Genomic DNA, 72,089 nt, shown 5'->3' on the forward strand with positions numbered 1-72,089 from the left:
ATTTTAGGCCTTCGATGCCTGTCTGCGGTCACTCCTTCCACTAGGCCTCCACTGACCACACCACTGCTGCCCGTGTACCCCTGTAACCAATTTAAAATTGCCTACAGCCATGTGTTATTATTTTAGGCCTTCGATGCCTGTCTGCGGTCACTCCTTCCACTAGGCCTCCACTGACCACACCACTGCTGCCCGTGTACCCCTGGAACCAACATCCGAAAATATAAAAATAAGTATTTTGCTTATAAAAAAGAAAATACTGGAGAGATATCAAATGCAGACATTTTAACATTAAAAACAAACACATACAACAAACATCTGGTACAGTACTAAAAATGGCCACCAGCTACAATAACTTTCTCCTGCAAGTAGTTAACTGAAAGGTTTTTTCAATTTTAAACACAGATATGGCATCCACCGAGTGTTGTCCTGTCGCGTCTTCTTTATATTATTGCCAAGAAGATGCAAAACAATGAAAATAATAAAATCATTATTTACCAAAAAAATAGAGTAAGTCAAAACCACATTGCAAATAAACATTCATTACAAATAAAGAAGCAGGGCGCGTCCGAGGGTGAGTATATACCTAATAAGAATATAATCACCCTCGGACGCGCCCTGCTTCTTTCCGACAGCCTTCCTTCCTAAGAATCAGCCCTTCCGTGGTGTAGAGAGAGGGTTTGTTACACTCCAAGGTGTTCCCCAGGTTGCCTTTCCTGAGCTTCGATCTTCCGGCTCTCGTTTAGTAGTTGTTGGAAACTACGCTGCATTAGGCCTACAAATTGGGTATGGGGTGTAGAGAGATGGTGTGTTCCACTGTAGAGAGATGGTGTGTTCCACTTCAAGGTGTTCCCCAGGTTTCCTCGCCAATGCTTCGATCATCATGCTCTCGTTTAGTAGTTGTTGGAAACTACGCTGCATTAGGCCTACAAATTGGGTATGGGGTGTAGAGAGATGGTGTGTTCCACTCCAAGGTGTTCCCCAGGTTTCCTCTCCATTGCTTCGATCTTCATGCTCTCGTTTAGTAGTTGTTGGAAACTACGCTGCATTAGGCCTACAAATTGGGTATGGGGTGTAGAGAGATGGTGTGTTACACTCCAAGGTGTTCCCCAGGTTTCCTCTCCATTGCTTCGATCTTCATGCTCTCGTTTAGTAGTTGTTGGAAACTACGCTGCATTAGGCCTACAAATTGGGTATGGGGTGTAGAGAGATGGTGTGTTACACTCCAAGGTGTTCCCCAGGTTTCCTCTCCATTGCTTCGATCTTCCGGCTCTCGTTTAGTAGTTGTTGGAAACTACGCTGCATTAGGCCTACAAATTGGGTATGGGGTGTAGAGAGATGGTGTGTTACACTCCAAGGTGTTCCCCAGGTTTCCTCTCCATTGCTTCGATCTTCCGGCTCTCGTTTAGTAGTTGTTGGAAACTACGCTGCATTAGGCCTACAAATTGGGTATGGGGTGTAGAGAGATGGTGTGTTACACTCCAAGGTGTTCCCCAGGTTTCCTCTCCATTGCTTCGATCTTCCGGCTCTCGTTTAGTAGTTGTTGGAAACTACGCTGCATTAGGCCTACAAATTGGGTATGGGGTGTAGAGAGATGGTGTGTTACACTCCAAGGTGTTCCCCAGGTTTCCTCTCCATTGCTTCGATCTTCCGGCTCTCGTTTAGTAGTTGTTGGAAACTACGCTGCATTAGGCCTACAAATTGGGTATGGGGTGTAGAGAGATGGTGTGTTACACTCCAAGGTGTTCCCCAGGTTTCCTCTCCATTGCTTCGATCTTCCGGCTCTCGTTTAGTAGTTGTTGGAAACTACGCTGCATTAGGCCTACAAATTGGGTATGGGGTGTAGAGAGATGGTGTGTTACACTCCAAGGTGTTCCCCAGGTTTCCTCTCCATTGCTTCGATCTTCCGGCTCTCGTTTAGTAGTTGTTGGAAACTACGCTGCATTAGGCCTACAAATTGGGTATGGGGTGTAGAGAGATGGTGTGTTCCACTGTAGAGAGATGGTGTGTTCCACTCCAAGGTGTTCCCCAGGTTTCCTCGCCAATGCTTCGATCATCATGCTCTCGTTTAGTAGTTGTTGGAAACTACGCTGCATTAGGCCTACAAATTGGGTATGGGGTGTAGAGAGATGGTGTGTTCCACTCCAAGGTGTTCCCCAGGTTTCCTCTCCATTGCTTCGATCTTCATGCTCTCGTTTAGTAGTTGTTGGAAACTACGCTGCATTAGGCCTACAAATTGGATATGGGGTGTAGAGAGATGGTGTGTTACACTCCAAGGTGTTCCCCAGGTTTCCTCTCCATTGCTTCGATCTTCCGGCTCTCGTTTAGTAGTTGTTGGAAACTACGCTGCATTAGGCCTACAAATTGGGTATGGGGTGTAGAGAGATGGTGTGTTACACTCCAAGGTGTTCCCCAGGTTTCCTCTCCATTGCTTCGATCTTCCGGCTCTCGTTTAGTAGTTGTTGGAAACTACGCTGCATTAGGCCTACAAATTGGGTATGGGGTGTAGAGAGATGGTGTGTTACACTCCAAGGTGTTCCCCAGGTTTCCTCTCCATTGCTTCGATCTTCCGGCTCTCGTTTAGTAGTTGTTGGAAACTACGCTGCATTAGACCTACAAATTGGGTATGGGGTGTAGAGAGATGGTGTGTTCCACTGTAGAGAGATGGTGTGTTCCACTCCAAGGTGTTCCCCAGGTTTCCTCGCCAATGCTTCGATCATCATGCTCTCGTTTAGTAGTTGTTGGAAACTACGCTGCATTAGGCCTACAAATTGGGTATGGGGTGTAGAGAGATGGTGTGTTCCACTCCAAGGTGTTCCCCAGGTTTCCTCTCCATTGCTTCGATCTTCATGCTCTCGTTTAGTAGTTGTTGGAAACTACGCTGCATTAGGCCTACAAATTGGGTATGGGGTGTAGAGAGATGGTGTGTTACACTCCAAGGTGTTCCCCAGGTTTCCTCTCCATTGCTTCGATCTTCATGCTCTCGTTTAGTAGTTGTTGGAAACTACGCTGCATTAGGCCTACAAATTGGGTATGGGGTGTAGAGAGATGGTGTGTTACACTCCAAGGTGTTCCCCAGGTTTCCTCTCCATTGCTTCGATCTTCCAGCTCTCGTTTAGTAGTTGTTGGAAACTACGCTGCATTAGGCCTACAAATTGGGTATGGGGTGTAGAGAGATGGTGTGTTACACTCCAAGGTGTTCCCCAGGTTTCCTCTCCATTGCTTCGATCTTCCGGCTCTCATTTAGTAGTTGTTGGAAACTACGCTGCATTAGGCCTACAAATTGGGTATGGGGTGTAGAGAGATGGTGTGTTACACTCCAAGGTGTTCCCCAGGTTTCCTCTCCATTGCTTCGATCTTCCGGCTCTCGTTTAGTAGTTGTTGGAAACTACGCTGCATTAGGCCTACAAATTGGGTATGGGGTGTAGAGAGATGGTGTGTTACACTCCAAGGTGTTCCCCAGGTTTCCTCTCCATTGCTTCGATCTTCCGGCTCTCGTTTAGTAGTTGTTGGAAACTACGCTGCATTAGGCCTACAAATTGGGTATGGGGTGTAGAGAGATGGTGTGTTCCACTGTAGAGAGATGGTGTGTTCCACTCCAAGGTGTTCCCCAGGTTTCCTCGCCAATGCTTCAATCATCATGCTCTCGTTTAGTAGTTGTTGGAAACTACGCTGCATTAGGCCTACAAATTGGGTATGGGGTGTAGAGAGATGGTGTGTTCCACTCCAAGGTGTTCCCCAGGTTTCCTCGCCAATGCTTCGATCATCATGCCCTCGTTTAGTAGTTGTTGGAAACTACGCTGCATTAGACCTACAAATTGGGTATGGGGTGTAGAGAGATGGTGTGTTCCACTCCAAGGTGTTCTCCAGGTTGCCTTTCCTGAACTTCTATCTTCAGGCTCTCATTAAATTGTGGTTAAACGGAACAACTGCATTTGGCGTACTAGTTGGTTTGGGGCCTACTATCGGTGTCTGCCGCTCCTTGCTGTTCTCCTGGTTTCCTGTCCTGAAATTCCGTTTTCAGGCGCTCGTTAAGTAGTTGTTAATGTTAGACTGCATTTGGCCTACTAGTTGGGTTGGGGCCTACTATCGGTGTCTGCCACTCCTTGCTGTTCTCCTCCACTGAACAAAGCTGTGCCGCCTGTTTACTACTGTTGCCAATTTTGAACTGCATTTCGACTACTTACTGATTTGGGCCTACTCTCTGTGTCAGCCTCTCATTCCAGTTGTCCTCCACTGTAATGCCCCCTGATTAGTCCTGTGTTACCAATTTTGAACTGCATTTAGCCCACTTTATTCTTTGGGCCTATATCTGTGTTTCCTCCTCATCCTGCCCATTGCCCAGCCAGTGATAGATGAGTCTGCTGGTACATTGACCCATAACGCAACATTTCCCGTGCACGCTACACTGCAAGATTGTGACCCTGCTGAAAGTCAGGTCCCCCTTCCCGCATACCATACCACCTTACACGGGGACAAACAGGAAGGTGCAGATGAAAGTGCAGGTTCCTTCATCAGGTGGGGGGAGGAATACTAGTTGGCGACGTCACTGGCACAGGGCCTCTCATGGTACGCAAAAGTGTTGCTGCCGGTGGGAGGCGCCCCTGCCGTGCAAACACACCGCTGTACTTTGAGGGGCCCTGTGCCAGTGCCAATGCCAACGAGTGGGCCCCCCCTGCTTGCTCAGGTTCACAGCACTTGCAAAGTTGAAATACTTACCTCTCCCTGCTCCACTGCCGTGACGTGGTCCAGATTTCCTGGGCCCACTAATTACTTGAACCAGCCCTACCCACCACAACTTTAGCCAAATGACCCCCAATTTCAAATGCCTTCCAATTATTATAAGGTAAATTACGCTTGACAAGCTTCATTAAGAAGAATGGATGGTTTTGACATTAAAATGGGCACTCTAGGTGTTTTCCTGGCCCCCACTCACTGCCGACTATGCTGCCCCATTGACTTGCATTGGGTTTCGTGTTTCGGTCGATCCCGACTTTACGTCATAATCGGCCGATTTCACTCGACCCGACTTTTGAGATAGTCGGGTTTCGCGAAACCCGGCTCGACTCTAAAAAGGTCAAGGTCGCTCAACTCTACTCACCACACATCTAGATAAGTTCCTTGGGGGGTCTAGTTTCCAAAATGTGGCCACTTGGGGGTTTCCACTGTTTAGGCACATCAGGTGCTCTCCAAATATGACATGGGGTCCGATCTCAATTCCAGCCAATTTTGGTTTGAAAAAGTCAAACGGTGCTCCTTCCGAGCACTACCGTGTGCCCAAACAGTGGTTTTCCCCCATACTGTATATGCACTATCGGCGTACTCAGAAGCAATTGCACAACAAATTTTGGAGTCCATTTTCTCCTTTTACCCTTATGAAAATAAAAAAAATTGTTGCTAGAAGATCATTTTATGTGAATAAAAAGTTAAATGTTCATTTTTTCCTTCCACATTGCTTCTGCTCCTGTGAAACACTTTTTTTTAATTTAAATAGATTTTTATTAACAATATAAAGAAGAACAACAGAATGCCATTTACATTGCATTATATCACATACACATTTTCTTGTTATAATAAACCCCAACATTACCCCAACTACCCCCCTCCCCCCTACGACAGCTCAGTCTCAATCTTCACCCCACTGAGGCCTTCTCTGCCTCGTGTAATTTATCCTCATCCAGGTCTTAGGAAACTCGACGACTATACTCCTCAATCCAAATCAAGCCAAGGAGACCATATTTTATTAAACATTTCTATTTTCCCCCTTTTTTTGTACACCCCCTTTTCCAATTTTAGACCATGTTGAATATATTGGATAAATTCCCTTCTCACAGGTGGTTCCGCATTTATCCAATTTCGTGCTATTACTTTCCTGGCCATGTAGAGTAGCCTAGCGATTGCAATCTGCCAAGTATTGTCAACTCCAATTTCTTCCACATATCCCAGCACGCATACTATCGGGTCTCTAAGAACTCTGCACTTATACGCTGCTTCAACTCGGCTCAAAACCACCACCCAATAGGCAGCCAGTCTCGGACACGTCCACATCATGTGATATATTCCTGCATTCTCACTCGTACACCTCGGACACTCAGAATTGGCACGCAATCCCGCTTTGTATAGCACTTCCGGAGATTTATACACCCTATGCAGAATGTATAGCTGCGAGATCCTATATGGTTCACTCAAGGATAGTCGCGGAACCCACTCCATCACCGATTCCCAGATTTCATTTTCCATCGGTCCCACTTCTCTCTCCCACTTAGCTCTCGCCTTTATAGGGAAATCTAGCAGGAACGTGTGCATAAGGTCCTTATACAGAGTGGAAATAACTCCCCTTGTAGTTCCGTCACCACACACATACTCCAACACTATATCATCTTGAACCCTGATATCAGCCTTCTTATTCTGAGCTCTAAAGGCATGTCTCATCTGCGCATACTGATATTCCCCTGTGGATCGCAAACCAAATTCTTCCTGCAATTGGGAGAAGGACTTCAGTTCCTGTCGCTGGATTATCTGGTGAACAAAGCAAATTCCCTTATTCTGCCATTCCAATATTCCTCCCAAGGCCTCAAATTCCTTTAAATTGTGGTTAGACCATATCGGTGTGAATTTAGTCAGCCGTTTAACCCCACGAATCTGCCTTAGTCTATTCCACAATTTACGAATCAGGAACAGGGTTGGGTATACTTTCCCCAGAGCGCTCAAAGAGCCATCCTCCAAACACCTAGCCATCGGTCGTCGGTCCGTCACCTCTTCCATTAACTGTTGTACTGCACTGGATGACGCCCCTCGCGCCCAGCCCTTCAAATGCTGGCTCTGGGCCGCAAGGAAGTATATTTCCGGGTTGGGCAAAGCCAAACCACCATCTTCCTTGGGTCGCTGAAGCGTCTCCAGGCTAATACGTGGATATTGTCTTCCCCATATCAAACTTCTAAAAAGGGCGTAATCTGCCTGAACTTCCCCCGCGGGATCCAAATTGGTGCGTTATGTAGAACATAAAGAATTTTAGGCATCAGGACCATTTTAATAAGATTTACCCTACCGACGACCGATAGATGTAGCTTATTCCAGGCATCTACCTTTGCCTTGAGTACCCCCATAACAGGAGTCAAATTTCTTTGCAGGAACTCCGCAATTGGCACCGAAATCCATATTCCGAGGTATTTAAATTGGGAAACCACCTTCAGCCTCTCATCCCCAACATCCTCACTCACATTCTCTCCTACGTCATCCACTGTAAAAAGAACCGTCTTATCCCAATTAATTGTTAGTCCCGACACAGTACCAAATCTCTCAACGATTTCATCGGCCCCTCTTAGTGAATCGTCTGGATCCGCCAGGAACAGCAAAACATCATCCGCGTATAACGCTATTTTTTCCTCTACTTTCCCATACCTAAACCCAGGGACCCCATCCGCCTGCCGAATCTTAGCAGCAAGAGGTTCTACTGCCAACGCGAACAGGAGGGGTGAAAGCGGGCATCCCTGCCTAGTCCCCCTAGCCAGCCCTATAGGTCGAGATAGCTCCCCGTTTACTCTAATTCTAGCGGACAGTAATGAGTACAACAGCTGTATCCAGGCCACAAACTGCGGACCAAACCCCATACATTCCAGCACCTGCCAGAGGTACCCCCATTCGACACTGTCAAACGCCTTATGTGCATCCAGCGATACAATCACTCTTCGACCACAGTTGTCAGACTCTACCTGCAAATTTACATATAACCTCCGCAAATTGATCGCCGTTGATCTATCCGGCATAAAGCCAGATTGGTCCGAATGCACCAGACTCGCAATAACACTAGAGAGGCGGAGAGCCAACACCTTGGCCAGAAGCTTGACATCAATAGTTAGTAAAGAAATTGGGCGGTACGACTCCGGTTTCCCCAAGTCCTTATCCTCCTTTGGAATGACCACTATTATGGCCTCTCTCATAGAGGCTGGCAAGCGCCCACAGGACCTAGCTTCCTCCAATACCATTTTTAATCTAGAAATCAACACTTCTGCCAACCCTTTATAGATCTCAGCGGGTAGCCCATCGACCCCAGGCGCCTTCCCATTAGCCATAGACATCAATGCCCGACTCAATTCCTCCTCAGTGATAGGGGCCTCAAGGCTCTCCCTATCTGTCTCACTCAGTCTCGGCAGATCCAGACCTTCCAAGAAAGTCAGTGTGTCCTCGACCGATTCACCAGCCCGAGAGGAATACAAATCTGCATAGAAGTCCGCGAAGGCTCTCAAGATTTCAGGCGTTTCCGTTATTTTACCTCCACTAGCAGAGTCCAAAGAATGTATATATGAAGAACCTCTCTGAGCAGCAGCCACTACCGACAGCATATGTCCCACTGTTTCTCCCTCCTGATAGAACAATACCCTTTGGAAATCCCGCTTCCTCTCGGCTTTGCCTAACAGAATTTTTTCCAAATGATCTTGTGCGTTTTTCATCCTTCTCTCTGCCTCAGGGGTTCCCAGCGTAGCCATCCCATCTTCTGCTTCCTTCAACTCCTCAACTGCCACTTTTTCTGCCTCTCTCGTCCTCCGCTTACACCTACTAATGTCCCTAAACAGTAGTCCCCTCAGATACGCCTTCATTGCATCCCAAATCATAAGAGCATCAGTACTTCCATCATTTAAGAGAAAGAATTCCGCTACCTCCCATCCTATACTTTCCAACTCAATACTCTGTAACCAATTAGGATGAATCTTCCATTCTCTCACACTTAGCGAATGAGCCCCCTCCAATCTAACCTCTACTTCAATTGGACTATGGTCCGACAAGGCCCTTGGCAGATATCTCACCTCCCCAACCAATGTGTCCAAAATCCTGTTACCCAGAGCCATATCAATCCTAGAGAGCGTGGCATGCGCCGGTGAATAACATGAGTACCCTCTCTCCCCAATATGTCTAACCCTCCAAAGATCAATCAAACCTATCTCCTGTATATAGGTGCCAAATGTTGTTATGTGTCCCTCCGACCTATTCTGAGTATTTTTATTTTTATCCCAATATTCATCACAGATATTGTTTAGATCCCCGATAATTATTAACGGTGCCAGCACCCATCTTTCCACTCGCTCCATTACTTCTCTAATTATCCTGCTAGAGTAGGGAGGCGGAATATACATCGCTGCAACACACAACATCACTCCATACAGTATACACCGTATTAGTACGTACTGCCCATCCACATCCACACATACCTTCACCTCCTCATACTGAACTCCCGCTGGAACCAAGATTGAGACTCCTCTTGCATACGTGGAGAAGGTAGAAAGATATCCCTTCTGGATCCACCGTCTATTCAGAACATCCACCTTTTCCCTTACCAGATGCGTCTCCAGCAAGCATATCATTGAGGCCCGTTGGTCTCTTGCATATTGCAAACACGCGGCACGTCTAGATTTCTCCCCTAGGCCTCTCACATTCCAGCACAAAATCTTAAAACGGGTCCCCATCACTTGGCTCATCTTCACTATAAGTATCGTCAATTTTGAGACCAAGCTGTCTAACTACCCTCCCCCCCCCTCCCAACTCCCCCTCCCACCCTTCCCCCCTCACATCTAACCATTCCACCTCTTTTCAAGAGTGGGGCATCATCGCCCATAGTGAACACTCCGTTTGGCATTACCTTCCTAACCCTCCTCCCACTACTGTACATAACAGGATTTCAGACATTTTGAAAGATAACGTATCTCAAAACATTTTAACGTAGAATTATTTACATACGCAAGAAACCTGCATACACTTAAAATATGCCGCATACCCTTCCTCCCCCTTTCCCAGCAACCATTACACCATCCCTTTAACTTTAACTGAATACAATCCAGCTCCCTTCTTCACCACCCATACCCCCTGAGTTGTCAATCACATGACTCTTTGCCAACTGACAGATAAGTAACCAAGATCAGACTCTTCCCACAGTTTCAGTCTCCTTTTCCTTTAAGCTTTTTAGCATTAATATCGATCCACTAGGTAGCTTCCTCCGGCTTCTGAAAAAAATGAATTTTATCAAACGCCACCACCCTCAGTCTTGCTGGAAACATCATGGAGTACTGTACTCCCAACTCCCTCAGCCGTCTCTTGATACCCGTGAACATCATCCGTTGTCTCTGCACCAAAGTAGAATAGTCTGGGTATATAGCAATCTTTTGGCCTTCAACTGTCAGATCCGTCATGTCTCTGGCCTTCCTCAGGATAATGTCTCTGTCTCTATAGTTTAGAATTTTGGCAAGCATGGTACGGGGATTCGCTCCAGGGACAGGTGGTTTCGGCGGGACCCTATGCGCTCTTTCTACCGCGAACACTTTTGTTAGCGCCATATCTCCAAATGTTTCTAACAGCCATTTTTCAATATATTCCGTTGGATTCCTCCCTTCAGCTTTTTCAGGGATGCCCACTATGCGAATATTGTTTCTTCTGGACCTGTTCTCAAGGTCCTCATTTTTCGCAGCCAATTCAGCTATTGCTTGAGTGAACTTTTTCTCTGCTTTTTGCAGCTGCACTATATGGTCTTCTACAGTGCTCACTCTCTCTTCTACCTCCCCCACACGTTTGTCAATCTTCTGCATGGCTGCGTTTATCTGGGCTGTGTCTCCCTTAACCTCCTGTATCTGTAAGGTCAGAGACTGTTTACATGAAGAGACTAGTGCAAAAACGTCTCTTAGGGTAGGCTCAGCTTCTGGCGCCATTTCCTCGGGTCCCCCTTCTGCCACCGCCATTTTACTCTCCTTTCTTCCCTGTTGTACCTCATGTTCTCCTGCTGGGCTCTCCTCCTCCTCCTACTCTTCGGTATCAGCTCCGGCTCCCTCCTCTGCGGCCTCCGCTCTCGCATACTGCTGGAGCTTTGCCGCTACCTCCATGCACTTTCTACATGCGGCGTTCTCCTTGTCTGACTTCTCCCTCGTGTCAGCGCCATCTTGGATTGCGCCTGCATCCCCGGCTCCCGCGTCCTTCTGCCGTCTCCTGGTCATGTTCGCCGGCTCCAGCACCACCGCTCAGCACCGCCGGACCCTCCAAGTCTCCCCGCAGCCGGTAAGCCCCCCGCAGGGACCAAACAGCAGCGGCTCTGCAGGATTTAGAATGTACAGCGGCGGGAGGTCACAGCCGCACGTCCGCTCACATGGACTCTCAGGCCACGCCCCTCCTGTGAAACACTTGAAGGGTTAATAAACCTCTTGAATGTGGTTTTGATCAGCTTGGGGGTGCAGTTTTCAGAATGGTGTCACTTTTGGGTATTTTCTGCCATACAGTCCCCTAAAAGTGACTTCAAATGTGAGGTGGTCCCTAAAAAAATGGTTCTGTAAATTTTGTTTTAAAAATGTGAAATCGCAGGTTAAATTTAACCCTTATAACTTCCTAACAAAAAAAAATTGTTTCCAAAATTGTGCTGATGTAAAGTACTGTAGACATGTGGGAAATGATATTTATTAACTATTTTGTGTGACATATTTCTCTGTTTTAAGGGCATAAAAATTCAAAGTTTAAAAATTTCAAAATCTTTGCCATATTTCCGCTTTTTTCAGAAATAAACGGAATTCATATCGAAGAAATTTTACCACTATCATGAAGTATGATGCGTTTGTCCTGCCCACAGTATTTCTGTATAAGGTACCAGGGTGTCTACTGACTGTGGCTTAGTTGACTCGGCTGGAACTACCACCCCAGACCACTTTTTATAGTCTCTCAATGTTAAAATTAAAACAAAAATGTGATACGCACCAGTCTAATATAATGTCCAAAGCACGGTGTAACTAATAGTAAAAAATAACTTTTAATAAGTATACGCTAAAAAGTTGGTATAACCAACTACATACAAACATAGAAGACTCAACAAGAAAAAAGAATTCCCAAAAAATAAGGGAATAACACAATATTCAAATCCCCGAGAAATATAAATTCACATACTTGTGTTAGTCTCCAAAGGGAAAGAAGCTGGAGCGCAATATACACTCCTTGTAGGATGAATACATAAAAGCATACAAATATCACACATCTGCTGCATATGTTGCAGATCACATGTTACCTGTTCCCACCTGTCACATGAGAATGCAGTGGGTACGATCAGAGAAAATAATAATTGGAACGGGCTCACCTCATATTATCTTATTCTTGTGGGTGAGACCTATCATGAATCCAGCATCCAGAAGGGTGGGCCTGCAGTTCTGGCCGCACTTCTTACCCATCCACGCTGTTTCAACAGATTTGTAAAACCCCAAAAAGAAGAAACATATTTCCCTACGCGTTTCGTGATAGTTCACTCATCAGGGGAAAAAATAAATAAATAAACGCTATCTCCCTCCAACTCCATGGGGGATCCACAGCATAGGGGTATACCGCTATGCTGTGGATATGTTTCTTCTTTTTGTGATCTGCAACATATGCAGCAGATGTGTGATATTTGTATGCTTTTATGTATTCATCCTACAAGGAGTGTATATTGCGCTCCAGCTTCTTTCCCTTTGGAGACTAACACAAGTATGTGAATTTATATTTCTCGGGGATTTGAATATTGTGTTATTCCCTTATTTTTTGGGAATTCTTTTTTCTTGTTGAGTCTTCTATGTTTGTATGTAGTTGGTTATACCAACTTTTTAGCGTATACTTATTAAAAGTTATTTTTTACTATTAGTTACACCGTGCTTTGGACACAATGTTAAAATTAACCTACCCTTAAAATTATAGACTGTTTATGTCTTTGTCAGTGAGAAAACTTACTAAATCAGCAAGGGATCAAATACTTAATTCCTGCACTGTATATAGCAACTTACAGCTGATGTTCTTTCTGAAGAAGCGGATGAAGGATAGTCACAAGCCATCAAACAAAGAACAGCTTAAATTTTTGCGCCAGAAGCAGTTTGAAAGACTGGTGGAAAGCATACCAAGACGCATGAAAGCTGTGATTAAAAATCATGGTTATTCCACAAAATATTGATTTCTGGACTCTTCCCGAGTTAAAACATTAGTATTGTTGTTTCTAAATGATTATGAACTTGTTTTCTTTGCATTATTTGAGGTCTGAAGACACTGAGTTTTTTTTTATTTCAACCATTTTTCTTTGTCAGAAAAAATACAAATTTTTTTGCTTTGAAATTCAGAGACATGTCAGAAGTTTATAGAATACTAGATGGTGGCCCGATTCTGACACATCGGGTATTTTAGAATATGTATAGTAGTATATAGCACAGCCCACATAGAATATAGCACAGCCCACATAGTATAAAGCACAGGCCAAGCAGTATATAACAAAGCCCACGTAGCGTATAACACAGCCCAGGTAGTATATAACACAGGCCACATAGTATATAACACAGCCATGTAGTATATAGCACAGCCACGTAGTACAGTTATATGAAAAAGTTTGGGCACCCCTATTCATCTTAAGCTTATTGTTTTATAAAAATAGTTTTTTTTGCAACAGCTATTTCAGTTTCATATATCTAATAACTGTTGGACACAGTAATGTTTCTGCCTTGAAATGAGGTTTATTGTACTAACAGAAAATATGCAATCTGCATTCAAACAAAATTTGAATAAGTATGGGCACCCCACCAGAAAAGTGACATTAATATTTAGTAGATCCTCCTTTTGCAAAAATAACAGCCTCTAGTCACTTCCTGTAGCTTTTAATGAGTTCCTGGATCCTGGATAAAGGTATTTTTGACCATTCCTCTTTACAAAACAATTCCAGTTCAGTTAAGTTTGACGGTCGCCGAGCATGGACAGCCCTCTTCAAATGATCCCACAGATGTTCAATGATATTCAGGTCTGGGGACTGGGATGGCCATTCCAGAACAGTGTAATTGTTCCTCTGCATGAATGCCTGAGTAGATTTGGAGCAGTGTTTTGGATCATTGTCTTGCTGAAAGATCCATCCCCTGCGTAACTTCAACTTTGTCACTGATTCATGAACATTATTGTCAAGAATCTGCTGATACTGAGAGGAATCCATGCGTCCCTCAACTTTAACAAGATTCCCGATGTCGGCATTGGCTACACAGCCCCAAAGCATGATGGAACCTCCACCAAATTTTACTGTGGGTAGCAAGTGTTTTTCTTGGAATGCTGTGTTTTTTGGCTGCCATACATAACGCCTTTTTGTATGACCAAACAACTCAATCTTGGTTTCATCAGGCCACAGGACCTTCTTCCAAAAAGAAATTGGCTTCTCCAAATGTGCTTTTGCATACCTCAGCCGACTCGGTTTGTGGTGTGCTTGCAGAAACGGCTTATTTCGCATCACTCTCTTATACAGCTTCTCCTTGTGCAAAGTGCGTTGTATAGTTGACCGGTGCACAGTGACACCATCTGCAGCAAGTTGATGCTGCAGTTCTCTGGAGGTGGTCTGAGGATTGTCCTTGATTGATCTCACCATTCTTCTTCTCTGCCTTTCTGGTGTTTTTCTTGGCCTGCCACTTCTGGCCTTAACAAGAACTGTACCTGTGTTCTTCCATTTCCTTACTATGTTCCTCACAGTGGAAATTGACAGGTTAAATCTCTGAGACAGCTTTTTGTATCCTTGCTCTGAACAACTATGTTGAATAATCTTTGTTTTCAGATCATTAGACAGTTGTTTTGAGGAGCCCGTGATGCCACTCTTTAGAGGAGATTCAAACAGGAGAACAACTTGCAAGTGACCACTTTAAGTAGCTTTTCTCATGATTGCATACACCTGGCTATGAAGTTCAAAGCTCAATGAGGTTAGAAAACCAAAAAAGAGTGCTTTAGTAAGTCAGTAAAAACTAGGTAGGAGTATTTAAAACATGAAAATGATAAGGGTGCCCATACTTATGCACCTGTCAAATTTTGTTTGAATGCAGATTGCACATTTTCTGTTAGTACAATAAACCTCATTTCAAGGCAGAAACATTACTGTGTCCAACAGTTATTAGATATATGAAACTGAAATAGCTGTTGCAAAAAAAACTATTTTTATAAAACATTAAGCTTAAGATTAATAGGGGTGCCCAAACTTTTTCATATAACTGTATATTGCCCAGCCTCGCAGTATATTGCAGTATTTTGCACAGCCACGTAGTATATAGCACATATAGCACAGCTCACGTAGTATATAGCGCAGACACGTAGTATATAACACAGCCCACATAGTAATGACACAGGCCACGCAGTATATAACACAGCCCACGCAGTATATAACACAGCCCACGTAGTATATAGCAATGTGGGCACCATATCCCTGTTAAAAAAAGACTTAAAATAAAAAATAGTTATATACTCACCTTCCGTCAGCCCCCGGTCCCAAGAATGCATTGCAGCAATAAAACGTGATGATGTAGCGGTCTTGCGAGACCGCTACGTAATCATCTCGCAAGACCACTACGTGACCTCCGGTCATTGCCGAAATGAATTCTTGGGATCTAAGTAGGAAGGGGCCAATTCGCGGCCGAACTGTGCCTGTGATGTCCGCGACAGACAGACGGAAGTTAGAAACAGACGGAAGTACACCTTAGGCAATTATGTATATAGAAAAGAACAATTTACATTTTACTCAAAAATATACTTCTAAGGAGAAAAATCAGACAAACGGAACATTTTGCAGTGGTCTCTTAAATTTTTGCCAGAGCTGTATATACATATACTGTTTATGTATCACAATTGTTTTCTATTTGTCATTTATTGCGCTTAGGTAGCGTTCTCTGGCTTTCTCTCCCCTCATCTCAGTGTCCTGAAAAATATTCTAGTATGGAATGCATAATGGGGTGCTCACTGTAGAGAGTTGGTGCTCTAGAGTAAAAAATAGTCAATCAATCATATGGCAAACTCTGGCACTCAAAATTGAAGTTTTATTAATGCAAAATGAAAATCCAAAATGTCAAATAACAGACCCAAGTGAATATAGACATGTATAATTCATCGACGTTTCAGCATTATGTTGCCTTTTTCAAGATATATCTGCAAAAATATAACAATATTAGTATAAAGTAATAGGCTATGTGCACACGTTGCAGATTAGGCTTAGGAATTTCTGGTGCGGATTCTGCATCTCTTGGCAGAAAACGCAGGTGCAGATTTGTCGCGTTTTTGTGCGGATTTTGTGTGTTTTTGTTGTGGATTTGCTGCAGATTTTTTGCGGATTTGCTGCCTTTTCTACCCCTGCGGATTTCTATAGTGGAATGGGTACAAAACGCTGCAGATCCGCAAAAAGAAGTGACATGCGCCTTCTTTTAATCCGCAGCGTTTCCGTACAGAATTTTCCGCACCATTAGCACAGCATTTTTTTTAACCATTGATTTTCATTGTACTGTAAATAACTTGCGGATCTGCAGCATTTCAGCAGCGCAAAAACGCTGCGGATCCGCAGGAAATCCGCAACGTGCGCACATACCCATAAAGTAAAGAAGTAAAAAGATGGGTAAAAAAAACAAAGATCAATGATGTCACATGACAATTCACTATTTTAACTCATAGGCATAGAAAATGAGATGAAAAATAAGATGGAGCTATATAGCATCACATGCGTCTGGAGGCAGAACACATTTTAAATAGGAGGTGCTGAGGAACTGCGCCAGTTCCAATAAAAGTTAGAGGTTCTTGTTTAAGAGTATATGTACCACTGTGGCATGTAGGTAGATGAATATAAGAAAACACAATGGGCATAACATTACATAATGGAGACATAGTGGTTGGAGGCAGGGAAGAATAGACTCAAAGATTAAAAATGGTTATGATTTAGCAATATACAGTAGTTGGCGTTTTGTAAGAAAACAGACTAAGTGCTTTACCTGTCAGATTTGGGGTCCCAGGTGACGAAATGTAATATCCACGTCTGCTCTGGTATTGCTCGGGGCGTGCGCGCATTCTTATGTTCCCCGAGCGGAAGTAATCAGTGGAGCTTCCGGTATCAAGGCAGCCAGTGTCTGAGGCTGGGGTCACACTTAACGTATGAAAAATCGCTCTAAGTCTCACTGCCAAGAGTTGCACGAGGGTTCTCCATATGGTAATCCATGTGTAATGCGATTGCAATGCTATGATGCGATTTTCTCACTGCTTTTGCTCATTGAATTTCAAGGCTCAATGGACTGAAATGAGGAAAATGTGTGCGTGTTTGTCGCAGGCTAGACAAATGGTCCATCTGGTGCCAGAGCATTTCTCGCACACATAGGCTTGCATTGGTGAGTCTCGGACAATATACGCGTACAATCACAGCATGCTGCAATTTTACACACACGTCGAATACGGGAAAAAATACGGTGATGTGAGCTGCCCCATAGATTAACACTGGTCTGGAAGCTATGCGATGTTTTCTCGCAAAGCACTTGTCCGTATTCTACTGTAGTGTGACGCTGGCCTAATGCAGAGATCTGCGTTGTTAGCAATTTACATTGTCTGGTGCGGGACAGACCATTGCTGACTTTTCCAGGATCCTAAATGAGACTTCTGTTTCTTATTAAACTGTCACTTTCCTTACATTTTCTAAATTTGGATCCTTACAAAAAATGGTGGTGGGGTATTGACCAGTGTCTGTACATTTTAAGCACGTCTAAGAGACTGCATTACTGCGCTGCACAGACCTATTCAGGCCGCAGCCTTACATATATTGGAACATGGTCATTGCCACATTAAGGCCTTTACCTGAGCTGTGTAGCACTGCCTGTCACCTGGGTAATACACTCCACAGACCTTGACACTCTCTGGGACATATTCTGTAATTACTCCATTGTTGCTCAAAACCATGCAAAAGACACACTGCCTAGTGAAATTACTTGGCGCCCTTGAACTTTTCAACCTGTTCCCACATATCATGCTTCAAACATAAAGATACCAAATGTAAATGTAAGTGGAACACAATTGTGAAGTTGAATGAAATTTATTGGTTACTTTAAATTTTTGTGGAAATTCAAAAACTGTAAAGTGGTGTTGTGAATTCTGCTCTTGGGTTCCCTCCAGTGGTTGTAGGTGGGAATGCAGTTGTCTCTGAGTCGCAGTCCTGGCCAGGTGTATCTGCTGATTGCAGTTCTGACTGGGATATTTAGGTGTGCAGGATTCATTAGTCCTTTCCAGTTGTCAATGTTTCTTGTGAAGTGTTGGATCACTTTCTGGCTTCTCCTGCTTAGCTGCCAATTCAGCAAAGATAAGTGTCTGTTTCTTTTTCTGTGGCACACAGCTTAGAATGTGTCAGTATTTTCTCAGTCTTGTTGGATTCTCTGGAGTTGCAGATATACGCTCCACATCGTTAGTTAGATGGTGGAGTTTTTGTATTTTCTGCTGTGGATATTTTTGGAAGGATTTTTAATACTGACCGCTTAGTATCCTGTCCTATCCTTTCCTATTTAGCTAGTGTGTGCCTCATTTGCTAAATCCTGTTTCCTGCCTGTGTGTGTCTTTTCCTCTACTACTCACAGTCAATATTTGTGGGGGACTGCCTATCCTTTGGGGTTCTGCTCTGAGGCAAGGTAGAAATTCCTTTTTCCATCTATAGGGGTATTTAGTCCTCCGGCTGTGTCGAGGTGTCTAGGTTTTGTTAGGCACAACCCACGGCTACTTCTAGTTGCGGTGTTAAGATCAGGGTTTGCGGTCAGTATAGTTACTGTCAAGGTGAAAATATATATCTTTATACTCTTTTGTACTTTTATATATTCTTATGCTGTGAAACAATAAGTTTTTCCTTCATGTTTGCTAATGCATATGTAATTGTATTTAAGATGGCTGCCAGTATTCACCTTTGCCTTAGTTTTTGTTCTTGCCAAGAATCTACTTTCGTTTCTGAAGCTAAAGTATCGTTTCTGGAGAAATGGAAACTTAAAGTGACGTGGAGGAAGGAGGATCCATCATATGACGTCAGACCAACCAGAAGGACTGAATACTAGATACATTGCTTAAACCCTGCCTATCCCCGCCTTCTGCACACCTTCCCCAATAGGTCATATAATGTTGTGTATCACGAAATAAAGTTCAGTTGCTGTGACGTTCCCACTACGTGTGGAAGTACGAGCATGCAATGAGTTTGAACCAGCATTTTGTCTGACTCATCCTTCACTCCGGTACCAATGCTCTTAATCTGATTTGGAATGATTGGTGGATGAAGGGTATTGTCGTGACGACCCCGACAATTTGGCGCAACCAACGTGGGGCGTGGCCCGCGATCCGAGACCCCCTGGACCCATGCCTGGACGTCCGTGGACGACACCCGTAGTGGCTGACCTCGAGGACTGATCACCCTCCAAACACGGTAAGTGGAGATCATACATTCTGTATGTGTCACACTTGCTAGTGTTTCAGCCATTATTGGTTAGTCCGTGGTCTCCTTGGGTCTGGGGAGTGACCGGTCGAGTGGTGAGACCGAGCGCAATCCCGTGCCACGCTTCGAACCAGCAACTGAGAGACGTCGCACTCTGCGCGTCCTCGTGTACACCACACCTCCTCCACCGGTCATTGTACTCCATTCAACCACCCTACCCGTGACTGTTGCCTAGTAGTGATAGAGTGAAAGATTGAGAAGTTTGTGGATTGGGGGCGGCTTAGAGGAAGGGATAGGAGACGTAGCCTCTGTGATATTGCACGCACATACATCGGTAATTAAGACGTCCCAAGAGGGGAACCACCAGAAACACTTGCACACACTTGCACATATCGGTAATTAAGACGTCCCAAGAGGGGGACCACCAGAAACACTTGCACACACTTGCACATATCGGTAATTAAGACGTCCCAAGAGGGGGACCACCAGAAACACAGTGGAGGGGTCTCACTAGGAGACAGCCTCCCAACGTTTAGAATATCGTGACAGGGCAGACTGTAATCACTGGTGTTCAGGTTAGGGAAAAATATTGAGCGCGAGGCTCTTTATTCATAACACGTCAAGCGCGAGGCTCCGTGCTAGGACACAAGTGTTGTCGTCGCTGCCAGCGGCCTGCTGCAGAAGGGCGTAGTATTCTGTGAGTCATGTTGCGTCTCTTATAGCAGAAGAAGTCCGTGCCCCACGAGTTAAGTGAGGATACTGTGGAAGTCAAGACAATAGTAGAGTCACGGGAGGGCAAGAAGGCAGTCAAGAATGTTGAAAGATAAAGGACTGTTAGAACAAGCGCAAGCTCATCTGCGAGTTGCACGAGGTTTAAAGAACGAGGAATGGAAAGAGGTTGATGGAGAGGGAGAATCAGAGGATGCAGAGCCCGTGTTTGGTTATAAAATACCTCAATCATTGGTTTTTCTGAGGTGTTCTGGCATAGGAATTGTGTGAAGGTTTTGTAGAAATTAATTGAGTCTGAGAACTGCTGTATTTCGTTACTCTGTGTGGTTTTCTGAGACACCCGATGGGAGGGGTCAAACAGCTGCGCTGTGCCTTTCTTCTTTGTGTTGAGGAATACTGTAAATTCTTATCTCTGTGTTTATAGCTGATGGGAGGCGTGAACCCCTGCGCGAATTGTTTCTGATTTCTTCTCTTTGTGCTGCGGGCCAGAGAAAGGGGGGGCCATGCAGCTGCGCTGAAGAATATGGTGGAGCTGTGTATATTCTGTCCTTGGTTCAGTACGCACTGAGAGATTTTTGTTTAAAGCAATAGTACAATGTTGTATTGAATTAGAAAGAATTATTGTAAGTTTAAAGTGAAATATGGTGTCCGGACGATGTATTAAAAGTAGTAGAAAGTTTCCAGAAGAACTTAACCCATTCTAAATCAGCAGCTGCGCTCTGTAGCCCCCACCGCAGCTTCAAGGAGCAGGAACAGCAGCTTCAAGGACACAGCTAGCTCCTTATCAGTGGCCCACTAGACTCCAGCTCCAGCCCCCCTCCCTACACAAATACAGTCTCATACTCCAATATCCATTTTAACCCTGTGTCTGGAAATCTCTCTCGCCATGTTAATTCTCAGACCAAGACAAGACAGATGGATTTGTAAACATTGCGGTCAGACAAACCCAGACTGGAGAAATGCTTGTATAATCTGTGCTGCAACCCAACCTAAGTGAATTGCGCTGAATCCTGTCCAGATAAGATCCCATGTAGTGATATAAGAAGCTGACACAGGATTGTGGTTAGTGGGTAGTGGGGACATTAACTTTGGGAGTAAGCTGACAGTAATCCTTTTGGGAAGGAGCTGTAGACCAGCATGTCATGTCACCCCCAACCAGTCATCTAGTCACCCCCACCACCAGAGAACCAACCACATCAGGTAGTGTAAGACAGATACAGGAGTATTATCCCTGGAAGCCCTCTGACTAGCTAGCTACGCTAAAATAATTGGCTGACCCTGAGAACAAACCTTTCCCATTATACAGACAAAGACAATATGATGGATGTATAAGTGCACCTGAGCAGACCTAGAGAGTTGGTGAGCCAAGATGATGGTCAGATGGTCCTTACGTTATATAACCCCTATGCAGATGAGTATAATGAGATGTGTATCTTACACGCCCTTTCCCGATCAGTTTGAGAAAAAAAAAAAAAAAAGAAGGGGGGGATAGTGTCTCTAACCCTGGCAGTTAGAATATCCTTATGTCACGCTGCTTCAGTATGTGGGTAATTTTTTTTTTTTGTTGTTGTGTGCACAGACAGAGCAGGAAGCCATTGTTGCCACTGTTAGTTTTCGCAAGTATCTGGCAGATCTGAACTGTCGGGTTTCGGCCTCGAAACTTCGGTTCTGCCTTGGTCAAGTGATATTTTTGGGTCACTGTCTCCTTCAGGGTGCCAGACACCTCACAGAAGAAAGAAAAATAGCCGTCAGCTAAAAAGGATGTGACTGAACTCCAACGTTTCCTTGGACTATGTATTTATTGTTGTCAGTGGATACCGGACGCATCCCGCATAATGCAACCTCTCTACAAGGCCCTGAAAGACTGTTCAAGATATGCTGATGATTTTGGCAGATTTCACACCGGATACGCTGATACTACGGAAGATACTGTAGTGCACGGAGCTGCATTCTCTCCCTCCCTGTCAGCACAGGAAATAGAACTTCAGGATCTGTCTACTGCATGTGTTCTGGCCAAAGACAGGCGGGCTAATATATACGGACTCACAGTATGCATTTGGTATTGCTCATGATTTCGGAGCCCTATGGACCAATCGAGGGTTTGTTACTACCGCCGGGACTCAGTGAAGAATGTTGAAGCTGTTAAAGCCCTCATGGACTCAATCAAATTACCTACTCAGGTGGCCATTATCAAAGTTAAGGAGCACGGTACTAGGAACAGGCCTCAGACTATTGGTAACACCTTTGCAGATATGCAAGCAAAAGCCGCTGCTCTCCTACCCGTTGAACAGCCCATACCAGCTATGGTGACCACACGCTCTCAGCGTAAGCAGTTACAAGAAACACTGACTCTACAGGAACCTGATGATCTATGACAGACTGAGGTTTTCTGCTGGACCCCGTGAGACCGCTTAATGACAATGCAGAGAATGTCTCCAAAGGAAGAAGTGAAGCAGTGGAAAGCTGATGGAGCATGTATGGACAATGGTCACTGGAAAAAGGACCAAGTTGTGTGTCTCCCTAAGCAGATGTACCCTGCTATTGCCACGTGGGCACATGGGCCCACACATCGAGGTATCTGTCAGACCTGCAATCCCGGTCAACTTCAACGTGTAACCCCGAAGCATCTTGCTAAGCCCGATTATTTTTTCCAAAGGCTCCAGGTGGACCATATCACGTTGCGTAAGTCTGGAAGGTATGAATATTGTCTGGTGGTTGTCGACATGTTCTCCAATTGGCCAGAAGCATTCCCTGTTACCAACGTGACTGCAAAGACCACAGCAAAGAAACTGGTGATGGAAGTTATATGCAGATATGGTGTTCCAGAAGTTGATGAAAGTGACCAAGGCCCGGACTTTTCTTCTCATGTGTATCAGGAGGTTCTGACAATGCTTGGATCCACTGTAGCCCTCCATACTCTCCACAATCCAGTGGGAAAGTTAAGAGGCTGAACGGCACGCTGAAGGGACAATTGACCAAAATGATGCAGGAGACTACGGCTCCATGGCCAGGGCTCTTACACATTCGCACTACCCCTATTGCAAAATATGGCCTGTCCCCATATGAGATATTGTTTGGTGCTAGGTTCTCAGTTGCAAATTTTCAGTCTCAGTAGTTGTCAGAAGAAATTGACCGTGCTGTTCAATATGTTATTCAGCTTAGTAAAAATGTTGCTAACACCCATGTTTTAGTTTCTTCTTCCCTTCCAGATTCAGCAGAAACCGATATTGGTCACAATTTGAAGCCTGGTGGTTTTATGGTCGTGAAAAGCTATGTCAGAAAACACGGACTAGAACCCTTGTATGACGGTCCCTACCAGGCTCTCCTCATTGCTCCTATGTCAGTAAAGCTGGAAGGAAGGCCGATGTGGATCCACGTATCGCACTGCAAGCTGGTCAAACAGACTAGTGGCAAATAAGGGGATATGATGTTTTAGTTTTTCGTATTTCCATATAATAATATTGGTAACCGTATGGGACAGTCTAAATTCCCCAATATTCTTGAATAATAAGTTTGTACAATATCATAAAAGATTAGTAGTACAGATGGGTATAGCCAATAAAATTGTCAGTTATATACATGTGGGATAAATTGGTTAGGGCCACAGATTATCCAGATGATCAAATTTGGGATATATTGGATATACTTAATACTACTGCCTGTGTTATGAATCTGTTGAAGGGTTTAAAGCCCACTGATTGCTCAGATTATGTCCCACTAATTCATGAAGCACCTAAACTAAAGGTCCCAGGAGGGATAACCATATTAGCTGATAATTATACCTGCTATAATTCCCACGATATTACAGGTACACCAGTAGGGGTCTTCGAGACAGGTTTCTGCAAAGAGAACAGTTCCCTAGATACTGATTTGCTAGCTAATCATACACAGTATATGTACGACATTTATTGGTTATGTGGAGATGGTAAGCTCCGTTCTAGGTTGCCTAATGCCTGGATAGGTCAATGCACCCTTGTTAAACTAGCTGTGCAGTTTAAGATTTTACCTTGGGATCCGGAGACACCTGATGAATATACCAGAAAGAGGAGAAGTCTTGATCAAGCTCCACATGAGTTATGAAGAAAATCTATTGGTACAGTGGGGCAAAAAAGTATTTAGTCAGTCAGCAATAGTGCAAGTTCCACCACTTAAAAAGATGAGAGGCGTCTGTAATTTACATCATAGGTAGACCTCAACTATGGGAGACAAACTGAGAAAAAAAAATCCAGAAAATCACATTGTCTGTTTTTTTAACATTTTATTTGCATATTATGGTGGAAAATAAGTATTTGGTCAGAAACAAAATTTCATCTCAATACTTTGTAATATATCCTTTGTTGGCAATGACAGAGGTCAAACGTTTTCTGTAAGTCTTCACAAGGTTGCCACACACTGTTGTTGGTATGTTGGCCCATTCCTCCATGCAGATCTCCTCTAGAGCAGTGATGTTTTTTGCTTTTCGCTTGGCAACACGGACTTTCAACTCCCTCCAAAGGTTTTCTATAGGGTTGAGATCTGGAGACTGGCTAGGCCACTCCAGGACCTTGAAATGCTTCTTACGAAGCCACTCCTTCGTTGCCCTGGCGGTGTGCTTTGGATCATTGTCATGTTGAAAGACCCAGCCACGTTTCATCTTTAATGCCCTTGCTGATGGAAGGAGGTTTGCACTCAAAATCTCACGATACATGGCCCCATTCATTCTTTCATGTACCCGGATCAGTCATCCTGGCCCCTTTGCAGAGAGACAGCCCCAAAGCATGATGTTTCCACCACCATGCTTTACAGTAGGTATGGTGTTTGATGGATGCAACTCAGTATTCTTTTTCCTCCAAACACGACAAGTTGTGTTTCTTCCAAACAGTTCCAGTTTGGTTTCATCAGACCATAGGACATTCTCCCAAAACTCCTCTGGATCATCCAAATGCTCTCTAGCAAACTTCAGACGGGCCCGGACATGTACTGGCTTAAGCAGTGGGACACGTCTGGCACTGCAGGATCTGAGTCCATGGTGGCGTAGTGTGTTACTTATGGTAGGCCTTGTTACATTGGTCCCAGCTCTCTGCAGTTCATTCACTAGGTCCCCCCGCGTGGTTCTGGGATTTTTGCTCACCGTTCTTGTGATCATTCTGACCCCACGGGGTGGGATTTTGCGTGGAGCCCCAGATCGAGGGAGATTATCAGTGGTCTTGTATGTCTTCCATTTTCTAATTATTGCTCCCACTGTTGATTTCTTCACTCCAAGCTGGTTGGCTATTGCAGATTCAGTCTTCCCAGCCTGGTGCAGGGCTACAATTTTGTTTCTGGTGTCCTTTGACAGCTCTTTGGTCTTCACCATAGTGGAGTTTGGAGTCAGACTGTTTGAGGGTGTGCACAGGTGTCTTTTTATACTGATAACAAGTTTAAACAGGTGCCATTACTACAGGTAATGAGTGGAGGAAAGAGGAGACTCTTAAAGAGGAAGTTACAGGTCTGTGAGAGCCAGAAATCTTGATTTTTGGTTCTGACCAAATACTTATTTTCCACCATAATATGCAAAAAAAATGTTAAAAAAACAGACAATGTGATTTTCTGGATTTTTGTTTCTCAGTTTGTCTCCCATAGTTGAGGTCTACCTATGATGTAAATTACAGACGCCTCTCATCTTTTTAAGTGGTGGAATTTGCACTATTGCTGACTGACAAAATACTTTTTTGCCCCACTGTATATGTCGATGGCATTGGAGTGCCAAGGGGGGTGCCTGACCAATTTAAAGCCCAGAACCAGATCTATGCTGGCTTTGCTTCTATAATCCCACAGGTGCAGATTAATAAAAATGTTGATTGGATCAATTACATATATTACAGTGAACAAAGGTTTGTCAATTTTATCTGTGATGCTTTCCAAGGTATAGTTGAGGAGTTAGGCCCTAACACTAGAATGACCCTCCAAAACTGACTAGCCCTTGATATGATCTTAGCTGAAAAAGGAGGAGTCTGTGGGATGGTGGGAGAGGAATGTTGTACCTATATCCCTCAGAACTCTGGGGTAAATGGAAAGACCATGATAGCCCTTAAAAAGTTAAATGGGTTAGCAGCAGAATTAAAATCTAATGCTGGATTAGACACATCTTTCTTTTCCGGTTGGTTGGGTGGGCTCAAAGGATTCCTTCAACAAGCTTGTCTGGTACTGATTGCCCTTCTTGTAGTTGGATCGATAATCCTCTGTTGTGTTATTCCCCTGTATAAAAAGGTTATCACTAAGGCAACTCCGACTGGCACCTTCCTCAACCAAGAAGTAGACCCATCAGAGTACGATAGCACTGATCCAGGGGAGATCCCCAAGTATGTCCCCCTCAAGAAGATAGACAAAACCCCTTTATTCTCAGATGATGCTAAGAGATTTAGTTTAGGGACAGCAGGAGAACTCCATGTGAAGCTAGTAAAGGGTTCAGCTGCCTGGAGGCCTCTCACAAGGGGAGAGCTTCTGAGGTGTCTGGATGAAGAAATCCACCTCCCCTTTCCCCATCACATGGACAGTCTCGAAGGATCTTTCTTTTTAGGGAAAAACTTAGTGTTTAGGGGGGATTGTCAAGGTGAAAATATATATCTTTATACTCTTTTGTACTTTTATATATTCTTATGCTGTGAAACAATAAGTTTTTCCTTCATGTTTGCTAATGCATATGTAATTGTATTTAAGATGGCTGCCAGTATTCACCTTTGCCTTAGTTTTTGTTCTTGCCAAGAATCTACTTTAGTTTCTGAAGCTAATGTATCATTTCTGGAGAAATGGAAACTTAAAGTGACGTGGAGGAAGGAGGATCCATTATATGACGTCAGACCAACCAGAAGGACTGAATACTAGATACATTGCTTAAACCCTGCCTATCCCCGCCTTCTGCACACCTTCCCCCAATAGGTCATATAATGTTGTGTATCACGAAATAAAGTTCAGTTGCTGTGACGTTCCCACTACGTGTGGAAGTACGAGCATGCAATGAGTTTGAACCAGCATTTTGTCTGACTCATCCTTCACTCCGGTACCAATGCTCTTAATCTGATTTGGAATGACTGGTGGATGAAGGGTATTGTCGTGACGACCCCGACATTACCACCTACTCCAGTGAAAGTTTTCATGCTGCTCCAAGGTCACCTGATCATAACAAGTGGGGAGTTCACTATTATTCGGCCCCTTTACTTTCAGTGCAGCAAACTCACTCCAGAAGTTCTTTGTGGATCTCTGAATGATCCAATGTTGTCCTAAATGCCTAATGATGATAAATATAATCCACCTGTGTGTAATCAAGTCTCCGTATAAATGCAGCTGCTCTGTGATAGTCTCAGGGTTCTGTTTGAAGCACAGAAAGCATCATGAAGACCAAGGAACACAAAAGGCAGGTCCGTGATACTGTTGTGGAGATGCTTAAAGCCAGATTTGGATACAAAATGATTTCCAAAACTTTAAACATTCCAAGGAGCACTGTGCAAGTGATCATACTGAAATGGAAGGAGTATCATACCACTGCAAATCTACCAAGACCCGGCCGTCCCTCTAAACTTTCATCTCAAAAAAGGAGAAGACTGATTAGAGATGCAGCCAAGAGGCCCATGATCACTATGGATGAAATTGCAAAGATCTACAGCTGAGATGGGACAGTCTGTCCATAGGACAATTATCAGTCGTACACTGCACAAATCTGGCTTTTGTGGAAGAGTGGAAAGTAGAAAGCCATTTCTCAAAGATATCGATAAAAAGTGTTGTTTAAAGTTTGCAACAAGCTACCTGGGAGACACACCAAACATGGGGAAGAAGGTGCTCTGGTCAGATGAAACCAAAATCGAACTTTTTGGCAACAGTGCCAAATGATATGTTTGGCGTAACGGCAACACAGCTCATCACCCTGAACACACCATCCCCACTGTCAAACATGATGGTGGCAGCATCACGGTTTGGGCCTGCTTTTCTTCAGCAGGGACAAGGAAGATGGTAAAAAAGGAATGGAAGATGGATAGAGCCAAATACAGGACCAAGTCAAAGTCCAGACCTCAATCCAATCGTGAATCTGTGGAAAGAGCTGAAAACTGCTGTTCACAAACGATCTCCATCAAACCTCACTGAGCTCAAGCTTTTAGCCAAGAAGAATGGACAAGAATATATAATATGTGTATATAACAGTGTGTGTAATTAGGGTATATGTGAATATATATGTACCGTTTTTGTAACTGTGTGTATGTATGTACGGTATACAGTATGTATGCACATCTATGTGGTTGCATGGTTCATGTATGGTATATGTGTGTGTGTACGTACGGTATATGTGTGTGTATGTATGGTTTATGTAAATGTATGTACGGTATATGTTTGTGTATCTGTGTGTGTGTACGGTATATGTATGTAAGGTATATATATGTACGGTATAGGTATGTATGGTGTAAGTGTGTATGTACGTACGGTATATGTTTGTATGTACGGTTTATGTGAATGTATGTACGGTATATGTTTGTGTATCTGTGTGTGTATGTACGGTATATGTATGTAAGGTGTATGTATGTACGGTATATGTATGTACGGTGTAAGTGTGTATGTATGTACGGTATACATACGATGTATGTGTGAGACATCGGATTGTGGTTAACTTGTTGATCACTGGGGATTCGACCACTGGGCCACCCCCCCAGAGATTCTGAAAACAGGACTTTGCAGTCTCGTCCTGGATGGAGCAGAGTTGTGCATGCTCGGTCTCTGCTCTATCCATTACCTATAGAGCTGCTGAGCGCTGCGCTTGGCTAATTCCATCGGTTCCATAGACAATCAATAAAGCATATACCAGATGATACAGATACCAGACATATAATGTAATATAATATATACATGGTTGGGCTCTACCCGTTCCAGCAGTTATCACATGACCACGAGGTGGCGCTCTGCACACTTGCTGTCATGTGCCGACTACAGTGTCAGCCATGTCTGCATTGTTCTATTCACTGACAGCTATCACTAGTTATCACCTGACTGCAGGTATGACTGCGCTGGGACCAACAGAACTGAATGCAAACGGATATATATAAATGTATTACACACACATACAGTATATATATCTCCATCTCAGTGAAAAAATATAAATATATATATTTTTTAGAGGTGTGGGGGCCAAATAGAACTTTTGCTACGGGGCCCTGTGATTCCTATGTACACCCCTGCTTGCAGGTTGAAAATAATGAGGGCAATCTGCCTTGGTTCCCATTGCCAGATTGCCCTCCTCATAAGCAGCGTACCGGGCAGGGAGGGGGTACCAGACATATTTCTTGCACAGGGGCCCCAAGCTATTAGTGTCTGCCCCTGGGGCGAGTAGACCAATGGTTGTGTGAAGTAATTATATCAAGACATCTGGATACTGCAGGATTTATCTAGATTACTCCAGTGAACTTATATGTGAAACAGAATGCGACTGCTGAAATATGGCAATGGACTTAAAGGGGACGTCAGCACCATGGGACCTACAGATATAAAGGCCACACTATCTGTGTAATCAGCACTGATCAGAAAATCCTCTGATCCTTCAGTTCTCCAGTTACTCCCTGCCTATTGCATTTACTACTTAACCCTGAGGATGGTCATATTCCAGCCTGAATCCTGTGTAATGTTGTATTCTGATCAGTGATCTACAGACAAAACTAGGAATTGTAAGAAACACATAAAAATGGTTGAAGCTGCTTCATCTCTAGTGGTTCGCTATCTGACCCATTGTGACATCACTCATGTTCCGCTCCTCATGATGTCACACTGAGCTCAGCATTGTGACATCACGGACTGTGTGGTTATATGGAATGGCCCTGCAGAAAGAGGCTTTGTCTGGAGAGGCTCACTGTGTATCACACAATAAGCGATTTTCCTCCTGGCTAAAATGCTGTTTCGATTTCTTCTAATCGTGACTGTGCTACTTACATCTGTACAAGGCGCTCCTATCAACATCCGCCGCCATGATTCCAGGGCTTTGACCCCTGCAGGTAAGTACTTTACCAGATATTTATCCAATATGGGGTTAGTGTTAATAATCACATGATACATTTCATGGAGGATTCTTCATGTGTTACTTGTAATTCCAGGAGCCTTCTCCCATCATGTGTTCACTGTTCCAGGCTCAAACAAATTGTAAGCTTGAATGGAGATCCCCTGTAAGCGGAATATAAGTTACATATGTGTCTGATCTTCATATGTGTGACTTCATCAATACTTTTGTGGGAAATAATTACAAATTTATGGTAATTGGTGAATTTCTCCAACTTGTTGGGATTTACTATGTTCCTGAAATGTTCAGTCCTCCACCCCATATACATGAGACTAACGACAGTCAAATTTGCCGATATCAGCAGCTCTGCTGACAGTCCAATGTACAATTTCTAAGTGTTAAAAAGCCTCTGCCAAAGGAATCTACCAGTGGCTTACTTACAGGTGCGATCAGCAGAATTAGCGCTTCTGTGTATGGAGGAGTCAGGAGAAATATCTGCCGGCTGAACAGATCAACTGAACCATGGGCCGACAGCTATTGTGCATGTGTCCCCTTACTCATAGGAATGGTCCTAGGTCTGGTTAAGTAAATGAGGTGCAAAATATAATGTATACATTAGTAGCTCTAAATATCTGACATATTCTTGATCTTTTCTTCCAATAGAACAATTCATGTTGGATATAGCTCCTGCCGTCTACTTCTTCTTTGGATTCTTCTTCGGTGTCATCTGTACCATCACATATGGGTAAGTCTTCTAATGATTTATGGGCTACACGGGAGTCTGTATAAGAAATATCCCATCTTCAGGTTATCACACGATTCAGTATAGGGTATAATCTAGTGGAGATGTTTAGTCGTTCATAAACTGGGTCTGATCTGTCCGAGCACAATGGACTTTTCTGTACAATATGAAAACATTTCTGATTGTCATAGATAGCAAAAATGACTGCTTATAGGGATAGATAAAATAGATGAAGAAAAATAAATGCCTTTATAACATTCTGCAGAACACAGAAATAGTGTTCTTTACAATTTGCAACATGACTTCTGTTTTATCATTTTAAAGATATCTGAAAAAGAATAAATTCTGGAGAAATGTTACAGGACAAGATTCCATGGACGCAGGCATAGAGAATAGGGCTAATCCTACCGGTACGTACAGCCTAACCCATTTGACATTAATATCTACTGTATATACATACAACTACTTCTTGGAAGTTTTTATATTACATGGACGCAGTTCACATTGTAAAGCTGAATACTCTAATCACATTTTGTTTACTTTCTTTCAATATATGAAATCTGTTTAAAAGAAAAAGCAACCTTATAACATAAGAAAAATCTCTTAATGACAATGATTTTACTGTAGACATAGAGGAAACAATCTAGAAGATATAGAATATTTTCCTTTTGAAATGCTGATTTCAATGTTCTGTGTTACAGGAGAACATGAGGATGAAACAATGATTGTAAATCAGGATGCTCCTCATGGACCCATGGTTGAAGAGAGAGATGTCCTCAAAAACACCCATATCTCTAGGCCTGGCCCCCATTATGTCATAACTACTATAGACCCATATGAAGATAAGATCATCTCCTCTGACAGTAAGTTCTCAGGCTTTTATAACATGTACTATTACATGTATTTAACAGAAAAAAAAGTACCTAATGGAGGAAACAATCTAAAAAAAACAGAATATTTCCTTTTTGAAACGCTGATTTCAATGTTCTGTGTTACAGGAGAACATGAGGATGAAATAATGATTGTAAATCAGGATGCTCCTCATGGACCCATGGCTGAAGAGAAAGTTGTCCTCAAAAACACCACTATCTCTAGGCCTGGCCCCCATTATATCATAACTACTATCGATCCATATGAAGATATGATCATCTCCTCTGACAGTAAGTTCTCAAGCTTTTATAAAATGTACTAGAACATGGATTTAACAGGAAAAAAAAGTACCTAATAGAGGAAATAATCTAAAACAAACATAATATTTCCCTTTTGAAACGCTGATTTCAATGTTCTGTGTTACAGGAGAACATGAGGATGAAACAATGATTGTAAATGAGGCTGCTCCTCATGGACCCATGGCTGAAGAGAGAGATGTCCTCAAAAACTCCAACATCTCTACGCCTGGCCCCCATTATGTCATAACTACTATCAATCCATATGAAGATATGATCATCTCCTCTGATAGTAAGTTCTCAGGCTTTTATAACATGTACTATAACATGTATTTATCAGGAAAAATACTACCTAATAAAAAAAATCTCTAAAATGAGCATGTCAGTGAATAACCATATACATAAATGTTACTCTGAGGGTTTGGTCCACCTATTTTCATAATTGTACCATTTAGAGATCATAATACATGTATAATTTAACTATTTGTAACAAACATATAGAAGCTTTTTATTATTAATGTTAATGTCAATGTTCTATGTTACAGAAGAACAAGAGAATGAAATCACTGCTGTAAATGATGGTGTTCCTTATGGACCGATGGACAAAAAGAGAGATGTCCTCAAACACCCCAATATCTCTACTCCTGGCTCTGGTTATGTAGTCATCAATATAGATCCAGATGATGATTTGATCATCTCCTCTGACAGTAAGTTCTAGTCTTTTATAACATACAAGTATGTTTAATAGAAAAGAAACAGCCTAATAAAATAATCTCTAAAAGTAGATAGCTGGTTGTTTGATCCTTCTACTTTCATACATTATAATTTAGCGGTTATAAAACCTGTAGATTGTTAATATTCTCTAACAAATTTGGAAGCTTTTATCTTGATGTTAATTTCAATGTTACACCTTACAGGAGAACATGTGGATAAAATAAATATATTAAATGACGATGCTCCTCATGGACCCATTGCCGAAAACAGAGATGTAATCAAAAACAGAAACATCTCTACGTCTGGACCCCATTATGAATCCATATGCCAGAATAGAATGTGATCGTCGCCTCTGAGAGTAAGTTCCCTTTTTCTTCATACTGATGAGAAGATGATCACTTCCATAAATATAACTTGTTCTAACTTCCATAACTTGCATAAATTAAACATCGGCCATTTTAAACAATATATTATTGATTTGCAGTTAGAACAATTTCTTAGTATTTCATGGGCCTCAAACTCAGCCTGACAGTGGAGTAGAATTAATGTGCAATAATGAATAACTAATCAATAACCACTATCATTTATACAAAACAAAAGGACAGAGAACTTATTCCACCGCCTCCTCTGAATCCTCCTCCGTCTACTGCTTCACCTCCTCAAAATTTTGATAAACATCTTGGCCTGTTCAAAGTCCTAGGCAAATATAAAATCCTTGTGAAGTTTGTCTTTTAGGAACTTCTGGCCTATGGCAGCAAAAACCAAATGTAAGGTCTTAGGGCTTTAAAATATGTTTTATGATTATGTTATGTATTAGTATTAACAGGTAATATCCTAAATAATTGGAAATTGGCCACTAACAACTAAAACGTTGATAGCATTACTTTTCTTTATGCAAACTATATCATCAGTCTGTGAGATAAGACTTGCTGGACTACTGGAGAATGGGTGTTGTCATTCTCGAATCACTAATATGAGAAAGAACAATATAAATTTCATTTTTAATAAATCACAATACATAGCAATGTTGGCTGAGCACATGACTAACACATTGAAAGCACAAACAAGAGTAGGTGGACATGGCAAAAACAAATAGATGAATATTTTGTCATGATCACATTTGATGTATAGCAATACTGGCTTATAGTGCAAATGTATAAATCAAAATAGTTGATGGCAGGATAAAAGGTGCTCAATATCAAATGTACTTCCAGATGCCATAAGTAAGTGCTTGTTCTAATGCACTTAACCCTGACAGTTGTTTCACCATCACAGCTTTTTCATGGGGTTATAGGAAACAGGGTGGAGTGCTGTATTTGTACCATGAAGAGGGATAGCTGTAATCTCATTATAGAAGATCAAAAAATAATAGGCAGGGTACAATTCCTATCACAGCACTGATAGGATGTAGAACATACCTGAACATAGACATTAAATGATGCCCACTATATATTACATAGTTCTGTATTATAATCTAGAGACAATGGATGACATGTAAACATCTTCTGTTGCCCCACTCATTATAATCTGTCTCCATATACATATATTAATCTTTACTGTTTTGCTAATTTTGTGACATTTTTACTGCAGATGAGGCAGACGGGTCTCGCTGTGAACCCACAGTGAACATGGGATCCAGCTGGAGATAAAGACTTTACAAAAAACAAGAGGCAGATTCCGGGCTCGGTTTCTGTTCTCAAACACCGGATGTGACATTACTGGACTTTCCGCAGCTAGATGCACTGACTGAACAAGTGAGTTTCCTTCTGCACAACGAGGCAGATTCCGGGCTCGGTCTCTGTTCTCAACCAATGAATACGACATTACTGGACTTTTCGCAGCTAGACGCACTCACAGAATATGTGCGTTTCCTACTGCACAACGAGGCAGATTCCGGGCTCGGTCTCTGTTCTCCAACTATAAATATGACATTACTGGACTTTCTGCAGCTAGACGCACTCACTGAACAAGTGAGTTTCCTTCTGCACAACGAGGCAGATTCCGGGCTCGGTCTCTGTTCTCAACCACCGGATATGACATTACTGGACTTTCCGCAGCTAGACGCACTCACTGAACAAGTGAGTTTCCTTCTGCACAACGAGGCAGATTCCGGGCTCGGTCTCTGTTCTCAACCAATGAATACGACATTACTGGACTTTTCGCAGCTAGACGCACTCACAGAATATGTGAGTTTCCTACTGCACAACGAGGCAGATTCCGGGCTCGGTCTCTGTTCTCAACCACCGGATGTGACATTACTGGACTTTCTGCAGCTAGACGCACTCACTGAACAAGTGAGTTTCCTTCTGCACAACGAGGCAGATTCCGGGCTCGGTCTCTGTTCTCAACCAATGAATACGACATTATTGGACTTTTCGCAGCTAGACGCACTCACAGAATATGTGAGTTTCCTACTGCACAACGAGGCAGATTCCGGGCTCGGTCTCTGTTCTCAACCACCGGATGTGACATTACTGGACTTTCCGCAGCTAGACGCACTCACTGAACAAGTGAGTTTCCTTCTGCACAACGAGGCAGATTCCGGGCTCGGTCTCTGTTCTCAACCAATGAATACGACATTACTGGACTTTCCGCAGCTAGACGCACTCACAGAATATGTGAGTTTCCTACTGCACAACGAGGCAGATTCCGGGCTCGGTCTCTGTTCTCAACCACCGGATGTGACATTACTGGACTTTCCGCAGCTAGACGCACTCACTGAACAAGTGAGTTTCCTTCTGCACAACGAGGCAGATTCCGGGCTCGGTCTCTGTTCTCAACCAATGAATATGCCATTACTGGACTTTTCACAGCTAGACGCACTCACAGAATATGTGAGTTTCCTACTGCACATCGAGGCAGATTACAGGCTTGGTCTCTGTTCTCCACCATTGAATAAGACATTACTAGACTTTCTGCTGCTAGACACACTCACAAAATAAGTGAGTGTCCAATTGCATAATGAGGCAGATTCCTTACTCGGTATCTGTTCTCCACCACTGGATACATTAACTGGACATTGCGCAGCAAGACTCACTCACGGATAAAGTGAGATACCTGCTGTGCACAAGACAGATTCTGGGCTCAGTCTCTGTTCTCATCAATGCATAAAACATTTGATGGTCATTATGCAGCTAGATAGATTCATAAATTGATTGAGTTATCTGCTGCACCATGAGACAGATTCCAGGCTTGGTCACTGTTCTCATCAGTTAACATCTACTGCCTAAGGGAAGGGCAGTCCTTCAGCCATGGTTCCCTAGAGGTTTCCTCCACTGGGGTTTTTTCCTCTCCTAGTGCTGAAGGTTGACTCTTCATGAGTCAAGAGCCCTTCATCATCATTTTTATTGGGGTGCTCTTTAAATCTATTCTCCTGTCTTCCATTGGAACTTCTACATTACCCACCTTGAATGAAGTAAATAAAGAAGTCAGTGAATGATATATAGCAGTGTATCTGAGCTTATATGGATCTTTACAATACAGCAGAGTATATACAAATCTGTGACGAGGGAATATTTTATGCAGTCATTTAACACATGGCAGCTTATAATCGGATTTTCTCACAATCAAACAAAGTTGCTACACATTTCATGTTCGTCTTTAAGCATGCACATCTTCATTGACCTGTTTTACAAGGGGACTGGGACTTCCAGCTTAAACAGGACTTTTAAGGTAACCGTACATCTTACCATCATTACGCACACGATGACATTAGAACTTTACGACATGCGTCACCCAAAGTCTAGTTATTGACTCTGAGAATGCATGTCAGTGGCAATGTGCACCTTCACGGTACAGCTTGCAGCATTGGCAATGGCCTGGTTGATCTGGAATTTCCAATTCAGTGAAAAAAAAAATTCTGTACTTGTAAAAGTTTTGGAAACAGGAACACATGGGCTACTTGCACAGTGAACAAGTCTGTATGATCATGTTCACACACCACCAAGAAACCTGAAGACACAAAAGAGAATAGTAAAACCAAAAACACTCAGTTTGAAAAAATGTTGCAGTAATCCGCAAGTGCTAGTAAAAGATGTAAAAAACATGGTAGAGCAGCTTAGTATACATTTTTTGCAAAAAACGTATCAACCAAATGCCCTGTTTTTTACATCTTTTACTAGCACTTGCGGATTACTGCAACATTTTTTCAAACTGAGTGTTTTTGGTTTTACTATTCTCTTTTGTGTCTTCAGGTTTCTTGGTGGTGTGTGAACATGATCATACAGACTTGTTCACTGTGCAAGTAGCCCATGTGTTCCTGTTTCCATAATTGTTCTCTTGTGTCTACAAGACTGGGGAGTTCCACCACTCCTCTTGGGCTATCTGCACAAAAGCTGTTCTACCCTGTATGCACACATGGATTTTTCCTCTCTGAACCCTGTTCACACAGGTTATATACAGATGATCAGGTTTTTAAATACATCAGATAGGGATTGCATACATTAGTTAGGACTGCTCTGATAAGGGTATACCGTGAAGATTGGTAGAGCAGCTTAGTATACATTTTTTGCAAAAAACGTATCAACCAAATACCCTGTTTTTTACATCTTTTACTAGCACTTGCGGATTACTGCAACATTTTTTCAAACTGAGTGTTTTTGGTTTTACTATTCTCTTTTGTGTCTTCAGGTTTCTTGGTGGTGTGTGAACATGATCATACAGACTTGTTCACTGTGCAAGTAGCCCATGTGTTCCTGTTTCCATAATTGTTCTCTTGTGTCTACAAGACTGGGGAGTTCCACCACTCCTCTTGGGCTATCTGCACAAAAGCTGTTCTACCCTGTATGCACACATGGATTTTTCCTCTCTGAACCCTGTTCACACAGGTTATATACAGATGATCAGGTTTTTAAATACATCAGATAGGGATTGCATACATTAGTTAGGACTGCTCTGATAAGGGTATACCGTGAAGATTGGTAGAGCAGCTTAGTATACATTTTTTGCAAAAAACGTATCAACCAAATACCCTGTTTTTTACATCTTTTACTAGCACTTGCGGATTACTGCAACATTTTTTCAAACTGAGTGTTTTTGGTTTTACTATTCTCTTTTGTGTCTTCAGGTTTCTTGGTGGTGTGTGAACATGATCATACAGACTTGTTCACTGTGCAAGTAGCCCATGTGTTCCTGTTTCCATAATTGTTCTCTTGTGTCTACAAGACTGGGGAGTTCCACCACTCCTCTTGGGCTATCTGCACAAAAGCTGTTCTACCCTGTATGCACACATGGATTTTTCCTCTCTGAACCCTGTTCACACAGGTTATATACAGATGATCAGGTTTTTAAATACATCAGATAGGGATTGCATACATTAGTTAGGACTGCTCTGATAAGGGTATACCGTGAAGATTGGTAGAGCAGCTTAGTATACATTTTTTGCAAAAAACGTATCAACCAAATACCCTTTTTTTTACATCTTTTACTAGCACTTGCGGATTACTGCAACATTTTTTCAAACTGAGTGTTTTTGGTTTTACTATTCTCTTTTGTGTCTTCAGGTTTCTTGGTGGTGTGTGAACATGATCATACAGACTTGTTCACTGTGCAAGTAGCCCATGTGTTCCTGTTTCCATAATTGTTCTCTTGTGTCTACAAGACTGGGGAGTTCCACCACTCCTCTTGGGCTATCTGCACAAAAGCTGTTCTACCCTGTATGCACACATGGATTTTTCCTCTCTGAACCCTGTTCACACAGGTTATATACAGATGATCAGGTTTTTAAATACATCAGATAGGGATTGCATACATTAGTTAGGACTGCTCTGATAAGGGTATACCGTGAAGATTGGTAGAGCAGCTTAGTATACATTTTTTGCAAAAAACGTATCAACCAAATACCCTGTTTTTTACATCTTTTACTAGCACTTGCGGATTACTGCAACATTTTTTCAAACTGAGTCTTTTTGGTTTTACTATTCTCTTTTGTGTCTACTTGTAAAAGTTTGTATGCTATTTTTAGCTAATTTTGTAGATCCTGTAAGTTTTTTACTTAAGAGCTGGTAATATAAATGGCAGGTATATTTCAACTTATGTCTGGAGATAACTCGACACAAATTATAGCTTACAATTATTTATCTTGGTCTCTGTACCATTTTTACAAGACAGAAACATTTTATGCAGAGTTTCAACATCCAGGTAGGGACAGAATGGGACTGAAAGTCAGCCTTGGCATTTGAAAGCACACAAACCCACGCTGTCCTCACCACCAAAGTCCTGATGGGGAATATCTATTACTAATATTACCCTGTCTGGAGGAAATCAAGATGTACTAAACGATCAATATTTTCAATAATACTGCTATATAAGATATAATAATAGTAATACCACAATAATAATATACCCAAATATTACCAGCATATACAGTATTGATAATACCACCATAGTGATTATTAAAGGGTTGTTCACTGCTAGGACAGTCCCTTCTTAATCCTAATGTTTGCCCCTGTTATATGCCACTTACACTCGCCTTCAGTGCCAGTGTTAATCCATCAGTGTTGGCACTTTCGTTCCCGGAGCTAATGTGAGTTTGATAAGTTACACAAGCCCTTCCCCAGTCAGCACCAACTTCACTGTCCAAGCCTTCAGAGGAAGAAGTAATGAAGAGAAAGTCAGGGCTGCGGCTGGCAGCTCACTGCCTCATGATTACTCAGAGTCAGGTTGCAGATGTGACTTCTTCCAGTAGTGAGAAGAGGATGGTAGCCTGGCATTAGTAGTACAATGTCAGGTTGTCTTACTTGTTCTCACTGCCACAGCTCTGACATCCGGACCTCCTGTCACCGCTCATTGCTGAGCACTTCAAGCACCGGTGACAGGAGGAAGCTCAGCTCATAGTGCTGGGCTGCAATAAGATGGTGCTCAGTTCCACCTACAGTAGTGTGCTGGGCAGCTCAGGAGACGTGCACTATTTGCAGCTGTGATAGTCATCAACATAGAGGTAGAGATGGACGCCTGAATCTCTTATAGCCTGGGGATTTAGTATTTGTGGTAAGTGTTGTAAATGTCGCTCTCTGACATAAAAAAATGATTAATTAATAATTATCACAAAACTAAAAATGTAGTTACTGTGAGGCAGTGACGGGTGTTATATGCGAGTGTCACTATGTGTCCCCCAGGATGCACGTAGAAGCATATTAGGACCGCTGGAGTACATTGCAGTCACAGATATAGCTGTAATTGCAGAGCAAAATAAAGGTTTTATTTTGGGCAAGCTATTTGCCCAAGGCAGATTTAAGACAACCCAGCATGGGCATTTATTCTGTTGAGATGCCCCAACTGCGATCCGGAGCATACTGTGTGCCTTTTATTGTGTGAGTTTGGATATTAAACACGTTTGCTGTGAACTTTCCTTTGGTCCCTGCCTATTTGTCACACTGTACCAACCCTGCTGCACTACATGTGGTTGGAGTATGCGGGCAGTATGAACTGAGGCATACCGCAAAGCATGCTGCATGTCAGTTATTAGGCCTGCAATGCTGCAGCTCAAGTCTGCTGACAAGATGGAGGAGCTTTTGAAGCAGTTGGCCCTCACTCAGCAGTGGCAACAGGAGCAGCATCAGCAGCAGCAACAGGAGCAGCAGCTGCAGTATCAGCGGCAGTAGCATGAACATCAGCAACGGCAGCAGGAGCTATATAATCAGCAACAGCAGCAGGCAAATAACCTGTTGATGCTGTAGATCATGGTATGTGAGAGGTGGCCCCAGCAGCAAGCACATTCAGATCCAGTACGACGGCGAGTAAACTCATGGCGAAGTGGCAAGGGCCATATGAGATAAATAGTAAAGAGTAAATTATAGAGTGTACCAACCCAGAAAGATGAAACCTGAGCAACTGTACCATATAAGAAAAACAAAGAAAAAACAAAAACAGGCAGAGATGCTTACCTGTCTAACTAGGCCTCAATACAAATGCACTAACAGGGTGCAACGGACCCAAGTAAAATGGCAACTGCACAGGTGCAATAATACCAAATGAGACAGCCAGCCTTCAATCAGGGATTGGCTGTGTGGCACACCAGTGCAAAAAAAATATAATCTGTATGTGGCAAAGTTCACACAAGGAATGCAGAGCATCTGGTTCTCAGCCTATTAATGACGCCCTATGGCGGGCTGTCCAGTGCTAACTATAATGCATCCTGTGTGAACAGAGGCCACAATTTACAGAACCATTTGGGCCCAGCTGCACCCTGAAAAAATATATAAAGTGCACAAAAACATATACCATATAAACCTGCTAAATGCCTGGAAGGACCGAGAATGTTTGGTCATGGAGGCGACTCCAGTTGTACCAAAGGGAACCCTCTGGCACCAGCAAAGGATGCGGCCGGTGGTCAGGTTAAAATAAATGACACTCTCACCAAACAGCAGTGATGGGATGCTCAGATTCTGGTCCAATAGAATACTGATGTATTCTCAGAGCTGCCGGGGCAGACCTCGGTGATCCTGCATGACATTTTCACCAAGCCCGAATGAAACCATATCAAGTGCCAAAAGCCTGGAGGCAAGCCATCGAGGCTGAAGTGAAGCAAATACTTCAGTTGGGAGTAATCGCGGAGTCCCAGAGTGAGTGGGCTAGCCTCATTGTGCTAATTCGAAAGCCAGACAGGTCATTACGATTCTGTAATGACTTCAGAAAATTAAATGAGGTGTCAAAATTTGACCTCTATCCAATGCCTCGGGGGACAACGAGCTAATTGAGAGACTGGAGGAGGCCCAGTACTTCACCATGCTTGATCTCACCAAAGGTTACAGACAGGTCCCATTGACAGAATCTGCAAAAGAAAAGACCGCTTTATAATGCCAGAGGGTCTCTATCACTATGCCTTTTGGATTACATGGGGCTCTGACCATATTCCAGAGGCTGATGGACATCGTTTTCGAGCCTCATCGGAAATACACATCATCATATTTAGATGACATAGTCATCTTTAGTGCTGACTGGAATAACCACCTGTCCCAGGTGCAAGCAGTAATAAGTAGAAAAGGGAAGAAAAATGTAACGGCGGCCGAATGAGGAGGTAGTCCATATGCCGGAATCTGGACACTTTAAGTCCCTTCGACGAGGCACTTTCATAATCCTGGTGCCCATTTCAATTCCAAAGGTCCGAGTCAGCACCCTTTCCCCTCCTGAGGTCTGGCAAGGCTCCCCCCGCAGCTGAAATTTTGCCCTGGGCAAACGTGCCCTTGCTCTGAGCTGAAAGAAGGAGCTTCCTGCTCCCAAGAGGCTGCAAGTCCAGCCCACCCAGTTAACCTGTGCTGGCCCTGCCTCTAACACATATAGTAACATTGCAGACACAGCACAATAATACATACAGTGCAATACAAATTTAATATGCTTCACAGTACATGTATTATGTTCGTAGGCACACCAGACGCCGAACAGGTCCAGGTATTTTGTCTGGGAGCAACCGGCACCAAACATAACTCAAAGTAGGCCACTTCAGTCCACATATGGCCTTTGATTTCCATAATGGGCTGCATACGGACCCTTCAACACTGTATAAGTGTGGGATGAGGACCCGCTAGAGGAGGAGTCCCCACTGCTCCTTCGGCGCTTCATCCCCTGTGCCTGGAGTCCCACAGCTCCCAGAGCTTCCAGCTTTACTGTCATACTTGTAGCTGACTTACTGTGTCTAGGCAATGCTCTCTCCTGCATGTCTTCAGAAACTGCGGCCGTAGCAACCATCCGCTTAAACACGCTGAGCTTCCTACGGTGAGATTGCCTCCCAATCAGAGGTCATTCTTACAGCCAACACGTATGGCCCTTAGGGCCCCTGTTCCTTGACGAAGCTACTTGGTCCTCCTCCAGTTAGGGACCACGGAATGTAAGCGATCTGGCATTAACATAGACTTTCGTCCTTGTCTTCAGCTTTGGAAGAAGCCATAGCCACTGTTTCTGTTAAGGTACTGGACCACTCCGCGAGTTATCCGGCCTTCCGCAGCTGTAACTCCTCGACGATGCGGCTCTCCAACCGCTTCTTCTCCTGTATAACTCCTTGGATCCATCGGGCCTCTGTAGCCATGGGGCTCCTCCGTCTGCATGCCACGAAGGCCTGACAGAGCGGGATCGGCATGTGAGAAAGCAGGTGCTCTTGCTGCCGGGGATAGTCTCAAGCATAAACAGTCGCACTCAAAAAGTATCTTCAGAGTTTTTGCCAAACAAGTGTTTTTTTATTTTGAAAAACACCAGCAAAGTATATAGAATAATTCACCGCAGTGTTGTAAGGTAACGTTTCGACCATCTGGGTCTTTTTCAAACCTTACTTATGGTAGAGGAAGTGAGAAGAGGGCATAATCCCAGAAAGGTGCAGGAGTCCCGTTAGGGGCTATCTGTATGTCGCATCAGGCATCTGCGGTGGTGCTGCCGGGGATGACGGCAGAGTGGGAAGACAGGACACCTCTGGTGATGACAGTGGGAAGCAGGAGTGCAGCGTATGAGGTAACGGGATGACCGGGCAGGGATTCTTTACTCACTGCCACACTTGGAGACAGTCCATGTTTATGAAAAAAATATGATTTTATATTTTCACGCCTGGGAGTTATAAAGTTTAGTGAAACACTTGGGGGGTCAAAATGCTCACCACACATCTAGATAAGTTCCTTGGGGGGTCTATTTTCATTAAATGTGGCCACTTGTGGGAGGTTTCCGCTGTTTAGGCACATCAGGGGCTCTCCAAATACGACATGGCGTCCGATCTCAATTGCAGCCAATTTTGGTTTGTAAAAGTCAAACGGTGCTCCTTCCCTTCTGAGCACTGCCGTGTGCCCAAACAGTGGTTTTCCCCCATGTATGCACTATCTGCGTACTCAGAAGAAACTGTACAGCAACTTTTGGGGTCCATTTTCTCCTTTTACCCTTATGAAAATAAAAAAAATTGTTTCTAGAAGATCATTTTATGTGAATAAAAAGTTAAATGTTCATATTTTCTTTCAACATTGCTTCTGCTCCTGTGAAACACTTGAAGGGTTAATAAACCTCTTGAATATGGTTTTGATCAGCTTGAGGGGTGCACTTTTCAGAATGGTGTCACTTTTAGGTATTTTCTGCTATACAGTCCCATCAAAGTGTCTTCAGATGTGAGGTCGTCACTAAGAAAAATGGTTCTGTAAATTTTGTTTTAAAAATGAGAAATCTCTGGTTATATTTAACCCTTATAACTTCCTAAAAAAAAATTGCTTCCAAAATTGTGCTGATGTAAAGTAGACACGTGGGAAATGTTATTTATTACCTATTTTGTGTGACATATTTCTCTGTTTTAAGGGCATAAAAATTCAAAGTTTGAAAATTTCAAAATTTTTGCCATATTTCTGCTTTTTTCATAAGTAAACGGAAATCATATCGAAGAAATTTTACCACAATCATGAAGTATGATGTGTTTGTCCTGCCTATTTATGTATAAGGTACCAGGATGTCTACTGACTGTGGCTTAGTTGACTCGGCTGGAACTACCAACCCCGGACCACTTTTTATAGTCTCTCAATGTTAAAATTAACCTACCCTTAAAATTATAGACTGTTTATGTCTTTGTCAGTGGGAAAACTTACTAAATCAGCAAGGGATCAAATACTTAATTCCTGCACTGTATATACTAACTTACAGCTGATGTTCTTTCTGAAGAAGCGGATGAAGGATAGTCACAAGCCATCAAACAAAGCTTAAATTTTTGCGCCAGAAGCAGTTTGAAAGACTGGTGGAAAGCATACCAAGACGCATGAAAGCTGTGATTAAAATCATGGTTATTCCACAAAATATTGATTTCTGGACTCTTCCTGAGTTAATACATTAGTATCTTTGTTTCTAAATGATTATGAACTTGTTTTGTTTGCATTATTTGAGGTCTGAAGACATTGAGTTTTTTTTATTTCGACCATTTTTCTTTGTCAGAAAAATACAAAATTTATTGCTTTGAAATTCAAAGACATGTTGTCAGAAGTTTATAGAATACTAGATGGTCGCCTGATTCTGACACATTGGGTATTCTAGAATATGTATAGTAGTATGTAGCACAGCCCACATAGTATATAGCACAGCCCACGTAGTATATAGCGCAGGCCACGCAGTATATAACACAGCCCACATAGCGCATAACACAGCCCCCGTAGTATATAACACAGGCCACATAGTATATAACACAGCCACGTAGTATATAGCATAGCCACGTAGTATATAGCACAGCCAAGTAGTATATTGCCCAGCCTCGCAGTATATTACACAGCCACGTAATATATACCACAGCTCACGTAGTATATAGCGCAGACACGTATTATATAACACAGCCCACATAGTAATGACAGGCCACGCAGTATATAACACAGCCCACACAGTATATAACACAGCCCACATAGTGTATAGCAATGTGGGCACCATATCCCTTTTAAAAAAGTCTTAAAATAAAAAATAGTTATATACTCACCTTCCGTCAGCCCCCGGTCCCAAGAATGCATTGCGGCAATAACACGTGATGATGTAGCGGTCTCGCGAGACCGCTACGTCATCATCTCGCGAGACCGCGACAAGACCTCCGGTCATTGCTGAAATGAATTCTTGGGATTTGAGTAGGAAGGGGCCAATTCACGACCGAACTGTGCCTGTGATGTCCGCAACAGACAGACGGAAGTTAGAAACAGACGGAAGTACCCCTTAGGCAATTATGTATATAGAAAAGAACAATTTACATTTTACTCAAAAATATACCTATAAGGAGAAAAATCAGACAAACTGAACATTTTGCAGTGGTCTCTTAATTTTTGCCAGAGCTGTATATACATATACTGTATATGAATCACAATTGTTTTCTATTTGTCATTTATTGCGCTTAGGTAGCGCTCTCTGGCTTGGTGCGCTAGAGTATAAAATAGTCAATCATATGGCAAACTCTGGCACTCAAAATTGAAGTTTTCTTAATGCAAAATGAAAATCCAAAATGTCAAATAATAGACCCAAGTGAATATAGACATGTACTGTATAATTCATCGACGTTTCAGCATTATATTGCCTTTTTCAAGATATATCTGCAAAAATATAACAATATTAGTCTAAAGTAATAGGCTATGTGCACACGTTGCAGATTAGGCTTAGGAATTTCTGGGGCGGATTCTGCATCTCTTGGCAGAAAACGCAGGTGCAGATTTGTTGTGTTTTTGTGCGGATTTTGTGCCTTTTTGTTGCGGATTTGCTGTGGATTTTTTTGCGGATTTGCTGCGTTTTCTACCCCTGCGGATTTCTAGAGTGGAATTGCAGCGCCCCAGAGTCCTGGTCGTTGCAGTAATGTCGCTCTGCCACTAAGAGGAGTGATATTATGTCTGATTGCACTAAAGGAGTTCACCTGACCAGGTATCACAGTCACACATTTCACTTCACACTCCGGCCACTAGGGGGAGCAAAAGGCACTATGTATTAGGCCACTCCTCACACTGGTAAAACTGGGGGTCGGATAGGAAGTTAGAACAGAACGCAACCTGGGAGAGCTCCAGGGAGGACCTGTCAGGGGTGGGTTCCTGGCAGGTACCTAGCAGAAAGAGTAGAAAGTGACGGAGCCGCGCCTGCACTACCTTGCAGCGGCATCCTAAGAAAGAACACGAAGAGAAGGATATTGTGGAGAAGTGAGAAACGAGATCAAAGCACAAAGGAGAGCCAGTAGGAGTCGTGCCCCGAGAACGGCAACATCGTACTGAGGTGCGTAGCCAGTGGCGGGAACACCGAGGAAGTAACTGACTCCAAGCATTACTTCAAATAACGGCAGGACAGTTGATTATAGGTTGGCTGTCTACCATACATCACCTAAGAAGACATAGGGGGCAAGCGTGGAGAGGGGCGTCTCTAGGGTCCCAGAATTGCTCCTAGCCTTCCCGTCAAACGGGTGTGTCCTATCCAGATAAACTTGGGGGACGGGGAGAGAGAGAGAAAGAACGAACACGAAAGTTGTGAGGACTATCCCAATTGCTCAGCAGGGAAGAACTACAACACACAGGCGCTAGTGGTAGGCACTGTTTTCCAGCTGCAAAGGGAACTCTGGATGTGCCTTCAGACCGGCCGGACTCAGCCAGCCCTGTTAGCATTGCTCTGGATTGAGGATCCTGAAGTCTTCAGGAAAAGGTAAAGAGACTGCAACCCTGTGTCTACGTTATTAACTGCACCTCACATCATCACCACCTACACTACTGGGAAGCCCTGGGGATATACTTCACCTGTGGGAAGGTATACCATCTAGCTGCCATAACACCACCCCAGTGGGCCCCAAGCAGCGTCGGTCACCCTGACTGAATACCACAGGTGGCGTCACGAAACCTTATCCAACTTTCATCACCCTTTCATTGGACGCCCCGTAGCAGGGTCACGGACCGGGTACAGCCACCGTGACAACCCTAGAACCGAGATAGAGAGGACCGGTACCGAGTATCCCGCGGCCCTGTGTCTGGGGGCGCTCCAGAATGGGTCCAAAAACGCTGCAGATCCGCAAAAAAGAAGTTACATGCTCCTTCTTTTAATCCGCAGCGTTTTCGCACAGAATTTTCTGCACCATTAGCACAGCATTTTTTTTTTTACCATTGATTTTCATTGTACTGTAAATAACTTGCGGATCTGCAGCGTTTCTGCAGCTCAAAAAATGCTGCGGATCTGCAGGAAATCAGCAACGTGTGCACATACCCATAAAGTAAAGAAGTAAAAAGATGGGTAAAAAAACAAAGATCAATGATGTCACATGACAATTCACTATTTTAACTCATAGGCATACAAAATGAGATGAAAAATAAGATGGAGCTACCGTATATACTCGAGTATAAGCCGACCCGAGTATAAGCCGACCCCCTAATTTTGCCACAAAAAACTGGGAAAACTTATTGACTTGAGTATAAGCCTAGGGTGGAAATGCAGCAGCTACCGGTGAATTTCAATAATAAAAATAGATCATTATTTCCCCAGCTGTGCCATATAGTGCTCTGCGCCGTTCATTATTGCCCTATAGCTCTGCCCCATATAGTGCTCTGCGCCGTTCATTATTGCCCTATAGCTGTGCCCCATATAGTGCTCTGCACCGTTCATTATTGCCCTATAGCTGTGCCCCATATAGTGCTCTGCACCGTTCATTATTGCCCTATAGCTGTGCCCCATATAGTGCTCTGCACCGTTCATTATTGCCCTATAGCTGTGCCCCATTTAGTGCTCTGCACCGTTCATTATTGCCCTATAGCTGTGCCCCATATAGTGCTCTTGCACCGTTCATATTGCCCCATAGAAAACTCTGCCCCATATAGTGCTCTGCACCGTTCATATTGCCCCATAGAAAACTCTGCCCCATATAGTGCTCTGCACCGTTCATATTGCCCCATAGAAAGCTCTGCCCCATATAGTGCTCTTGCACCGTTCATATTGCCCCATAGAAAGCTGTGCCATTGTCGCTGCTGCTGCTGCTGCAGTAAAAAAAAACACATACTCACCTCTCTTGCTTGCAGCTCCCGGCGTCTCGTTCCGGCGTCTCGTCCCGGCGTCTCCGCTCTGACTGATCAGGCAGAGGGCGCCGCACACACTATATGCGTCATCGCGCCCTCTGACCTGAACAGTCAGAGCGCAGAGACGCCGGGAACATGGAGCGGCGCTGGGAAGATGGAGCGGCGCCCGGCGGCTGGAACGTGGACAGGAGACTATGCGATACTTACCTGGTCCTGGCGTCCGGCTCCTTCTCCCGGACAGCTGTCTTCGGTGCCGCAGCTTCTTTCTCTATCAGCGGTCACCGTTACCGCTGATTAGAGAAATGAATAGGCGGCTCCACCCCTATGGGAGGTGGAGCCGCCTATTCATTTCTCTAATGAGCGGTCCCACGTGACCGCTGAAGAGGGGAAGAAGCTGCAGCACAGAAGACCGTGGAACAGGCGGGGAGCGCCAGGATCGCTGGGACTAGGTAAGTATGCCTCAGCGCCCTCTCCCCCTCAACCGCCGACCCCACCGCTACCGTGACTCGAGTATAAGCCAAGAGGGGCACTTTCAGCCCAAAAATTTGGGCTGAAAATCTCGGCTTATACTCGAGTATATACGGTATATAGCATCACATGCGTCTGGAGGCAGAACACATTTTAAATAGGAAGTGCTGAGGAACTGCGCCAGTTCCAATAAAAGTTAGAGGTTCTTGTTTAAGAGTATATGTACCACTGTGGCATGTAGGTAGATGAATATAAGAAAACACAATGGGCATAACATTACATGATGGAGACATAGTGGTTGGAGGCAGGGAAGAATAGACTCAAAGATTAAAAATGGTTATGATTCAGCAATATACAGTAGTTGGCGTTTTGTAAGAAAACAGACTAAGTGCTTTACCTGTCAGATTTGGGGTCCCAGGTGACGAAATGTAATATCCACGTCTGCTCTGGTATTGCTCGGGGCGTGCGCGCATTCTTATGTTCCCCGAGCGGAAGTAATCAGTGGAGCTTCCGGTATCAAGGCAGCCAGTGTCTGAGGCTGGGGTCACACTTAACGTATGAAAAATCGCTCTAAGTCTCACTGCCAAGAGTCGCACGAGGGTTCTCCATATGGTAATCCATGTGTAATGCGATTGCAATGCCATGATGCGATTTTCTCACTGTAACATAGTAACATAGTTAGTAAGGCCGAAAAAAGACATTTGTCCATCCAGTTCAGCCTATATTCCATCATAATAAATACCCAGATCTACGTCCTTCTACAGAACCTAATAATTGTATGATACAATATTGTTCTGCTCCAGGAAGACATCCAGGCCTCTCTTGAACCCCTCGACTGAGTTCGCCATCACCACCTCCTCAGGCAAGCAATTCCAGATTCTCACTGCCCTAACAGTAAAGAATCCTCTTCTATGTTGGTGGAAAAACCTTCTCTCCTCCAGACGCAAAGAATGCCCCCTTGTGCCCGTCACCTTCCTTGGTATAAACAGATCCTCAGCGAGATATTTGTATTGTCCCCTTATATACTTATACATGGTTATTAGATCGCCCCTCAGTCGTCTTTTTTCTAGACTAAATAATCCTAATTTCGCTAATCTATCTGGGTATTGTAGTTCTCCCATCCCCTTTATTAATTTTGTTGCCCTCCTTTGTACTCTCTCTAGTTCCATTATATCCTTCCTGAGCACCGGTGCCCAAAACTGGACACAGTACTCCATGTGCGGTCTAACTAGGGATTTGTACAGAGGCAGTATAATGCTCTCATCATGTGTATCCAGACCTCTTTTAATGCACCCCATGATCCTGTTTGCCTTGGCAGCTGCTGCCTGGCACTGGCTGCTCCAGGTAAGTTTATCATTAACTAGGATCCCCAAGTCCTTCTCCCTGTCAGATTTACCCAGTGGTTTCCCGTTCAGTGTGTAATGGTGATATTGATTCCCTCTTCCCATGTGTATAACCTTACATTTATCATTGTTAAACCTCATCTGCCACCTTTCAGCCCAAGTTTCCAACTTATCCAGATCCATCTGTAGCAGAATACTATCTTCTCTTGTATTAACTGCTTTACATAGTTTTGTATCATCTGCAAATATCGATATTTTACTGTGTAAACCTTCTACCAGATCATTAATGAATATGTTGAAGAGAACAGGTCCCAATACTGACCCCTGCGGTACCCCACTGGTCACAGCGACCCAGTTAGAGACTATACCATTTATAACCACCCTCTGCTTTCTATCACTAAGCCAGTTACTAACCCATTTACACACATTTTCCCCCAGACCAAGCATTCTCATTTTGTGTACCAACCTCTTGTGCGGCACGGTATCAAATGCTTTGGAAAAATCGAGATATACCACGTCCAATGACTCACCGTGGTCCAGTCTATAGCTTACCTCTTCATAAAAACTGATTAGATTGGTTTGACAGGAGCGATTTCTCATAAACCCATGCTGATATGGAGTTAAACAGTTATTCTCATTGAGATAATCCAGAATAACATCCCTCAGAAACCCTTCAAATATTTTACCAACAATAGAGGTTAGACTTACTGGCCTATAATTTCCAGGTTCACTTTTAGAGCCCTTTTTGAATATTGGCACCACATTTGCTATGCGCCAGTCCTGCGGAACAGACCCTGTCGCTATAGAGTCACTAAAAATAAGAAATAATGGTTTATCTATTACATTACTTAGTTCTCTTAGTACTCGTGGGTGTATGCCATCCGGACCCGGAGATTTATCTATTTTAATCTTATTTAGCCGGTTTCGCACCTCTTCTTGGGTTAGATTGGTGACCCTTAATATAGGGTTTTCATTGTTTCTTGGGATTTCACCTAGCATTTCATTTTCCACCGTGAATACCGTGGAGAAGAAGGTGTTTAATATGTTAGCTTTTTCCTCGTCATCTACAACCATTCTTTCCTCACTATTTTTTAAGGGGCCTACATTTTCAGTTTTTATTCTTTTACTATTGATATAGTTGAAGAACAGCTTGGGATTAGTTTTTTTTGCCCATTGAATTTAATGGCGCAATGGACTGAAATGAGGAAAATGTGTGTGTATTTTTCGCAAGCTAGACAAATGGTCCTTCTGGTGTCCGAGCATTTCTCGCACACATAGGCTTGCATTGGTGAGTCTCGGACAATATACGCGTACAATCACAGCATGCTGCAATTTTACACACACATCGAATACGGGAACAAATACGGTGATGTGAGCTGCACCATAGATTAACACTGGTCTGGAAGCTATGTTTTCTCGCAAAGCACTTGTCCGTATTCTACTGTAGTGTGACGCTGGCCTAATGCCGAGATCTGCGTTGTTAGCGATTTACATTGTCTGGTGCGGGACAGACCATTGCTGACTTTTCCAGGATCCTAAATGAGACTTCTGTCTCTTATTAAACTGTCACTTTCCTTACATTTTATAAATTTGGATCCTTACAAAAAATGGTGGTGGGATATTGACCAGTGTCTGTACATTTTAAGCACGTCTAAGAGACTGCATTACTGCGCTGCACAGACCTATTCAGGCCGCAGCCTTACATATATTGGAACATGGTCATTGCCACATTAAGGCCTTTACCTGAGCTGTGTAGCACTGCCTGTCACCTGAGTAATACACTCCACAGACGTCGATACTCTCTGGGACATATTCTGTAATTACTCCATTGTTGCTCAAAACCATGCAAAAGACACACTGCCTAGTGAAATTACTTGGCGCCCTTGAACTTTTCAACCTGTTCCCACATATCATGCTTCAAGCATAAAGATACCAAATGTAAATGTAAGTGGAACACAATTGTGAAGTTGAATGAAATTTATTGGTTACTTTAAATTTTTGTGGAAATTCAAAAACTGAAAAGTGGTGTTGTGAATTCTGCTCTTGGGTTCCCTCCAGTGGTTGTAGGTGGGAATGCAGTTGTCTCTGAGTCGCAGTCCTGGCCAGGTGTATCTGCTGATTGCAGTTCTGACTGGGATATTTAGGTGTGCAGGATTCATTAGTCCTTGCCAGTTGTCAATGTTTCTTGTGAAGTGTTGGATCACTTTCTGGCTTCTCCTGCTTAGCTGCCAATTCAGCAAACATAAGTGTCTGTTTCTTTTTCTGTGGCACACATGTGTGCTTATCTTCTGTGCTATTCATTTGTTTTTCTCTTGTCCAGCTTAGACTGTGTCAGTGTTTTCTCAGTCTTGTTGGATTCTCTGGAGTTGCAGATATACGCTCCACATCTTTAGTTAGATGGTGGAGTTTTTGTATTTTCTGCTGTGGATATTTTTGGAAGGATTTTTAATACTGACCGCTTAGTATCCTGTACTATCCTTTCCTATTTAGCTAGTGTGTGCCTTATTTGCTAAATCCTGTTTCCTGCCTGCGTGTGTCTTTTCCTCTACTACTCACAGTCAATATTTGTGGGGGGCTGCCTATCCTTTGGGGTTCTGTTCTGAGGCAAGGTAGATATTCCTATTTCCATCTATAGGGGTATTTAGTCCTCCGGCTGTGTCGAGGTGTCTAGGTTTTGTTAGGCACACCCCACGGCTACTTCTAGTTGCGGTGTTAAGATCAGGGTTTGCGGTCAGTATAGTTACCACCTACTCCAGTGAAAGTTTTCATGCTGCTCCATGGTCACCTGATCATAACAAGTGGGGAGTTCATTATTATTCGGCCCCTTTACTTTCAGTGCAGCAAACTCACTCCAGAAGTTCATTGTGGATCTCTGAATGATCCAATGTTGTCCTAAATGCCTAATGATGATAAATATAATCCACCTGTGTGTAATCAAGTCTCCTTATAAATGCAGCTGCTCTGTGATAGTCTCAGGGTTCTGTTTGAAGCACATAAAGCATCATGAAGACCAAGGAACACAAAAGGCAGGTCCGTGATACTGTTGTGGAGATGCTTAAAGCCGGATTTGGATACAAAATGATTTCCAAAACTTTAAACATCCCAAGGAGCACTGTGCAAGTGATCATACTGAAATGGAAGGAGTATCATACCACTGCAAATCTACCAAGACCCGGCCGTCCCTCTAAACTTTCATCTCAAAAAAGGAGAAGACTGATCAGAGATGCAGCCAAGAGGCCCATGATCACTATGGATGAAATTGCAGAGATCTACAGCTGAGGTGGGACAGTCTGTCCATAGGACAATTATCAGTCGTACTCTGCAAAAATCTGGCTTTTGTGGAAGAGTGGAATGTAGAAAGCCATTTCTCAAAGATATTGATAAAAAGTGTTGTTTAAAGTTTGCAACAAGCCACCTGGGAGACACACCAAACATGGGGAAGAAGGTGCTCTGGTCAGATGAAACCAAAATCGAACTTTTTGGCAACAGTGCCAAATGATATGTTTGGCGTAATGGCAACACAGCTCATCACCCTGAACACACCATCCCCACTGTCAAACATGATGGTGGCAGCATCACGGTTTGGGCCTGCTTTTCTTCAGCAGGGACAAGGAAGATGGTAAAAAAGGAATGGAAGATGGATAGAGCCAAATACAGGACCAAGTCAAAGTCCAGACCTCAATCCAATCGAGAATCTGTGGAAAGAGCTGAAAACTGCTGTTCACAAACGATCTCCATCAAACCTCACTGAGCTCAAGCTTTTAGCCAAGAAGAATGGACAAGAATATATAATATGTGTATATAACAGTGTGTGTAATTAGGGTATATGTGAGTATATATGTACCGTTTTTGTAACTGTGTGTATGTATGTACGGTATACAGTATGTATGCACATCTATGTGGTTGTATGGTTCATGTATGGTATATGTGTATGTACGGTATATGTGTGTGTATGTATGGTTGATGTAAATGTATGTACGGTATATGTTTGTGTATCTGTGTGTGTATGTACGGTATATGTATGTACGGTATAGGTATGTACGGTGTAAGTGTGTATGTACGTACGGTATATGTTTGTATGTACGGTTTATGTGAATGTATGTATGGTATATGTATGTGTATCTGTATGTGTATGTACGGTATATGTATGTAAGGTGTATGTATGTACGGTATATGTATGTACGGTGTAAGTGTGTATGTATGTACGCTAAACGTACGATGTATGTGTGAGCCATCGGATTGTGGTTAACTTGTTGATCACTGGGGATTCGACCACTGGGCCACCCCCCCAGAGATTCTGAAAACAGGACCTTGCAGTCTCGTCCTGGATGGAGCAGAGTTGTGCATGCTCGGTCTCTGCTCTATCCATTACCTATAGAGCTGCTGAGCGCTGCGCTTGGCCAATTCCATCGGTTCCATAGACAATCAATAAAGCATATACCAGATGATACAGATACCAGACATATAATGTAATATAATATATACATGGTTGGGCTCTACCCGTTCCAGCAGTTATCACATGACCACGAGGTGGCGCTCTGCACACTTGCTGTCATGTGCCGACTACAGTGTCAGCCATGTCTGCATTGTTCTATTCACTGACAGCTATCACTACCGTGTTTCCCCGATAGTAAGACACCCCCGAAAGTAAGACGTAGTGGGGGTTTTAGCGGGGTCGGCTAATGTAAGTCGTACCCCGAAAGTAAGACGTAGTAAATACCGTAGTGCTGAGTAGTGTCGGGGTCGGCCGAAACTCGATGGTTCCCAGGGTCTGAAGGAGAGGAAACTCTCCTTCAGGCTCTGCGATCCTTATTTAAGTGTAAAATAAAGAATTAAAATAAAAAATATCGCTATACTTACCCTCTGACGCGCCCTGGTACTAACCGGGAACCTTCCTTCCTTCGAATCAGCGCTTCCAGGACCTGCGGTGACGTCGCGGCTTCTGATTGGTCGCGCGAGCGGTCACATGGGCGGTCGCGCGACCAATCACAAGCCGCGACGTCACCGCGACGTCACCACAGGTCCTGGAAGCGCTGATTCGAAGGAAGGAAGGTTCCCGGTTAGTACCAGGGCGCGTCAGAGGGTAAGTATAGCGATATTTTTTATTTTAATTCTTTATTTTACACTTAAATATGGATCGCAGGGCCTGAAGGAGAGTTTCCTCTCCTTCAGATCCTGGGAACCATCCAGGGATACCTTTCGATACTTGTGTCCCATTGACTTGTATTGGTATCGGTATCGGCGATATCCGATATTTTTCGGGTATCGGCCGATACTATCCGATACCGATACTTTCAAGTATCGGACGGTATCGCTCAACACTAGCACGGTAGTAAACTGTACGTTGGGAAAAAAAACGCAGCGTTTTTTTTTCCAATGTAAGACATACCCCAAAAGTAAGACATAGTGGGACTTTTGAGTGGTAAAATAATGTAAGACACTGTCTTACTTTCGGGGAAACACGGTAGTTATCACCTGACTGCATGTATGACTGCGCTGGGACCAACAGAACTGAATGCAAACGGATATATATAAATGAATTACACACACATACAGTATATATATCTCCATCTCAGTGAAAAAATATAAATATATATATTTTTTAGAGATGTGGGGGCCAAATAGAACTTTTGCTACGGGGCCCTGTGATTCCTATGTACACCCCTGCTTGCAGGTTGAAAATAATGAGGGCAATCTGCCTTGGTTCCCATTGCCAGATTGCCCTCCTCATAAGCAGCGTACCGGGCAGGGAGGGGGTACCAGACATATTTCTTGCACAGGGGCCCCAAGCTATTAGTGTCTGCCCCTGGGGTGAGTAGACCAATGGCTGTGTGAAGTAATTATATCAAGACATCTGGATACTGCAGGATTTATCTGGATTACTCCAGTGAACTTATATGTGAAACAGAATGCGACTGCTGAAATATGGCAATGGACTTAAAGGGGATGTCAGCACCATGGGACCTACAGATATAAAGGCCACACTATCTGTGTAATCAGCACTGATCAGAAAATCCTCTGATCCTTCAGTTCTCCAGTTACTCCCTGCCTATTGCATTTACTACTTAACCCTTAGGATGGTCATATTCCAGCCTGAATCCTGTGTAATGTTGTATTCTGATCAGTGATCTACAGACAAAACTAGGAATTGTAAGAAACACATAAAAATGGTTGAAGCTGCTTCATCTCTAGTGGTTCGCTATCTGACCCATTGTGACATCACTCATGTTCCGCTCCTCATGATGTCACACTGAGCTCAGCATTGTGACATCACGGACTGTGTGGTTATATGGAATGGCCCTGCAGAAAGAGGCTTTGTCTGGAGAGGCTCACTGTGTATCACACAATAAGCGATTTTCCTCCTGGCTAAAATGCTGTTTCGATTTCTTCTAATCGTGACTGTGCTACTTACATCTGTACAAGGCGCTCCTATCAACATCCGCCGCCATGATTCCAGGGCTTTGACCCCTGCAGGTAAGTGCTTTACCAGATATTCATCCAATATGGGGTTAGTGTTAATAATCACATGATACATTTCATGGAGGATTCTTCATGTGTTACTTGTAATTCCAGGAGCCTTCTCCCATCATGTGTTCACTATTCCAGGCTCAAACAAATTGTAAGCTTGAATGGAGATCCCCTGTAAGCGGAATATAAGTTACATATGTGTCTGATCTTCATATGTGTGACTTCATCAATACTTTTGTGGGAAATAATTACAAATGTATGGTAACCTACTGTATTCTCACCCATGCCTTGTAGATTGTGAGCCTTCGCGGGCAGGGTCCTCATTCCTCCTGTACCAGTTATGACTTGTATTGTTTAAGATTATTGTACTTGTTTTTATGTATACCCCTCCTCACATGTAAAGCGCCATGGAATAAATGGTGCTATAACAATAAATAATAATAATAATAATAATAATTGGGGAATTTCTACAACTTGTTGGGATTTACTATGTTCCTGAAATGTTCAGTCCTACACTTCAGGCCCCATATACATGAGACTAACGACAGTCAAATTTGCCGATATCAGCAGCTCTGCTGACTGTTCAATGTACAATTTCTAAGTGTTGAAAAAGCCTCTACCAAAGGAATCTACCAGTGGCTTACTTACAGAGAACACAGGTGCGATCAGCAGAGGTAGCGCTCCTGTGTATGGAGGAGTCAGGAGAAATATCTGCCGGCTGAACAGATCAGCTGAACCATGGGCCGACAGCTATTGTGCATGTGTCCCCTTACTCATAGGAATGGTCCTAGGTCTGGTTAAGTAAATGAGGAGCAAAATATAATGTATACATTAGTAGCTCTAAATATCTGACATATTTTTGATCTTTTCTTCAAATAGAACACTTCATGTTTGATATAGCTACTGCCGTCTACTTCTTCTTTGGATTCATTTTCGGTGTCGTCTGTACCATCGCATATGGGTAAGTCTTCTAATGATTTATGGGCTACACGGGAGTCTGTATAAGAAATATCACACGATTCAGCATAGGGTACAATCTAGTGGGAGATGTTTAGTCGTTCATAAACTGGGTCTGATCTGTCCGAGCACAATGGACTTTTCTGTACAATATGAAAACATTTCTGATTGTCATAGATAGCAAAAATGACTGCTTATAGGGATAGATAAAATAGATGAAGAAAAATAAATGCCTTTATAACATTCTGCAGAACACAGAAATAGTTTTCTTTACAATTTGCAACATGACTTCTGTTTTATCATTTTAAAGATATCTGAAAAAGAATAAATTCTGGAGAAATGTTACAGGACAAGATTCCATGGACGCAGGCATAGAGAATAGGGCTAATCCCACCGGTACGTACAGCCTAACCCATTTGACATTAATATCTACTGTATATACATACAACTACTTCTTGGAGGTTTTTATATTACATGGACGCAGTTCACATTGTAAAGCTGAATACTCTAATCACATTTTGTTTACTTTCTTTCAATATATGAAATCTGTTTAAAAGAAAAAGCAACCTTATAACATAAGAAAAATCTCTTAATGACAATGAATTTACTGTAGACATAGAGGAAACAATCTAGAAGATATAGAAAATTTTCCTTTTGAAATGCTGATTTCAATGATCTGTGTTACAGGAGAACATGAGGATGAAACATTGATTGTAAATCAGGATGCTCCTCATGGACCCATGGTTGAAGAGAGAGATGTCCTCAAAAACACCAATATCTCTAGGCCTGGCCCCCATTATGTCATAACTACTATAGACCCATATGAAGAAAAGATCATCTCCTCTGACAGTAAGTTCTCAGGCTTTTATAACATGTACAGGGCAGCACGGTGGCGCAGTGGTTAGCACAGCAGCCTTGCAGCGCTGGAGTCCTGGGTTCTAATCCCACCTTGGACAACATCTGCAAAGAGTTTGTATGTTCTCTCCGTGTTTGCGTGGGTTTCCTCCGGGCACTCCGGTTTCCTCCCACATTCCAAAGACATACTGATAGGGAATTTAGATTGTGAGCCCCATCTGGGACAGCGATGATAATGTGTGCAAACTGTAAAGCGCTGCGGAATATGTTAGCGCTATATAAAAATAAAGATTATTATTTATTATGTACTATAACATGTATTTAACAGGAAAAAAAGTACCTAATAGAGGAAACAATCTAAAAGAAACAGAATATTTCCCTTTTGAAACGCTGATTTCAATGTTCTGTGTTACAGGAGAACATGAGGATGAAATAATGATTGTAAATCAGGATGCTCCTCATGGACCCATGGCTGAAGAGAAAGTTGTCCTCAAAAACACCACTATCTCTAGGCCTGGCCCCCATTATGTCATAACTACTATCGATCCATATGAAGATATGATCATCTCCTCTGACAGTAAGTTCTAAGGCTTTTATAAAATGTACTATAACATGTATTTAACAGGAAAAAAAAGTACCCAATAGAGGAAATAATCTAAAACAAACATAATATTTCCCTTTTGAAACGCTGATTTCAATGTTCTGTGTTACAGGAGAATATGAGGATGAAACAATGATTGTAAGTGAGGCTACTCCTCATGGACCCATGGCTGAAGAGAGAGATGTCCTCAAAAACTCCAATATCTCTACGCCTGGCCCCCATTATGTCATAACTACTATGAATCCATATGAAGATATGATCATCTCCTCTGATAGTAAGTTCTCAGGCTTTTATAACATGTACTATAACATGTATTTATCAGGAAAAATACTACCTAATAAAACAAATCTCTAAAATGAGCATGTCAGTGAATAACCATATACATAAATGTTACTCTGAGGGTTTGGTCCACCTATTTTCATAATTGTACCATTTAGAGATCATAATACATGTATAATTTAACTATTTCTAACAAACATATAGAATTTTTTATTTTATTAATGCTAATGTCAATGTTCTATGTTACAGAAGAACAAGAGAATGAAATCACTACTGTAAATGATGGTGTTCCTTATGGACCAATGGACAAAAAGAAAGATGTCCTCCAACACCCCAATACGTCTTCTCCTGGCCCTGGTTATGTAGTCATCAATATAGATCCAGATGAGGATTTGATCATCTCCTCTGACAGTAAGTTCTAGTCTTTTATAACATACAAGTATGTTTAATAGAAAAGAAACAGCCTAATAAAATAATCTCTAAAAGTAGATAGCTGGTTGTTTGACCCTTCTAATTTCATACATTATAATTTAGCGGTTATAAAACCTGTAGATTGTTAATATTCTCTAACAAATTTGGAAGCTTTTATCTTGATGTTAATTTCAATGTTACACCTTACAGGAGAACATGTGGATGATATAAATATATTAAATGACGATGCTCCTCATGGACCCATTGCCGAAAACAGAGATGTAATCAAAAACAGAAACATCTCTACGTCTGGACCCCATTATGAAACCATATGCCAGAATAGAATGTGATCGTCGCCTCTGAGAGTAAGTTCCCTTTTTCTTCATACTGATGAGAAGATGATCACTTCCATAAATATAACCTGTTCTAACTTCCATACCTTGCATAAATTAAACATCGGCCATTTTAAACCATATATTATGGATTTCCAGTTAGAACAATTTCTTAGTATTTCATGGGCCTCAAACTCAGCCTGACAGTGGAGTAGAATTAATGTGCAATAATGAATAACTAATCAATAACCACTATCATTCATACAAAACAAAAGGACAGAGAACTTATTCCACCGCCTCCTCTGAATCCTCCCCCGTCTATTGCTTCACCTCCTCAAGATTTTGATAAACATCTTGGCCTGTTCAAAGTCCTAGGCAAATATAAAATCCTCGTGAAGTTTGTCTTTTAGGAACTTCTGGCCTATGGCAGCAAAAACCAAATTTAAGGTCTTAGGACTTTAAAATGTGTTTTATGATTATGTTATGTATTAGTATTAACAGGTAATATCCTAAATAATTGGAAATTGGGCACTAATAATTGAAACGTTGATAGCATTACTTTTCTTTATGCAAACTATATCATCAGTCTGTGAGATAAGACTTGCTGGACTACTGGAGAATGGGTGTTGTCATTCTCGAATCACTAATATGAGAAAGAACAATATAAATTTCATTTTTAATAAATCACAATGCATAGCAATGTTAGCTGAGCACATGACTAACACATTGAAAGCACAAACAAGAGTAGGTGGACATGGCAACAACAAATAGATGAATATTTTGTCATAATCACATTTGATGTATAGCAATACTGGCTTATAGTGCAAATGTATAAATCAAAATAGCTGATGGCAGGATAAAAGATGCTCAATATCAAATGTACTTCCAGATGCCATAAGTAAGTGCTTGTTCTAATACACTTAACCCTGACAGTTGTTTCACCATCACAGCTTTTTCATGGGGTTATAGGAAACGGGGTGGAGTGCTGTATTTGTTCCATGACGGAGGGATAGCTGTAATCTCATTATAGAAGATCAAAAAATAATAGGCAGGGTACAATTCCTATCACAGCACTGATAGAATGTAGAACATACCTGAACATAGACATTAAATGATGCCCACTATATATTACATAGTTCTGTATTATAATCTAGAGACAATGGATGACATGTAAACATCTTCTGTTGCCCCACTCATTATAATCTGTCTCCATATACATATATTAATCTTTACTGTTTTCCTAATTTTGTGACATTTTTATTGCAGATGAGGCAGACGGGTCTCGCTGTGAACCCACAGTGAACATGGGATCCAGCTGGAGATAAAGACTTTACAAAAAAAAGAGGCAGATTCCGGGCTCGGTCTCTGTTCTCAACCACCGGATGTGACATTACTGGACATTCCGCAGCTAGACGCACTCACTGAACAAGTGAGTTTCCTTCTGCACAATGAGGCAGATTCCAGGCTCGGTCTCTGTTCTCAACCAATGAATATGACATTACTGGACTTTTCGCAGCTAGACGCACTCACAGAATATGTGAGTTTCCTACTGCACAACGAGGCAGATTCCGGGCTCGGTCTCTGTTCTCAACCACTGGATGTGACATTACTGGACTTTCCGCAGCTAGACACACTCACTGAACAAGTGAGTTTCCTTCTGCACAACGAGGCAGATTCCGGGCTCGGTCTCTGTTTTCAACCAATGAATACGACATTACTGGACTTTTCGCAGCTAGACGCACTCACAGAATATGTGAGTTTCCTACTGCACAACGAGGCAGATTCCGGGCTCGGTCTCTGTTCTCAACCACCGGATGTGACATTACTGGACTTTCCGCAGCTAGACGCACTCACTGAACAAGTGAGTTTCCTTCTGCACAACGAGGCAGATTCCGGGCTCGGTCTCTGTTCTCAACCAATGAATACGACATTACTGGACTTTTCGCAGCTAGACGCACTCACAGAATATGTGAGTTTCCTACTGCACAACGAGGCAGATTCCGGGCTCGGTCTCTGTTCTCAACCACCGGATGTGACATTACTGGACTTTCCGCAGCTAGACGCACTCACTGAACAAGTGAGTTTCCTTCTGCACAACGAGGCAGATTCCGGGCTCGGTCTCTGTTCTCAACCAATGAATACGACATTACTGGACTTTTCGCAGCTAGACGCACTCACAGAATATGTGAGTTTCCTACTGCACAACGAGGCAGATTCCGGGCTCGGTCTCTGTTCTCAACCACCGGATGTGACATTACTGGACTTTCCGCAGCTAGACGCACTCACTGAACAAGTGAGTTTCCTTCTGCACAACGAGGCAGATTCCGGGCTCGGTCTCTGTTCTCAACCAATGAATACGACATTACTGGACTTTTCGCAGCTAGACGCACTCACAGAATATGTGAGTTTCCTACTGCACAACGAGGCAGATTCCGGGCTCGGTCTCTGTTCTCAACCACTGGATGTGACATTACTGGACTTTCCGCAGCTAGACGCACTCACTGAACAAGTGAGTTTCCTTCTGCACAACGAGGCAGATTCCGGGCTCGGTCTCTGTTCTCAACCAATGAATACGACATTACTGGACTTTTCGCAGCTAGACGCACTCACAGAATATGTGAGTTTCCTACATCGAGGCAGATTCCAGGCTTGGTCTCTGTTCTCCACCATTGAATAAGACATTACTGGACTTTCTGCAGCTAGACAGACTCACAAAATAAGTGAGTTTCCAATTGCATAACAAGGCAGATTCCTTACTCGGTATCTGTTCTCCACCACTGGATACATTAACTGGACATTGCGCAGCAAGACACACTCACGGATAAAGTGAGATACCTGCTGTACACAAGACAGATTCTGGGCTCAGTCTCTGTTCTCATCAATGCATAAAACATTTGATGTTCATTATGCAGCTAGATAGATTCATAAATCGATTGAGTTATCTGCTGCACCATGAGACAGATTCCAGGCTTGGTCACTGTTCTCATCAATTAACATCTACAACCTAAGGGAAGGGCAGTCCTTCAGCCATGGTTCCCTAGAGGTTTCCTCCACTGGGGGTTTTTCCTCTCCTAGTGCTGAAGGTTGACTCTTCATGAGTCAAGAGCCCCTCGTCATGATTTTTATTGGGGTACTCTTTAAATCTATTCTCCTGTCTTCCATTGGAACTTCTACATTACCCATCCTGAATGAAGTAAATAAAGAAGTCAGTGAATGATATGTAGCAGTATATCTGAGCTTATATGGATCTTTACAATACAGCAGAGTGTATACAAATCTATGACGAGGGAATATTTTATGCAGTCATTTAACACATGGCAGCTTATAATCGGATTTTCTCACAATCAAACGTAGTTGCTACACATTTCATGTTCGTCTTTAATCATGCACATCTTCATTGGCCTGTTTTACAAGGGGACTGGGACTTCCAGCTTAAACAGGACTTTTAAGGTAACCGTACATCTTACCATCATGATGCACACGATGACATTAGAACTTTACGACATGCGTCACCCAAGGTCTAGTTATTGACTCTGAGAATGCATGCCAGTGGCAATGTGCACCATCACGGTACAGCTTGCAGCATTGGCAATGGCCCAGTTGATCTGGAATTTCCAATTCAGTGAAAAAAAAAATTCTGTACTTGTAAAAGTTTGTATGCTATTTTTAGCTAGTTTTGTAGATCCTGTAAGTTTTTTACTTAAGAGCTGGTAATATAAATGGCAGGTATATTTCAGCTTACGTCTGGAGATAACTCGACACGAATTATAGCTTACAATTATTTATCTTGGTCTCGCTACCATTTTTACAAGACAAACATTTTATGCAGAGTTTCAACATCCAGGTAGGGACAGAATGGGACCGAAATTCAGCCTTGGCATTTGAAAGCACACAAACCCACGCTGTCCTCACCACCAAAGTCCTGATGGGGGATATCTATTACTAATATTACCCTGTCTGGAGGAAATCAAGATTTACTAAATGATCAATAGTTTCAATAATACTGCTATATAAGATATAATAATAGTAATACCACAATAATAATATACCAAAATATTAACAACTTCTACAGTATTGATAATACCACCATACAGATCATTAAAGGGGTTTTCCAATACTAGGACAGTCCCTTCTTAATCCAAATGTTTGCCCCTGTTATATGCCACTTACACTCGCCTTCAGTGCCAGTGTTAATCCATCAGTGTTGGCACTTTCGTTCCCGAAGCTAATGTGAGTTTGATAAGTTACACAAGCCCTTCCCCAGTCTGCACCAACTTCACTGTCCAAGCCTTCAGAGGAAGAAGTAATGAAGAGAAAGTCAGGGCTGCGGCTGGCAGCTCACTGCCTCATGATTACTCAGAGTCAGGTTGCAGATGTGACTTCTTCCAGTTGTGAGAAGAGGATGGAAGCATGGCATTAGTAGTACAATGTCAGGTTGTGTTACTTGTTCTCACTGCCACAGCTCTGACATCCGGACCTCCTGTCACCGCTCATTGCTGAGCAGTTCAAGCACCGGTGACAGGAGGAAATTGAACCTCAGCTCATAGTGCTGGGCTGCAATAAGATGGTGCTCAGTTCCACCTACAGTAGTGTGCTGGGCAGCTCAGGAGACGTGCACTATTTGCAGCTGTGATAGTCATCAACATAGAGGTAGCGATGAACGCCTGAGTCTCTTATAGCCTAGGGATTTAGTATTTGTGGTAAGTGTTGTAAATGTCGCTCTCTGACACAAAAAAAATGATTAATTAATAATTATCACAAAACTAAAAATGTAGTTACTGTGAGGCAGTGACGGGTGTTACATGCGAGTGTCACTATGTGTCCCCCAGGATGCACGTAGAAGCATATTAGGACCACTGGAGTACATTGCAGTCACAGATATAGCTGTAATTGCAGAGCAAAATAAAGGTTTAGTCTTGTGCAAGCTATTTTCTCAAGGCAGATTTAAGAAAACCCGGCATGGAAATTTATTCTGTTGAGATGCCCCGAAAGCGATCCGGAGCATACTGTATGCCTTTCATTGTGTGAGTTGTTTGGACATGAAACACGTTTGCTGTAAAATTTCCTTTGGTCCCTGCCTATTTGTCACACTGTACCAACCCTGCTGCACTACATGTGGTTGGAGTATGCGGGCAGTATGAACTGAGGCATACCGCAAAGCATGCTGCATGTCAGTTATTAGGCCTGCAATGCTGCAGCTCAAGTCTGCTGACAAGATGCAGGAGCTTTTGAAGCAGTTGACCCTCACTCAGCAGCGGCAACAGGAGCAGCATCAGCAGCAGCAACAGGAGCAGCACCAGCAGCTGCTGCCGTATCAGCGGCAGTAGCATGAACATCAGCAACGGCAGCAGGAGCTATATAATCAGCAACAGCAGCAGGCAAATAACCTGTTGATGCTGTAGTTCATGGCTATGTGAGAGGTGGCCCCAGCAGCAAGCACATTCAAATCCAGTACGACGGCGAATAAACTCATGGCCACGTGGCAAGTGCCATATGAGATATGGGGGAAGGTGGGAGAAGTAAATTATAGAGTGTACCAACCCGGAAAGATGAAACCTGAGCAACTGTACCATATAAAAAAAACAAAGAAAAAACAAAAACAGGCAGAGATGCTTACCTGTCTAACTAGGCCTCAATACAAATGCACTAACAGGGTGCACCGGACCCAAGTAAAATGGCAACTGCACAGGTGCAATAATACCAAATGAGACAGCCAGCCTTCAATCAGGGATTGGCTGTGTGGCATACCAGTGCAAAAAAAACACAATCTGTATGTGGCAAAGTTCACACAAGGAATGCAGAGCATCTGGTTCTCAGCCTATTAATGACGCCCTATGGCGGGCTGTCCAGTGCTAACTATAATGCATCCTGTGTGAACAGAGGCCACAATTTACAGAACCATTTGTGCCCAACTGCACCCTGAAAAAATATGTAAAGTGCACAAAAACATATACAATATAAACCTGTTAAATGCCTGGAAGGACCGAGAATGTTTGGTCATGGAGGCGACTCCAGTTGTACCAAAGGAACCCTCTGGCACCAGCAAAGGATGCGGCCGGTGGTCAGGATAAAATAAATGACACTCTCACCAAACAGCAGTGATGGGATGCTCGGATTCTGGTCCAATAGAATACTGATGCATTCTCAGAGCTGCGATGATCCTGCATGACATTTTCACCAAGCCCGAATGAAACCTTATCAAGTGCCAAAAGCCTGGAGGCAAGCCATCGAGGCTGAAGTGAAGCAAATACTTCAGTTGGGAGTAATCGAGGAGTCCCAGAGTGAGTGGGCTAGCCTCATTGTGCTAATTCGAAAGCCAGACAGGTCATTACGATTCTGTAATGACTTCAGAAAATTAAATGAGGTGTCAAAATTCGACCTCTATCCAATGCCTCCGGGGATGACGAGCTAATTGAGAGACTGGAGGAGGCCCAGTACTTAACCATGCTTGATCTCACCAAAGGTTACAGACAGGTCCCATTGACAGAATCTGCAAAAGAAAAGACCGCTTTATAATGCCAGAGGGTCTCTATCACTATGTCTTTTGGATTACATGGGACTCCGACCACATTCCAAAGGCTGATGGACATAGTGTTCGAGCCTCATCGGAAATACATATGCATCATCATATTTAGACGACATAGTCATCTTTAGTGCTGACTGGAATAACCACCTGTCCCAAGTGCAAGCAGTAATAAGTAGAAAATGGAATAAAAATGTAACGGCGGCCGAATGAGGAGGTAGTCCATATGCCGGAATCTGGACACTTTAAGTCCCTTCGACGGGGCACTTTCATAGTCCTGGTGCCCGTTTCAATGCAAAAGGTCCGAGTCAGCACCCTTTCCCCTCCTGAGGTCTGGCAAGGCTCCCGCCCGCAGCTGAAATTTTGCCCTGGGCAAACGTGCCCTTGCTCGGAGCTGGAAGAAGGAGCTTCCTGCTCCCAAGAGGCTGCAAGTCCAGCCCACCCAGTTAGCCTGTGCTGGCCCTGCCTCTAACACATATAGTAATATTGCAGACACAGCACAATAATACATACAATGCAATACAAATTTAATATGCTTCACAGTACACGTATTATGTTCATAGGCACACCAGATGCAGAACAGGCCCTGGTATTTTGTCTGGTGCAACCAGCACCAAACATAACTCAAAGTAGGCCACTTCAGTCCACACATGGCCTTTGATTTCTATAATGGGCTGCAAATGGACCCTTCAACACTGTATAAGTGTGGGATGAGGACCCGCTAGAGTAGGAGTCCCCATTGCTCCTTTGGCTCTTCATCCCCTGCGGCTGGAGTCCTACAGATCCCAGAGCTTCCAGCTTTGCTGTCATACTTGTGGCTGCCTTACTGTGTCTAGGCACTGCTCTCTCCTGCATGTCTTCAGAAACTTCGGCAGTAGCAACCATCCGATTAAACACGTTGAGCTTCCTACGGCGACATTACCTCCCAATCAGAGGCCATTCTTACAGCCAACACGTATGGCCCTTAGGGCCCCTGTTCCTTGACGAAGCTACTTGGTCCTCCTCCAGTTGGGGACCATGGAATGTAAGCGACCTGGCGTTAACACCGACTTTCGTCCTGCTCTTCAGCTTTGGAAGAAGCCACAGCCACTGTTTCTGTTAAGGTACTGGACCACTCCGCGAGTCATCCGGCCTTCCGCAGCTGTAACTCCTCGACGATGCGGCTCTCCCACCGCTTCTTCTCCCGTATGACTCCTTGGATCCATCGGGCCTCTGTAGCCATGGGGCTCCTCCGCATGCATGCCACGAAGTCCTGACAGAGCGGGACCGGCATGTGAGAACGCAGGTGCACTTGCTGCCGGGGATGACGGCAGAGTGGGAAGACAGGACACCTCTGGTGATGACAGTGGGAAGCAGGAGGGCAGGGTATGCGGTAACGGGATGACCGGGCGGGGATTCTTTACTCACCACCGCACTTGGATACAGTCCATGTTTATGGAAAAAATATGATTTTATATTTTCACACCTGGGAGTTATAAAGTTTAGTGAAACACTTGGGGGTCAAAATGCTCACCACACATCTAGATAAGTTCCTTGGGGGGGTCTAGTTTACAAAATGTGGCCACTTTTGCGGGGTTTCCACTGTTTAGGCACATCAGGGGCTCTTCAAATACGACATGGCGTCCAATCTCAATTCCAGCCAATTTTGGTTTGTAAAAGTCAAACGGTGCTCCTTCCCTTCCGAGCACTGCCATGTGCCCAAACAGTGGGTTTCCCCACAACAACTTTTGTCCCTGCACGTCTCTGCTTCTTCCAGCGCTGCAGATTCTTCCTGTACTGAGCGGTCACATGGTACCGCTCATTACAATAATGAATATGCGGCTCCACCTCCCATAGAGGTGGAGCCGCATATTCATCACTGTAATGAGCGGTAACTGTGACCGCTCAATACAGGAAGAAGATGCAGTGCTGGAAGAAGCAGGGACGTGCAGGGACCGCGCCAGGCAGTAGCGTAGCTACTGGGGGGGCAGAGGGGGCCATCGCCCCGGGCCCTCTCACATGAAGGGGCCCACTGGGAGCCGGCACTGCCACTTCCTTGATGAGGCACAATACAGCACAGGAGGGAAGAGCAGCAAAATGCCTGCTCTCCTGCCTGACGAGATTCTGTCGCTGGCAGCACAGTGGCCAGAGGTAAATCTCTCTCCTGCACTGTATTGTGCTGACCGACCTCAGGACCTCCTCCCAGGCTGCAGGTTTCTTCCCTCCGTGTGCACGCTGGGACTGGCTCAGGGCAGGCACGCTGGGTCCTAGTGCCCACCTACATTTCAGTCCCTCAGATACTTCCTGGTCCTGCTGCAAGCGTCATTGGTAAGTGGGGATAAAATGCATTAAAGGGAACCTGTCACCCCGTTTTTTCAGTACGAGATAAAAATACTGTTAAATAGGGCCTGAGCTGTGCGTTACTATAGTGTATTTTGTGTACCCTGATTCCCCACCTATGCTGCCGAAATAACTTACCAAAGTCTCCGTTTTCGCCTGTCAATCAGGCTGGTCAGGTCATATGGGTGTGGCGACATCGCTGTTTCTTCCCCCAGATCTTGCATATCTTTCCGTTGGTGGCGTAGTGGTTTGCGCATGCCCATCTTCTGTATCCACTGGGCAGGAGAAGAAAAAACGCGCGATCTGCGCTATTTCCCTGGTGATCTGTGGGGGCGGCCATCTTCCTGAGGCCGCGCGTGCGCATATGGAGTCCTCTGCTGCCCGGGGCTTCAGGAAAATGGCTGCGGGATGCCGCGCGTGCGCAGATAGAGATCGCGGCGGCCATTTTCCTGAAGCCGAGATGCGAACTGGGGGAAGAAACAGCGATGTCGCCACGCCCATCTGACCTGACCAGCCTGATTGACAGGCGAAAACGGCCACTTTGGTAAGTTATTTCGGCAGCATAGGTGGGGAATCAGGGTACGCAAAATACACTATAGTAACGCACAGCTCAGGCCCTATTTTACAGTATTTTTATCTCGTACTGAAAAAACGGGGTGACAGGTTCCCTTTAAAGTGATAGGCAGTTCATAGTAACTGGGGGGTAAATGTGAGAGGATGGGGTGTTGTGGGGGCTTAGGTGGGGGAGGCGGACAGGGCACTGGGGCGTGAATGTGAGAAGATAAGGGTATTGTGAGGGCTGAGGTGGGTGAGCGGGCGACAGGCATTGGGGGGCTGATTATTAGATGGTTACCAGATTATATGCACTCCAGCACATGTAATAGTTGTTCTCTGGGATGGGGAGGTAGGGGCTTATTATACTAACCAGCTGGGTAAGCCATAAGCTACATCACAATTAAGCATCACTCCAGCAATTTTTTTTATTTGACTGCTGGAATGGCACGTTAAGGGTATGTACACATATTGTGGATTTGGCTGTGGATTCGCAGCAGTTTTCCATGCGGTGTACAGCACCATGTAAACCTATGGAAAACAAAATCCGCAGTGCACATGCTGCGGAAAATACCGTGTGGAAACGCAGCGGTTTATTCTCCGCAGCATGTCAATTCTTTGTGCGGATTCCGCAGTGTTTTACACCTGTTCCTTAATAGGAATCTGGAGGTGTAAAACCGCAGGTGGAATCTGCACAAAACCAACAAAATCCACAGTAAATCCGTGGGGAATCCGCAATGTGTGCACATACCCTAAGAGGCGTAGTTACAGCTGCTGCTCTATACTCAGAGCAGTGACTGAAACCGTGCCAGCGCCACCCCTGAGGCTGCAGTGAGGAATAAAGCTAATTTCCTCCTGGCAGTGTGTCTCTCAGTGCAGGAGACACACAGTGTCAGAACACTTAACTATTATACGTGTTTTGGGGGACCAATGGGGACATCATTCTATGTATAGGGGAACTCTAATGGACATCATACTGTATGTACGGGAGCTGTGGGCCCATCATACTGTGTATAAGAGTGCTGTGAGCACACCATACCGTGTATAGGGGAGCCGTGGGGGCAATATACTGTGTATAAGGGAGCAGTTAGCTCATTATACTGTGTACAGGGGAATTGTGGGGGACATCATACTGTATATACAGGAGCTGTGGGCCCATGACACTATGTATAGGGGAGCTATGAAGGCATTATACCGTGCATAGGTGAGCTGTTGGCCCATTATACTGTATATAGGTGAGCTCTGGGGGCATTATACTTTCTATAGCGGAGCTCTGTCGGCATAAAACTTTGTATAGGGGAGCTGTGGGCTCATCGTACTGTGTATAGGGGAGCTGTGGGCTGATCATACTGTGTAAGGGGAGCAGTAGGGCTCATCATACTGTGTATAGGGGAGCAGTGGTGACACACTGTGTATAGGGGAGCTGTGGGCTCATCGTACTGTGTATAGGGGAGCTGTGGGCTGATCATACTGTGTAGAGGGGAGCAGTGGGGCTCATCATACTGTGTAGAGGGGAGCAGTGGTGACATACTGTGTATAGGGGAGCTGTGGGATCATCATATTGTGTATAGGGGAGCTGTGGTATCATCCTATTGTGTATAGGGAAGCTGTGGGGGCATTATACTGTGTATAGGGAAGCTGTGGGCTGATCATACTGTGTATAGGGGAGCAGTGGTGACATCATACTGTGTATAGGGGAGCAGTGGGGACATCATACTGTCTATAGGGGGGCTGTGGGTTCAAAATATTGTGTATAGGGGAGCTGTGGGGGCATTATACTGTGCATAGGAAAGCTATGGGCCAACCATACTGTGTATAGTCAAGCTGTACACGGAGGCTACTTAGGGGACATTATTAAATGTTAAGTGGGAACTTAAATATTATTGTTATATGGGCCCTCAGAGTACTGAGACCATCAAAATTTCATGTGTGGTATTATTACTTTTTAGGGACAAAATGTGGAGGGCACTAGCACAGGGCATTAATATTTTCTAGGGGTGAATTTTATTATCTAGAGAGCACAAAAGAGTCATTATTACTATGTGGAGTGGCACCATTATTGTACCACACAGCAGGTGCTGTAGGACCCATACGGCAGCAGCGGCTCAGTATTGGGGTATCAGCAGAATGAGGAGTTTGTGCAGGTTGGGGATAGATGGGGACGGGGCTGGAAATGTGAGAAGTCTGATGTGTCATCATAATTTCTGCAGACGAGTCCTGGGTGGAGAAGTTGTTATGTCGGTCTGGGCCAGATGGAAAAGACGAGAAAAGTGAACGATTCCATCAGAAAGAACGTCATCTGTAAGTTATTATCTATAACTGTGCTGTGATCTCTTATATGGTCTGTAGGACTGGCATCTACCAATATATGGTTCTCATATAGTAGTATCAGTGTTCATTTTTGTATATACATGTATTTTCAGTCACAGTGCGGTCAACTGCTGATGTAGTCAGGGGTACCTCGTTAGGGGCCCACTCAGATTTTTCGCCCCCCCCCCTAAGCTGAAACCCTAGCTACGCCTCTGGCGCCAGGAGTAGGTAAGTATAATTAGACTGCCCCACCCCCCTCACCTGCCGACCCCCGGGTATGACTCGAGTATAAGCCGAGAGGGGGACTTTCAGTAGGTGAGTATATGGGGAGGGGAGCGCTGAGCGATATTTACCGCTCCTCGTTCCGGTGCGGCTCTGTCTTCATCGTTCTCTGGCTGTGACGCTCAGGTCAGAGGGTGCGGTGACGTAGTCAGTGCGCATCCTCTGCTGAACGTCAGTGCTGAAGACAGAGCCGCACGAGGAGAAGGTAAGGTGAAAGTGCCGGGGAATATGTGATTTTTTTTTCTTTTTATCGCAGCAAAAGCATATGGGGCAAGTGACTGTACGGAGCATCTTATGGGGCCATAACGCTTGTGCAGCACTATAATGGGGCAAGTGACTATACGGAGCATCTTATGGGGCCATAACACTTGTGCAGCACTATAAGGGGCAAGTGACTGTACAG

Source organism: Ranitomeya imitator, chromosome 5 (genome assembly GCF_032444005.1).
Source record: "Ranitomeya imitator isolate aRanImi1 chromosome 5, aRanImi1.pri, whole genome shotgun sequence".
NCBI lineage: Eukaryota > Metazoa > Chordata > Amphibia > Anura > Dendrobatidae > Ranitomeya > Ranitomeya imitator.